The following is a 72089-nucleotide window of genomic DNA, read 5'->3' on the forward strand; positions in this document are numbered from 1 at the left end:
GTTGCTTGAAGTCCAGTGTAAAGTTTCCACAGTCAGTGATGGTTTGGGGTGCCATGTCATCTGCTGCTGTTGGTCCACTGTGTTTTCTGAGGTCCAAGGTCAACTCAGCAGTCTACCAGGAAGTTTTAGAGCACTTCATGCTTCCTGCTGCTGACCAACTTTATGGAGATGCAGATTTCATTTTCCAACAGGACTTGGCACCTGCACACAGTGCCAAAGCTACCAGGACCTGGTTTAAGGACCATGGTATCCCTGTTCTTAATTGGCCAGCACACTGGCCTGACCTTAACCCTATAGAAAATCTATGGGGTATTGTGAAGAGGAAGATGCGATACGCCAGACGCAACAATGCAGAAGAGCTGAAGGCCACTATCAGAGCAACCTGGGCTCTCATAACACCTGAGCAGTGCCACAGACTGATGGACTCCATGCCACGCCGCATTGCTGCAGTAATTCAGGCAAAAGGAGCCCCGACTAAGTATTGAGTGCTGTACATGCTCATACTTTTCATGCTCATACTTTTCAGTTGGCCAACATTTCTAAAAATCCTCTTTTTGTATTGGTCTTAAGTAATATTCTAATGTCAGTTTTAATCATCACAATTAAATGAAATAAACATTTGAAATCTATCAGTCTGTGTGTAATGAATGAAGATAATATCCAAGTTTCAGTTTTTGAATGGAATTACTGAAATAAATCAACTTTTTGATGATATTCTAATTATATGACCAGCACCTGTAGATTAAGTGTACTTCTCTGTTTATTCTCTTTTCTAAATAATTTTAACTCAATTATTTGCTCAACCCCTCAGCCTGTTTTTATTTTCCATTTAACTCTTTTAACCCTGATTGTACACTGCACTGTAACTTTTATTATTTTTTAATGTGTATTATTTCAATTTCCCTGTTGCTTTTATGTTTTATGTAAAGCACTTTGAATGACCTTGTTGTTGAAATGTGCTATACAAATAAACCTGCCTTGCCTTCTACATTTTCCTTTGCAAGTGTTTTTGATGCTGTATTGCTATCCCACTATGCTTGCTCACTCATACACACGTGCAACTGTTGAGCCTGGGCAGTTAGATACAGAAAGGAGCACACACAACCATGCTTATTAGTTAGGAGTTGGCGCTGTGTGATAGCTGGATAACAAGATTTTTGTGATTGCTCTGGAGTTGACAAATTCCCTTGATTTTCCATTAGCGGATGTGGTAAGATTGCCACCTATCAACAATTAAGTAGAATTAAAAGAAAAATAAACAAATAAGTAATAAGAAAAATAATTTTACAATAAAGAAATATAAAAGAGTTGTCACTATGCGGAAAAAGGACATTAAAACGTTGAAAGTAACTACTCCGGTTGATGTAGTGCAAAAAAATAATCCTCTAGTTGATGGTATTGTAAAGTTATCTGAAAAATGGCATAAACGTTGGCCTAATATTGAACAACCATGGCCTGTGGAAGGGACTCTTAACCCAGGTGTACTTAAAATAATGCAAGTACTTGTGTCCACATATAAGTCGGATCAAAATAAGGGGAAAAAAGGGGAACGACGTAAAGAAAAGAGACGAAGAGAGCTGGGTGTTCTTAAGTTGTTCGAAAATGAAGGTCAAAAACTGATGAAAGATACGCAAGAGATAAGGGACAGAGGTGTGGAGAAAATGGCAAAAGAGGCAAAGATAACAGAAAACTAATGGCAGAAGTCAACACACCCTTCTCACATACGGATTCAGCAAAAAGACCTCCACCATACGAGGAGGAAGCGGAGTTTAAGGATGTCTATCCTCAGCTTCCAGTGATCATTCAGGAGGGTGATTATTGCATCAGAGATGAAGAGGAACGAGTCATAGAGAGAGGACAAGGAGAAACAACTATAAAGATGACTCGAAGCTCCAAAAGTAAGAAGAAAATGACACGTTTGGGAAACTAAGGGTAGAGCGAGGCTTAGGAGAATGGAAGATGATGATGAACGGAGTGATGTAGAAGAGATCATGGGTGGATATGATCCTGTGATCAGATGGAGGCTGGCCAGAGCGGAAAGAAGGGGTGATGAAAGTTGGAAGAAGAAGGATACAGGAGATCAGATCTCCGATGAAAGTTTAGATGGAGACAGTGATGAAGAGTGGGAGATTGTTGTTGTTGATGTTGAAGAGGATTTTATCCTCCAATGACTACTGAAGAAATAGAAAAAGACATGGATCGATGCATATCATGCTTGGAGAAGTCGACTTATCCAGAAGAAATAAGAGAATTGGAAGAACATCTCGAGAAGCTGACAATACAGAGGGAGAAACTGAGGAAAAAAGGGTCCCAGAAATTGGAGAAGAAGTATGCATTACGCCCAAGGAAAGGGAGCACAAGTAAGAAGATGCTGCCAGTGATAATCCGAGGACAGAATCTGGAGTATAAGCCTTTGCAGAATACTGATATGTCAGATATACTTGAGAAGTTGCCTATTCTTCAAGATGGAGCACATCCTTGGATCTCGAAGTTGGAAGAAATTACGGTAGGAACACAAACTGCCATAGGAGATATTAAGAGACTTTTTGCTAATCTCCTGGGGATTCCAGGTATGGAAGAAATTTTTCAGAGAGCTGGACTTAATCGATATGTGGGGACTGCTGTAAATGATCCTGAGTTGTTCGCTGCAAGTAGGAATCGACTGTGGAGAGCACTGAAAGACACGTTTCCAACAAATGTGCATCCTGACAATATCTTGATTGATTCATTGGGAAAAGAAGAGAATCCGAGAGCCTATGTGTCGAGAGCTCATCAGGTGTGGAGAAATATCACAGGAAATGATCCAGAGGCGAGTCAAATGGAGCGGTCAATTTGGCGAGCTAAACTACAGATGGGGTTGCCCCCACCAGTAAGGAGCAAACTGGCAGAGGTGGTTGGACTTGGAAGCATGGCAATAGGAGTCTATACAGATCATATAGCCCATCAAGTGGATCTATATAGGAAAAAGGAACATGATCAGAAAGAACAGGACCAAGTGACTCTCAGGAAACTCAATCAAATACAACTGGTGGAAAATAAGAAGAAGGAGAAGAAACAGGCTTTGGTTATGCAGGATCAGTGTTTACCAAAGCAACAATCACCACCACAGCTTCAGTCAAGCCAGGAACAACCACAATTGCCCCAACCACCACTAGTGGTTCCAGTTGTTTCATATCCACAGCCAGTTTATGGACAGATGCAGAATTGGAGAGGAAGAGGACGAGGAAGCTCAAGAAGAGGAGGATTTAATCCATACTTTCAGCAATCTCCAGAAGTGTGTTACAATTGTGGACAAGTTGGTCACTTTGCCCGTGAGTGCAATAGCTCAGGAGGAAATTTCAGAGGAGGATATTTCAGAGGAGGAAATTTCAGAGGAGGATTCAGGGGCCAGTCAAGGTCGCTTGGAGGACTGGTGAACCCTCACAGGGGCCCAGAGCCAGGATTCTAGAGGTGCCCAGAAAATCCGAAAGGGGGGTGTCAGCTGGTAGCATCAGGGCCGGAAAGAGATCCAACAATTGAGGTGAAAGTAAATAACCGACCATTGGAAGTGATGGCGGATAGCGGAGCGGCTTTCACCTGTGTTCGACCTGAAGATACTACACATCTTCCTATGTACAATCAACTGATTCGGACAAGGGGGTTTGAGGGAGTGAAGCAGCTGATTCCTCTCACGGAACCAATTGAGCTCTGCTATAAAAATCAGAAAACTACAATACCCATATTGGTATCAGAACATACACCTATTGCTCTATTGGGAAGAGATGCTTTGTGTAGATTGAACTGCACAATAAAATGTACACCAGATGGCTGTCTGATAGAAGTGCCAAGAGAAATGGTCCGCCAACTATTGATGACAACAGAGATGGAGTCCTCTGCAGTATTTTGGATTGGAAATCTCAGTGCAGATTTCTTGGAGCCGGCTAAGATATGGGAGAAATTCATTGTGGCAAACATGCCAGATGCGAAACTTCCAGAATATCCATTCCATTGTACGCTCAAGTATTTCAAGAATGCTGCCCAAGCAAACCCAGAGGAATGGTTGGCTCATCAACCAAAGGGAATTCAACTAAGCTCATGTTGCATAATTTTGGGACCACAAGGAGCAGCTATGAAGGTAAACACTGATGAGTATCTGGAGAAAGAATTCAAAATTGAGACACATGTGACTTTGTTGGTTTCTGAAGACTATGAGCAGAAACACATAGGGGAAATGATGACAGAAGCAGAGGAAGCTGTTTTTGTACAGATGAAAGAGAATTTGGCAATTTGGAGGAGTACAGATCAGCGATTCGTCAAAATCATGATTTCAGCTAAAGGACAGGGACAGCCACAAGCTGTACGGATGACACATGAATCTATTTGTAGTGCCAAGATGGACTCAGATTCTATGAAAGAGGAGATGTTGCGACAAGTTCCAGAATGTTTGTGGTCTCAACACAGTACCGATATTGGACTTGTGAAGTCAGCCCAACCAGTGAAAGTAGATCTTAGACCAGGAGCTAGACCTCCTTGGAAGTATCAGTATCCATTGAAGGATGAAGCAATTCAAGGAATCAAACCACAAATTGAAAGACTTTTGAAAGCAGGTGTTTTGAAGATGACAACAAATCCTCAGAGTAACACGCCTTTGTTGCCTGTGAAGAAAGCTGATCCGACTTATCGTATGGTTCATGATTTGAGAGCAGTAAATTAAGTGGTAACTGATTTTCCAGCAGAAGTTCCGGATCCACATACTTTGTTAGCCCAAATTCCTCCTGATGCAACACATTTCACGGTGTTAGATTTGTGTGGTGCATTTTTTAGTGTTCCTCTTAGTGTAGAGAGTCAGGGTTTATTTGGATTGACATATAAAGGACAGTTCTATGAGTATGAGAGATTGAAGGATTTAAACACAGTCCTCATATTGAGTATTGAAAGATGATTTGGTAGGGATAGATCAGATATTGCAGAGTACTGTGATTCAATATGTCGATGATATTATGATCTGTTCACAAGATGAAGAAACATGTCACAAAGACTCAATTAAATTGCTACAAATATTGGCAGAAAAGGGGCATACGGCCTCACAAAAGAAGTTGCAATATTGCCAGGAGAAGGTTGTATATTTGGGTCAGACAATAACGCATGGACACAGAAGCATTTCTGATTGTCAATTGGAGGCTATTCGTAAGGCTCCAAAGCCCAGAACTGTCAGAGAGATGTTGACGTTTCTTGGTATTGCTGGTTATTCTTCAGCATGGGTTGAGGATTATTCTAGTTTGATGGGACCTTTGAGAGCTATGGTTAAGGATACTGGGAACGCTCAACTTCACAGAAATCTGACCTGGACACAGGAAGGCCTTGTGGCATTTGAAACAATCAAACAGAGGTTACAGGAGGCGCCAGCGCTCACACTACCAGATTACTCTAAGAATTTCTTGTTGTATGTGTCTAATTCCACTGGAGGTAAATAAGCATGTGCAGTCCTTTGTCAGCCGACGGGTACAGGGTCGAATCCTCAACCTATTTCCTATTATTCGACTGCATATTCAGAAGTGGAATTAGGGCTACCACTGTGCTACAGAGCAATGGTGGGAGTTTATTTAATGTATGACAAAGCATCATCTGTTACGAGGGGTTACCCAGTGACAATTCTTACCCATCATAGTCTCAGGAATCTCCTGAACTATGGAAAGTACACATTGACTATGCCAAGGCTTAGAGACTATCATAGGCTCTTAGAGCAGGAGGATGTCACCCTGGTAAGGTGTGATACGGTAAATCCAGCCGAGAATTTGCCAACGTCGGAGGATGGTGAGCCACATGATTGTGTTCAAGAGGCAGAGAAATACTCAAGGCTTAGATCAGACTTGCGTATTGGACTGATGGGTCTTGTTATCGTGTGGGAGATAAATTGTGTGCTGGCTATGCAGTAGTAAAAGCTCAAGGAACGGGATTTGTTGTTGAAAAAGCTGAAGTAATACCACAGCCTGCGTCTGCACAGCTTGCAGAACTTGTGGGGCTAACAGAAGAGTGTTTGTTAGCAGACGGGCAGCGAGTGACAATATATACTGATTCGGCATATGCACATAATGTATGTCATTTGTTTGGAGCAGTGTGGAAAGGTCGGGGGTTTAAGAAAACGGATGGTTCTCCGATACAACATCACGCACAAATAATAAAACTGTTGCATGCTATGATGAGGCCTAAAGAGATAGCGATAGCTAAGTGTGCAGCTCATAAAACAGATGCGTCAAGAGTGACACAAGGGAACAAAGCTGCTGATGAAGCTGCAAAAGCTGTCACAGGAGCTGACAAATTGGGCAAGGTTTTCTGGTCACTCATGGGGTGGACTTGGAAGACAAAATTACGCTTAAGGAAGTGATTCTGATGCAGGAAGCTGCTTCTATGATTGATAAACGGTTATGGCTAGATCGAGGTGCTGTTAAGGATTCTACGGGTCTTTGGAGAAATCACGAGGGACTGATAGTAGCACCTCTGGACCTGTTAGGTTTGATGATTCAGGAAGCACATGGGTTAGCTCATGTTGCCAGGGGGAGGTTAGGAGAAAAATCACAAAGGAGTATGGTTTTTGGGCACCATATTTGCTTGAACAGATTGACTATGTCATAGGCAGGTGTACAATCTGTCTGAAAAATAATGTCCGCAGGGGTATGACTGTTCCTCCTGGTTACATTCCCACCCCAAGGGGTCCTATGCGTGAGTTAGTTGTTGACTTTGTCAATATGATAAAACCAGTTGAAGGGAAAAGATACATGCTAGTGGCTGTGGATAGATTTTCACGATGGCCGGAGGCCTGTCCAACCAAGTGGAAAGACGCTCAATCGGTTGCCAAGTTTTTGTATAGAGAAGTCATAAGCAGGTGGGGACTTCCAGATCAAATATCATCAGATAATGGGAAAGAGTTTGTGGATAAAACAGTGAAATTGATTTTGCAAAAATTGGGAATTAAACAACATCTTGGAGCAGTTTGACTATACCGGTGCTATGGCATCATTTTACTTCTGCCAAGATATGGGTCACAACTAAAAACAGGTGAATCATGCATCACAAAATCCCTGAGTCTGGAATAAAGAAACATCTGAAACATTAAGGGGTGTTTTGAACTGACAGACTGGGACCTGTTTTTTAATGACTGTGGTGAGGACTCACATGCACTTACAGATGTACTTACATCTTACATTTTATTCTGTGTCACTCCCACCAAGCAAATAACTATACACCCAAACAATAAAAAATGGATCACAAAGGAAGTGAAAATTTGCCTGGTCCAGAAGAAATTTTCTGAAAGGAGACAAGCTCAGGAGAAGGAGTTCAGGAGGAGGGCCAAGATAGCTAAGATACACTACAAGAACAATGGGGAACAGAAACTAACCTCTGGTAATGCGAGGGAGGCGTGGCAGGGCTTAAACATCATGGTGGGCAGAGCCCCCAAACCGCCAGTGGTTGGCTGCTCAGATCCCACCTCCTTTGCAGAGCAGTTAAACAGTTTCTTCCCCAAGTTCAACAGTGGCAGCACTCCAATCACCTGGACCTCGCCAACCCCCAGCTCCTTCCTCCAAGCCATCACTATTGGGGAACACCTGGTGATTGTGACATGAGACGTCCTTCCTCCAAAGCGTCACATGAAGCAACGTCTGTTTCTGATGACGGCGGCAGCTGATCACAGCTGGGTCAGCTATCAGTCGGCTCTAACTCTTTCATTTATACTTTCATCAGCTGAGCCGCACGCTGCTTTCATCAGATGCTTTGCTCGCTTCATTAGATACTTTGGTGCAGTTTAGTGATTTGTCCCACTCCTTACAAGTAGTTTTATCATTGTCTATTTGGACTAAACACAGGAATGTGCAGCCTCACATGTGACTGAATAGGAATGACGATAAATTATGTAAAACATGTTTCTTGCAGACAGACTCTCCGACTCTCTCTGACTTTAATTGTCTCCATAATAAAAGTTGATGGGAGAAATAAAAAAAAAGAAAACTCTTTCTAATAAATAAATAAAGTTAAAGTGTGTGGGGCTTTTGTTGTTCAGACCTACAATAAACACAGATTTTAACAAGACAGTGAATCATAAAACAACTCAAACACAAGACTTTGCACTTGACTTTAATGTTATCTGTCCTGATGTATGAGATCAGTCCAATCAATATATCAGCTACCCAATAAGGGGGCGTGTCGGTCAGTAAAATACTTCTGCCAAGGATGCATTGGTGTATCCTCGCTCATAGCTCCTCAGAGATCGCTTCTCGATCCCCCTCATCGCTCCTCGGAGCGCAAATAAGAGCTTTGGGACGGCTTGCAAGATGGCAGAGCGGAGCAGAACAACTTCCGAATCAAGCGAGGATTGAGGAGCAAGGAAACGACAAATAAGAGACTTGAGAAGCACCCACAGTCAACCCACACAAGGCTGCTGGCCCTTACAGGCTCAGAGGCAGGGTGTTCAAAGAATGCTCCAATCAGCTAGGTGGAGTTCTCACAAGGCTGTTCCAGCACCTCCTGGACTCTGCCTGTGTTCCCAACCAGTGGAAGGAATCCACCATAATTCAACTTCCCAAAAAGACACCTGCTAAAGACCTGGGCCCGTATTTATCAAGCTTCTCAGAATTACTCAGAAGAACACTGCTAAGAACTGACTTAAGAGTAAAAAAAATCTTAGCTTGAAGCTGTGATTAAAAGTTAGTTATCAAGCATCAACGTCCTAATTTGAGTGAAGTGCAGGACTAAATCTTAAGTGTCAGTCTGAGTGCTGATTTACGACACTTTGCTGTGCCGCAAACAGGATTTTGGATGACGATGTAGCCAAGGACCAATCACTGAATAGATTTCCTTATTTAAGAATCTTCTCAGATAAATTCACATTGAATGGTGAAATTCCTGAGAGGAGTTTATATTCAACACACATTCAACATAAAGAATTTTCAAGAGAATACATTATGATATAGGCCCACACATTAATAAATGAAAGACAAAAAAGTTTATCTTTATATGAGCGCTATCACTGCGCCTACTGCTTCTGTTAAGCTGGCTGTTTGCATGAACTGTGTTTGCTTCTTTTGGATTACTGGGGGTGTTATTGGGAAGTCAATGAAATGTGTGACAATGTGTGGAGCTGTAGCCTAAGTGCTATAATTGTTTCCACGACTATTCGGCTTATTGATGGTTGTTTCTTAACCACAGGACAAATGCAGCAATGTTGATGATTTTGGCTCGTTACGAAGTGCCAGCACAACCTTCAGTTTAGTTGAAAACGCATTATTGCATAAAGTCATTGATGAGATGTCGTCCCTCACCAACTCACTGACAAAGATTATGCCTGCACTGTCCGATCCCGTCTTATTAACTGCGAGTCGTCAGAATTCTTCCTCTCCTCTCCGCATGTCTCTGTCTCCACAGCGCCGTCACAAACCCTACTGGCAACTCCTAACCACTTGAGAGACATCTCAAGCTGTCTTAAATAACTGGGAGAGTAAGGGTGATTCTTAGCTTTAAGAAATTTGATAACTTGCTTGTATACTTAAGTTTAAAATTAGGAGGAAATTTCATGAATTCTCAGCACTTAGGACTAAAATGACACTTTGAGAAGCTTGATAAACACTGGCCCAGAAAGACTACCGACCAGTAGCCTTGACATCAGTTCTGTGTAAATGTATGGAGAGGGTTGTTTGTGTAACGGAGTTAAAAATGCACTTTAATAATTCATTAATAATGTGGATTTTATTTATCATTTAATGATTTTATTGAATATTTGTGAATTTTATCTCATTGAGTTATTTTTATTTATATTTATTTTTGCTATTTTTTCCCGTGGAAATGTCCTTAGCTGCACACTACCCCTTTTGTACCTCCTAAGCTTCCGTAGTGCTCGTCTCCCACAGTTGCGTCTTGCACCACTGAGGGAAGCAGAGGTAATGTAAGAGGAGGCCAGGGGGCAATTGATGTGTGCATTGTGTTCTGCAGATGTGCGAGCCAATAAATTGTGGAAAAGAAGTGATCTCAAGAGTCATCCTTCACACACCCGACCAAACCCGGTACATATGCAACCATCTGTCGAACACGCTGTGAGAAAAACTAGATCTGCTTCAGTTTGCCTATAAGGTAAAACATGGTGTAGAGGATGTATGTCTCACACTTTTAGACACTGTCACTAAACAACACACCAGAATTTTATTCATGGACTTTTCTTATGCTTTTAATACTGTAAACACAAACAACCTACTGCACTGCCTCTTTGACCTCCAGGTCCACCCAACACTGATTTTATGGATAAAGAGTTTTTTACAAGGAATGAAGGAATAACTGTTTTTAAGTACGCAGATAACACGGCCCTGGTGGATCACCTGACTGGCACTGATGCCCTATCCCAATAGTCAACAACCTGGTCCAAACATTTACTGATCATTCCCTGGAGCTCAATATAACAAAAACTGTGGGAGCAGAGTGAAGACCTCTTCCCATCTCTTTCAACCTCTCAGTATCCAGGGTCAGCTGCTGGAGCAGGTTGTATCCTTCAAGTACCTGAGAACAGAGATCAACACCTGCCTGTCCTTCACACAACACGCTGACTCTGTGTTAAAAAAAGCACAACAGCGCCTCCACCTGCTGAGGAAACTAAGGACTTGTTAGCAAGGAGATTTTCACTCTGGTTTACTTGTTACTCATTGAATCCATTCTCACCTTCAACATCTCATCCTGGTACAACCTCCTCGCTGCCAAACATAAAACCAAACTGTCTCGCGTAATAAACCACTGCAGCGAGATAATCGGCTCACCACGAACCCCCTTATCTGAACTGTACAACCACTCTGTGATCAGGAAGGCTACCCTGATCACAGGGGATCCCTCTCACCCTCTCCATCACTCCATAACTCTTTCCAGTTACTGTCATTAGACAGGCAATATAAAGTTCCACTGGCCAGGAAAAACATTTACAAGAAATCTTTCATACCGTCTGCAATAACCACTCTGAACAACAAATAATAGACATGGTACAGCTGCTGTTTTTAAATGTGCTTTAATGTATGTTTTAAATGAGCCTTGTTGACATTTAGCTGACGCTTTTATCCAAAGCGACTTACAATTGCTATACATGTCAGAGGTCACACGCCTCTGGAGCAACTAGGAGTTAAGTGTCTTGCTCAGGGACACAATGGTGGATGTTTCGCAGTGGGAATCGAACCAAGGTCTCTCACACCAACGGTAAGCATCTTATCCATGCGCCATCACCACCCCCCAAATTTGAAGGAAAATTTCTGTCTGTTCTATCTATCTTCATGTATTTACAGGAATGATTGTTGTTCTTTAGCTCTGTTGTCTCTTATCAGCTTCCTGTCTGCAGAACAGCTTCACTTATTAGCGTCGGTATGTCTGATTCTGTTCGTGCTCTCATTATTGTTCGTTATTGGTGTGTTGGTTGCTCTGTCATCTCAGCTCCTGTATCTGAACCAGACTCTCTGGCCTTGCCCCCGTCAATATGCCTTTTGTTCGCTTCCTGGACAGTCTCTGGCCCAGTGTCCCAGTCTGCCACACCAAAAAAAGCTGTCATTTCCGCCTCGTCCTCGTCCTGGTTCTCGTTCAGTTCTTCCTTCAGCTGAGCCGCCATCAGCGGTCTGCCAGCTGTTCCCTTTGTCAGTTCTTCTTTTCTGTTTTGTCGTTGAAGAACTCCTCAGCATGAACGGCGTGCCTCTTAACAATCGCCCATGTCACACAGTATCTCTCCACCATTACGCTGATCTCTGGGTTGAGGCTGTTGAGGATGTTGTTGCTGTTCTTGTTCTCTCGGCTGTCCCGCCGGCGGTGGTTGTGAGGCTGGTGGAGTCCAGGTCTGGTTTGACATGCTGAGATGCAGATTTGTTAAGCGGAGCTGTCCCTGCCTTTATCTTAACCAATCAGTATCCGCTGCCCAGTCGGCTCTAAAGGGTTTCCCTTTTCTCTTTTTCTTTTCTTCTTCTGTTAACTTCCTCTCTAAAGTTTCTAACTGTCTGAGACTGAAGCTGCAACTTCCTGGAAAGCCACATTCCTTCACCCACATGTCCAGTTGCTCAGTGCTCTGTTTGCCGTACTTGGTAATCATATAAGTGATATTAGGAGACGTCATTAGAGGTAATATCAAAGGAGTTTGTTGTTTCTTTGTTAGCTTTTGACCCAAATTCCTCAAATGTGATAATATCTTTCTGTTCTCTTCAGGTATTTAAAATTAGAACTGGTTTGCTGGATGAAAACCACATTGTTCCTCTTCGATCTAAGGTTCGACTATCGGCCGAACCCTCCATTCCAGCACCTTGGAGTAGACTTTACCGGGGAGGCTGAGAAGTGTGATACCCCTGTAATTGGCACACACTCTCTGGTCCCCCGTTTTGAATAGAGGAACTACCACCCCAGTCTGCCACTCCTTGGGCACTGTACCCGACTTCCACGCAATGTTAAAGAGACGTGTCATCCAAGACAGCCCCTCCACACCCAAAGCTTTTAGCATTTCTGGGTGGATCTCATCAATCCCTGGGGCTTTGCCACTGTGGAGTTGTTTGACTACCTCAGTGACTTCCTCCAGGGAAATTGACGAGAAACCCCCATCAGGATTTAGGAGTTCCTCAAAGTGTTCCTTCCACCGCCCAACTACCTCCCCAGTTGAGGTCAACAGGGTCCCATCCTTACTGTACACAGCTTGGACGGTTCCCCGCTTCCCCCTCCTGGGATGGCGGACAGTTCTCCAGAAGCACCTTGGTGCCGACCGAAAGTCCTTCTCCATGTCTTCTCCGAACTTCTCCCACACCCGCTGCTTAGCGTCTGCCACAGCAGAGGCTGCAGTCCTTCGGGTGCCTTGCAACCGCCTCCAGAGTCCCCCGAGACAACAAATCCCGGAAGGCCTCCTTCTTCAGTCGGAAAGCTTCCCTGACCACCGGTGTCCATCACGGTGTTCGAGGCACCTAAGACCTTGAGACCACAGCTTCCCACTGTGGCTTCAGCAATAGAGGCTTTGAACATTGCCCACTCATGTTCAATGTCCCCAACCTCCACAGGGGTGCCAGAAAAGCTCCGCCAGAGGTTTAAGTTGAAGATCTCATGGACAGGGGCCTCCTCCAGACATTCCCAGTTCATCCACACTACCCCATTGGGCTTACCGCGTCTGTCCAGAATCTTGCCCTACCCCCTGACCCAACTCACCACCAGATGGTGATCAGTTGACAGCTCCGGTCTCACCACTGGAACAAGGACGGGCTCGTCTGGAGGACACTCAGATGAAAATCCATTTCCACTCCAAAGCATGGTTTACCTCTCACTGAGCTCCTCCCCCACCACAGAGGGGTTTTAAGAGCCTGTCCAACTTTAAAATGAGCAGCAACATGAAGATCTGTGTCTCTGTTCAGGACCCTAAAGATCCTGATGTCACGAGGAATCTCACTGCCTCACCTCTGACCTTTACAAACTCTCACTGTTTTATCTCTCTGTTCCTCATGAACATTAGCTCTTTAGCTAACTCCGCCACAGCCGGGTTCTGGTTCTAGAAAGTAAACAATAGGAGAAAAATAAATGTAAGAAGCACTTAAAAGGGGGAAAATGCCAAAAAGCTTAATATGACCTCTTTGTTTGTTTTAAAGGGACAGTGCACATTGATGAACATAAGGACTAAGTCCCAAATGTAAGTGAGCCAGATTTAGCTGTACAGATTCATTTAATCTGGAGTCCCTGGCAGGTTGATGGCAGAACAAAAAACATCAAACATGTCATCCAGAAAACATTCAAACAAATTTAAGCACATAATCCCAAGCAGAGAACCAGGAACATGGATAAAACATAAAAACCGGAGTCACATAAACACAGACAAAAGCAGACGAGCACAAATAAGATGCCACATAGAAGACATCAGCATGTGAGCACAGACATTTGTAAAAACAATGACAGAAGCACTAATGCACATTCTGACTACATATTTGTATTTGTTGTTGGTAGTAGTACAGATGCAGCTCACTACGTTACCTTTGTTGCAGATTGTTTTACACAAGATTCAATTAGAAGAAAATGTTTATATTTATTTTCCTTCTGTTGTATTTTTCTTCTTTCCAACACCGGGAACCGGCTACTGCAAAATAAATCTGTTAACAGCTTCATACTGCGTACTACTATGAAACGCAGTATGCTATATGTAGTACATACTGCGCTCGCAGGTAGTATGTAGTAGGGCTGGGTTATAAAACAATAATGAGAATTATATAATTTTAGTGATATAGTCTACAGAGCTCCTATTTATTCACTTTACTGAGATCCAAAACAGAAAAGCAGCAACTCGTCACACTGGAGAAGCTGGAATTATTACAGACTTTTTCTTCAGCGCTCTAAACTGAAGCCACTTTTCCAAAGCTCTTCCTACAGTCTGCATCACCAACATGCATCTGGGCCAAACAGTTCATCTCAGTATCCCAATCAGGTTTATTGCCAGTTACATTTTCACATACGAGCAATTTGCCTCGGTGTGTTGGTGCTTAACAGGACACATAAACATAAGTATAGAAATATAAAGAAAGAGAAAGTCAAGAGATCCAAAATGTACAAGTACACAAAATAATCCAACAAATAAACAGGATATTTGACAGGAATGTACAAAAATTCACCTCCAAAACTGACTCATGTTACGTCCCGAGGTGTCTAGGGATATAGGGACATAAACATAAACCAGATGTTGTTGGTTTGAAAGGGTATTTATTTGAAATAATGCAAGTGGAGCACAAACAGAGGATGGGCCAATGGGTGCTGTGGAAATCAACAAACAATTATAACAAAAGGAGATCCTCAAAAGGAGGATTACTCCTTACAGAGATACTAACAAAACAAGAATAAACCAAAAGCTCACTAACCTACGGCATTTGAAAAACACAACACAAAACGCACAGCACCCCTGAGACTGATGAAAACAAACATAAAACAACAAGAACTTGGTGAGGGACTTAACTACAGCTTTGGCTGTAATATTACGAAGGGGAATTGCTTCGGGAAAACGAGTTGCCGCGCACATAATGGTGAGTATATATTGGTTTCCGCTCTTGGTGCGGGGTAACGGACCCACACAGTCTATTATCACTCGGTCGAATGGCTCTTCCATTACAGGAATAGGATGTAGTGGGGCAGGAGGGACTGTTTGGTTTGGCTTTCCTGCTATCTGGCACACATGGCAACTACGGCAAAACTTTGCTACATCTGACTTTAACCCTGGCCAAAAGAAGTGCTTAAGAATGAGCTGATAAGTTTTCGTTACCCCCAAGTGTCCTGACCATTTGCTTTCGTGCGCAACTGATAACACATGCTGTCTATACAGAGAAGGCACGACTATCTGGTAAACAACATTCCAATCAGCATCAGTCTCTGGGAGAGGGGACCATCTGCGAACTAAGACGTCCTGGTCTAGCAGGAAAACCAGTTTACTGACAGCCAGACAAAAGTTTGTGGAGGAACTTCACATTCTCACATCACGTTCATTTTTATACATCCACGTGTGCGTGAAAACCAGCGTACGTAACCTTTTTATACGTAGGCAGCGTTTATACATGAGGCCCCAGGTCTCAGCTGTACCAGAGGCTCCAGGATCCTTTCTAGATGGACCAGAGCCAGCCCAGGGTGGAGGGGAACTTAGAGGTTGATTAGGGCCCCTCAGCCATCAGGGGCCCTCACAGGAATAGAGAAGGACCAAAGTAAAATCAGCCATCCTGTGTCTCTCTGGTCATGATTTAAACATTTAAAGACAGAAATAAAGATTTAAAGACACAGACCTTGAGGAGAACTAAAGTGTCCTGAGATGTAAAGCTTGTTGTAATGAATGAGTGCAGCTCTCTCAGCATGTTGTTGTGTTTGTGTGAAGGTGTGGGCTCTGCTATGAATCAGTGTGAGGACAGAGAGGAGGGAGTCCCTCCCTCTAAAAGCACTCTGTGTGGGGAACATGACAGCCAGACCAAAGCTCAGAGGTGAGATGAGGATCTCTAACTGTCCAGGACTCAAATCACTCCACCATCATTATTCACTCTCAAAGCTCTGTGTGTGTTGTGTTGAAGCCCAGAGCAGCAGCAGGGACCAGACTCTGCTGGACCTGGACCTGGACCTGGACCTGGACATGGACATGGACATGGACCTGGACCTGGACCCAGCTGTGTGTCCATCAAGAGTGACCGGTCTATGGAAAATCCTCTTGACTTCAAAGGTGGACACCACTCTGCTGATCAAAGGTCAGCATGTTAAATGTTTGTGTCTCTCCTGAGATGAGGTTTGGTGTCTTTGTTTTGATCACTTCATGTTCTTAACTCTTCACTTTTTTCAAACTGGTCTCACATTTTGCAGATCTTAGTCCAAATATCAAAACCACGGTTAAAATCTACAAACAGCTGGATGCAGGTTTGAGAATGTGTAAGAACATTGAAAGTGGATGATAAATTAGCTCCTTCATGCAGTTTTTCAAATCAGGATCCACATTCACAAATCTCAGATCACAAAATAAAATCTTGGAACATTTAAACACGAGTTTCCTCATTTCATTAGAACACACAGGAAGGGTTAACAGCCCAACCTGCATCTTTTATGAGGGCTGTGATTAAGTTTCTTACTACAGGATTATGTAAATACACTCAGTGTGATCACGTCGTCAAACAGAAACACACTGTTCAGGATTCAAATTAAAGTATGCTAGTTTGTTCTGTTTACTTGTTGACTGAAGAAGGTAAATCATATTCTTTAAATAGCTGCTTTGGATTCTCTGCAGTCAGGTAATTTATTCAGCATAAAGTGCAGATGATAAGAAATAGTTTGAGTTCTACCCTTCAAAGTTGTTAATAGGAAAAATGAAGTTGGTAAAGTAGAACCACCAGAGCTTTATGATCTTGAGATAAGCATTTATACTGTTAATGTTTGACTCCAGTTTCTCAGTCCAAAGTTCAGAGCTGCTCTGTGTTCACATTAAAAAACACTTCCGTTTGAAGATGAATCCAGAGAGACTGCATGTGAATTTACAGACCTTTGAAAACCTGCTGGAGTCACATTTGTTCTTTCTCTGGTTGGTTTCCTGGTTGAAGCTGCTGATTAATTTCACCTTCGGTCGACGACTTCATGCAGATTATTTTTTATCATCAAAAGGTAACTTAATCATTTTCTGCCATTTTGTTGTTGTAGTATCAGTTTTACACTCTTCTGAACAGTAGAGGTGGCAGTGAGGAGTTCATCTGGTTTTTTTTCTGGCCACTCAGTATATTCTGTCAGTCCCAATTTAAGAGGCAATAATGTGAAATGTAAAAGTGACCTCTTTACCTCCCACTGTCTCCTCCAATGGAGGCTAGCTTTACATAGGACATTACGGACTGCTACTGCCATGAAAGGTTCAACGCTGTCTCCATTTATATTTACTCAAATTGCTTTCTCAATTACTTTCTCCTGAAAAATGATGTATGTATATTCGCTCGTATGTTATGTACATACTAATTTGAAACTTAGCAGTTATATTATTTAGTTATAGACTTTTATCATTATTATATTATTTCATGTTGCACAAGTAGCTGTTGAAGAAAAATGAATACAAAATAATAATTATTACAGAGAGGTTGCGATGGTGCAGTGGATTAGACCCTTGTCTTTGATTCCCACTGGAACACATCCACCAAATAAGTTATTGTCATGGGTCCTGCTTCACCATCCATGTTATAATAGAGCCGCCACCTGACCTGATAGCCTATTTAGATTTTTTTCCTAGTAAATATATTTGTTTGATAGCGAATTTGTTGCAAACGGGAATAAATATACTGTGTATTATTTTATTAAAAAAAACAATCATCCCAAGAAAAAGCCCCTTTTGATGTCTATGTGCACGTGCCTGATGCCATGTCACTATATTTCATGTATTTGCTAATTCTATGCTAAAAACTCAGTCCTGTTTCTTTCAGTCCTGTTACTCAAATACACTCTCTTCACCTCCTTGGGACAGTGTCCAGAGGGGATCTTTCAGATTTTTCCTGGGGTCTATTCTAAATCCAGAGTGAAGATACTAATATCATATGAAACTAGATGACCTAATGCATCCATTGGTACCGTGCTTTTCTTTGCATTTGGTATAAAAGTGTATTTGAATATTTCTGCATACTGTTAGCCAGGGCTCATTCCTGTTACTAAATTGTTTAGTTTTTTAAAATAAGATACACCACAATTTTTCTATTATGTTTAGGCCAGTCATTTATCCAATTGTTTAGTAAATTACATGATTTCGGTCTCCTTTAAAACAAAAAAAGGTGTTGCATTCTTTAGAAAAATACAACTTTCTAGCATATAAAGTACAGTTTTTGTCGCAAATATTCATTTTTTGATCATGTAACCAACAATTTATTTAAAATAAACACTTTCTTTAGGGAAAAACAAAGGAATTATTTGACCTGCTTTTAAACATAGTTTCAAAATGACATATAACACACCACAAACCAGCAGAAACCAGACCCGGTTGAGGTGCTCCACGCCGGCCCGTCTGACCCACCTGCTCGATCTCTGCGGCGTTCCTGATGATGCTGCTGATGGTCTCTGACGACAGTTTGTTCACCAGGTGTTTGAACATCAGACAGGCAAAGTCACAGTGCAGACACTGAACACACCACACAAAGCGTTACTACACAAAGAGCAGCCCCTGAACTCTTACACTTAACACTTAAAGACCATTTCAGTATATTTTAATAATGCTACACATCTTTGAGCTGAAACCAGTTAATTCACTCACACACCTTTTAAAGGGGCGCTGTGGAAAAGGAATTTGAATGTATTCAGCACAGTTTTATTACCTATATGTGAATAGGTTGTTACATCATCATAAACATCTAAACCACCTGCTGCTCTTAACCAATAGCATCTATATGACGCTGACGTACTGCGGTAAGCGTGTCGACTCATTTCCGTTTCCGGTGCTTGTGTGTTGGTACCGTGATGTGCTGCTCTCGCTAAACAGTTAAATTTGTTAGATTACAGCGGCCAACTGTCCGCTAAACACTTATTCTTACAGTAATTTTGCCTAAGCACTCACAGTTCTTTCCATCTTTTAGTGACTGCTGTTCAGTCTCATAGTTGTTCTAAAGTTTTGGTAGCTGACGCTACAGTACTTTAGCTTAGCCGTTAGTGACTTTAGCTTAGCAGCTAGCGATGGCTTCTCCTTCTCCCTCTCTCTCTCCTACTTTCTCCTGCTCGGTGTGTCAGATGTTCAGTTACTCCTCTGCCTCCTTTAGCGGTAATGGTACGTGTAATAAGTGTAGTTTATTTTTAGACATGGAGGCGAGGCTCAGTGATTTAGAAGTCCGGCTCCGCACCTTGGTAGATCAGTCTTTAGCTACCGTACTGTACGGTCTGAGTTAGCCTGTGGTAGCCGTCCCCCAGCATCTCCTGAGCAGCCAGGAAGGGGTGGCTGGGTGACTGTCTGAAGGAGGAATAGTCGTAAGCATTCAAAGTCCACGGGGCATCATCAACCTGTTCACGTCTCTAACAGATTTTCCCCACTCAGCGACACACCCGCTGAGAAACCAACTCTGATCATTGGCAGCTCCATTTTGAGAAACGTGAAGTTAGCGAAGCCAGCGGCCATAGTTAAATGCATCCCTGGGGCCAGAGCGGGCGACATTGAGTCTTATTTGAAACTGCTGGCTAAGGATAAACGTAAATACAGTAAGATTGTTATTCACGTCGGCGGTAATGACTCCCGGTTACGCCAATCGGAGGTCACTAAGATTAATGTTGAGTCGGTGTGTACATATGCAAAAACAATGTCGGACACCGTAGTTTTCTCTGGACCCCTGCCAAATCTGACCAGTGATGACATGTATAGCCGCATGTCGTCATTCCGCCGCTGGTTGTCGAGGTGGTGTCCAGCAAACGATGTGGGCTTTGTTGATCATTGGCAGACTTTCTGGGGAAGACCTGGTCTGATCCGGAGAGACGGCATCCATCCCACTTTGGAAGGAGCAGCTCTCATTTCTAGAAATCTGGCCAAGTTTATTAGTGGACCAAATCCATGACAACCCAGAGTTGAGACCAGGAGGCAGAGTCGCAATCTAACACACTTCTCTGCCCTTCTTTTTCAGCAGTTACCCACCCAAAACCCTACGCAGAGTCGCAGTCTAACACACTTCTCTGCTCCTCCATTTCAGGAGTTACTTAGTGAAAATCCTATAGTGACGGTGTCTGCCCCCCCGACCATCGAAATTATTTAAAAAGGTAAACAGAAGAGGAGCTGTGCATAAAAACCTCATAAAAATTAAAACCACAAGAGCAATAGTGCAAACGAATAGGAGAGTTAACTGTGGACTCTTAAACATCAGATCTCTCTCTTCTAAAGGTGTACTAGTAAATGAACTAATATCAGATTATGATATTGATTTATTTTGTCTTACTGAAACCTGGCTGGGTGATGGAGAATATGTTAGCCTAAATGAATCCACCCCTCCCAGTCATATTAATACTCACATTCCTCGAGGCACAGGCCGAGGAGGTGGAGTTGCAGCTATCTTCCACTCTAGCCTACTAATCAGCTCTAAACCTAAACCAAACTATAACTCATTTGAAAACCTTGTTCTTAGTCTTTCGCACCCAAGTTGGAAATCACTGCAACCAATTCTCTTCGTTATAGTGTACCGAGCAGGTACTCAGGAAACTTTGAAACCCTCTGCTGCAACGACTATTGTTACTAGTCCTATTATTATTATTGTTATTATAATCATTAACATTACGATTGTTACCATTAACACTACTATAAATATCTGTACCATTTTTCATTTAGTCTATAGCAACATCACCTTTACTGTCTGTACCTCTGTGTGTATATTGTGTAGGCTGCTCTCTCTCTCTCTCTCTCTCTCTCTCTCTCTCTCTCTCTCTCTCTCTCTCTCTCTCTCTCTCTCCTTCACCCCAACCGGTCGAGGCAGATGGTCGCCCACCCTGAGTCATGGTTCTGCTCGAGGTTTCTGCCTCTTAAAGGAAGTTTTTCCTTGCCTCTGTCGTCTAGTGCTGCTCTTGGTGGGAACTGTTGGTCGGTCTAGACCTGCTCTTTTATGAAAAGCGCTGTGAGACAACTGTTGTTGTGATTTGGCGCTATATAAATAAAATTGAATTTAATATAATCTGTGTGGTCATCATCAACATGTAAACCACCTGCTGCTCTTAACGAGCAGTTTGAAGATTCAGCTCTTTCTTTGGGAGTCAGATCAGCAAAATCTCCTGAGTGTTTAAAGTCACAGCTGTCTTTTTAGTACGAGAGTTTTCATCTACACTTGATTTGTGATGCCTTGAACTGTTTTTGTTTTTATTGTGCTGTCTACTGTTGTAATGTTGCTTTAACTTGATATCCTCCTGTAAAGCATGTGGTAACCTAGGTTTTTAAAGGTGCTATATGAATGAAATGTTACTTATTGACTTACTCAGGAAATGTTATTTAATGTTTTACATCCAGCTGCAGAGGTTCCCCTCTGTTTCCCTACAGTTCTTATCTCCAGTCATCTTGAAATTTAGGTTGTAAATCACTGCAGCAGAATGAAATTAATCAATAACAGTTTTTCTAAAATAGTTCATTTATAAATCCCTATAAACCTCATGGTGGGTCTGATCACTGAGACTTGATCCTCCATCACAGATTTATTTCCTGAGCTAATCTTTAGCTCATCAGCTGGTTAGTTAGCAGAATCTAGTGGACAGAAAATTAAACTACACATCTGATCAGAGACGTTTCTGACACTGACTGGGTTTAGATGTTCTAAAGGAAAGGTGTGACACTATCTCACGACCAAATTTAAAACTTATTTAAGAAATAAAAGCTTTTGTTCTTGTAGCCTTCATCAAATAACAAAACAAAGGGATCACAAACCAGACCCGTTTTGACGTCCCTCTGATGTTTTTTAGACTCTGAAGTTGTGAGGATGTGACGGCGTCCTCAGATCAGATGCACACAGACACCAGGACTGACGAGGAAGAAATGAGCAGCTTCTTCTCTCCCAGTGTTTCCTCCACACATGAAGGTGCAAAGTGTCTGTAAGTCGACCTGAAGTGAGTTCAGCAGGTGAGAATCCGACCAGAGGAATCTGTAAATGTCTGATAATCAGGATCACTTTGATCACATTGTGCTGGATCACTGTTTAACTGGACAGTAGAAATGCTTCTTGATGCTGATTGGCTGTTTCTAAATATCTCTTTGAAATCTGCTGTAGAATTTCTCTCCGAGTTAAAGAACAATGATTTCAGAAAGATTTCCCTGTAATATTGTTCATGTTTCTCAAGTAGAATCAGCAGCAGTCTGATTGTAGTCTGAGCTCACATCATCAGTGAAACATGCAGGGTGTGTCTGAACTGGTCTGACAGCTTGGATCCACTTGGCTCAGGTTTCTGGTTTAACTGTTAATACTCTGAAGTTAAGTGCATGGATGAAGAGTTCAGGGCTCAAATACAGACATCTTCCAACACTGAGACGGACTTGGTTTCACTGAAGACCCTTTAGAACAGTCCAGGGGCCTCATGTATAAAAGCCATCTGTCAGCCATCGGCGATGGCATTGTGATTGTAAAACCCCGTCCCCCAGTCAAAAAAAAAATCTAAATTTTTCACATTATACCGCTATGTGAAAGCAGGTTTTAATCACAACGAACATTATTATTAAAGAGGCCTACACCTCAGGTAAACACACCGGCTAATACCGGGGAAAGGCAGCCTGCAGTTGGCACTTGGCTTATTTTATTTCTTTTCCAATTGAAAGGTGCAGTATGGAATAGTTATGGCTGACTAGTGCGAGCACAAATAACACTGCTGGTTTGAATGTTTACATGATAAAGTGGTAACATGTGAAATGAAGTGAAATTAAATATGTGAAAGTCATCATGATCTATTTTTCTCACATTCAATTTTATTTTGATATTAAACCACTACATACATGATCAAACCTTTGTCAAAAGACATAATTAGGATTTTGATAGACTACTCCATTGACATCTGCACAGTAATTGCAGTGGAAACACTATTTTGAAACATTTGGTGAGTTTTGGCACTTTAGCAGTTTACTGACAGCCAGACAAAAGTTTGTGGAGGGACTTCACATTCTCACATCACGTTCATTTTTATACATCCCACGTGTGCGTGAAAACCAGCGTACGTAACCTTTTTATACGTAGGCAGCGTTTATACATGAGGCCCCAGGTCTCAGCTGTACCAGAGGCTCCAGGATCCTTTCTAGATGGACCAGAGCCAGCCCAGGGTGGAGGGGAACTTAGAGGTTGATTAGGGCCCCTCAGCCATCAGGGGCCCTCACAGGAATAGAAAAGGACCAAAGTAAAATCAGCCATCCTGTGTCTCTCTGGTCATGATTTAAACATTTAAAGACAGAAATAAAGATTTAAAGACACAGACCTTGAGGAGAACTAAAGTGTCCTGAGATGTAAAGCTTGTTGTAATGAATGAGTGCAGCTCTCTCAGCATGTTGTTGTGTTTGTGTGAAGGTGTGGGCTCTGCTATGAATCAGTGTGAGGACAGAGAGGAGGGAGTCCCTCCCTCTAAAAGCACTCTGTGTGGGGAACATGACAGCCAGACCAAAGCTCAGAGGTGAGATGAGGATCTCTAACTGTCCAGGACTCAAATCACTCCACCATCATTATTCACTCTCAAAGCTCTGTGTGTGTTGTGTTGAAGCCCAGAGCAGCAGCAGGGACCAGACTCTGCTGGACCTGGACCTGGACCTGGACCTGGACCCAGCTGTGTGTCCATCAAGAGTGACTGGTCTATGGGCAAACCCATTGACTTCAAAGGTGGACACCACTCTGCTGATCAAAGGTCAGCATGTTAAATGTTTGTGTCTCTCCTGAGATGAGGTTTGGTGTCTTTGTTTTGATCACTTCATGTTCTTAACTCTTCACTTTTTTCAAACTGGTCTCACATTTTGCAGATCTTAGTCCAAATATCAAAACCACGGTTAAAATCCACAAACAGCTGGATGCAGGTTTGAGAATGTATAAGAACATTGTCTATGGAGCCTCCTCTTGCTCAATGGAGGTGAATGAAGTTTAGTTTTGAGCTACTAACAGTAAAGATGCAGCTGGACAGATAAACAACAACTGAAAGTCGCTTTAAAACTCTGTATCGCTGAGAAACGGCAGATTCAGCTGAAAACTCACTACCAGAGACACCAACACATAAATATATCTATTAAATCTGCTTTGAGGACACATCTGATTTGTTATTTCATTGTTCAGGATCCATCGGCAGAGACCAGATTCTCCTGGACCCAGCTGTGTGTCCGTGAACAGCGACCGTCATGTCCCTGTTCACTTCAAAGCTGGACATAATGATGCTGAACAAAAGTAAGAATCTTAAATGTTTGTGTTGTTTTGTTGACTCTCCTAAAAAGAGCTCTCAGGTAGGTCTTGGTTCAGCACTGTTTTTTGTTAATTAAAAATAATAATAGACTCTTTATTTATTCCCAGAGGGAAATTCTCATGTCACATCAGCAGCACAGAAATGAACCAGGTTCAAAGAACAGTGCAAAACAAATGTCAAACACATGAGAAAGTAAAAATATTAAAAGTATGAGCATGCCCTTTTGTCTGCTGCTTACTGTAACTGTAAGTCCAGTTAGAGTCCAGTAGGACCTCAGCAGCCTCCTCGTCCGCTGATGTCCACTGAGACACAGCTGGATGAGTAAAACAGCAGCATTTTCTCCTGTCCAGTCTACCCTGCACCCAGCGGTGTTTCCATGGAAAGTGACCAGATCATACATTTTTATACCAAGATCTGGTATAGGTGTATGAGGATCTGTTTCTACCAGATATAACACAGCACATGTAACACTGTTTGTCATTATATGTTCAAATCATCATATTTCTTCACAGAGTTGATCTGCAGAGCTCAGAGGTTCCCAGTGGTCAGTCTGCCCAGCAGCATCAAACAGACCTGGACTCCATATTTATGGTGTGTAAATGTACAAGCTCAGCTACTACTGCTAATTACAGGAGCCAGCACAAAAATGTCATTGAAATTATTTCTATAAATTATTTTATATTTAATTTCTGGATGATGTTCACAGGCAGCCATAATCCATAAAGCTGCAGTCAGTCCCAGCTGATAACCTATTGTGAGATCAGATATTTTAGAGGAAAACTAGAATATGTTGGAGCTAACAGGAATACGCTCAGTCTGGGTGCTAGTTCTGTTTGTCACAGCAGAACATCACTTAAGACCAAATATGAAATAAAGAGCTGAGAGAGGGTTGATATGCTGTTTATTTCTTCCCTCTGCAGTAACAACATAACAGAATGTATGTTTAGCTGCATCGACACAAAGATACAAAAATACTCTTTTTCATTCACGCACTTGTAATGAAAGTTATTGCACTGCACAACTGTAGTCCATCACTCCACCAGCCCACTGATACGCACCAATTTTAACTGTGTGACGTCAGTTAGGCTACACTACCACCGCAGGGCTCCCACTATAGAATAACCAGCACCATATGGAAACAGTCCTCAATAACACCAACTTGTTCTACAGAACATCTGACTGATACACTCAGTATCAACATTTCTGTGATTTGCTTACTTTGTTCTTTAACAGCATTTACTCATTAGGTAGAAATCTCAGCAAGCAATATGTTTCCTTTAAAAATATTATAGGAGACAGGGCAGTCCACAAAGTAAATAGTGAAGCAGCATTCTGATCCAGTCTCCATGCTGCACTCTGCAGACCAGCAGGCTTTCTGTCTGTCACAGATGATCTGATGTTGACTTCTACCAGTTCAACTTTACATTTTCTTCTGTTCCAGCTGCTCCAGGAAAACATTGGCAGGTTTGTGAAGAACGAGGTGAAGAAGTTCCAGAGAGTTCTGAGTCCAGATTACCCAGAATGCTTAGAGAGTCAGAGGGAGGATGAGGAGGTGTTGGACGGTGAGGAGGAGCAGAGGAGGAGCAGCAAAGAGGCATTTCTGAAGATCACACTGCACTTCCTGAGGAGAATGAAGCAGGAGGAGCTGGCTGAGCGTCTGCAGAGCAGTAAGAGGATTTGAACAGATTTAACATGATGGAAAGAGGAAATGGAGGCAACATGGGAGAAGTTTCCATTTCAAACTCTGCTGTTAATATGATGCACACATTTGGATCAGATCTATGAATTCTTCTGGGCTGAAACTCAGAAACTGTTCACAGCTGATGAGCTGAAGAGATTTCATGGAGGAGGAAAATAAATACCATCTTGATGTCTTAAAGTTTACATTTATCAGATTTACTGTAGCATCCACTTATTAATCACATTTCTTCTTTCTTCATTCAGGAACTGCTGCAGTGTGCCGACGTAAACTCAAGTCTAAACTGAAGAAGAAGTTCCAGTGTGTGTTTGAGGGGATTGCTAAAGCAGGAAACCCAACCCTTCTGAACCAGATCTACACAGAGCTCTACATCACAGAGGGAGGGACTGCAGAGGTCAATGATGAACATGAGGTCAGACAGATTGAAACAGCATCCAGGAAACCAGCCAGACCAGAAACAACCATCAGACAAGAAGACATCTTTAAAGCCTCACCTGGAAGAGACGAACCAATCAGAACAGTGATGACAAAGGGAGTGGCTGGCATTGGGAAAACAGTCTTAACACAGAAGTTCACTCTGGACTGGGCTGAAGACAAAGCCAACCAGGACATACAGTTCACATTTCCATTCACTTTCAGAGAGCTGAATGTGCTGAAAGAGAAAAAGTACAGCTTGGTGGAACTTGTTCATCACTTCTTTACTGAAACCAAAGAAGCAGGAATCTGCAGCTTTGAAGAGTTCCAGGTTGTGTTCATCTTTGACGGTCTGGATGAGTGTCGACTTCCTCTGGACTTCCACAACAATGAGGTCCTGACTGATGTTACAGAGTCCACCTCAGTGGATGTGCTGCTGACAAACCTCATCAGGGGGAACCTGCTTCCCTCTGCTCGCCTCTGGATAACCACACGACCTGCAGCAGCCAATCAGATCCCTCCTGAGTGTGTTGACATGGTGACAGAGGTCAGAGGGTTCACTGATCCACAGAAGGAGGAGTACTTCAGGAAGAGGTTCAGCGATGAGGAGCAGGCCAGCAGATCATCTCCCACATCAAGACATCACGAAGCCTCCACATCATGTGCCACATCCCAGTCTTCTGCTGGATCACTGCTACAGTTCTGGAGGAGGTGTTGAAGACCAGAGAGGGAGGAGAGCTGCCCAAGACCCAGACTGAGATGTACATCCACTTCCTGGTGGTTCAGTCCAAACTGAAGAACGTCAAGTATGATGGAGGAGCTGAGACAGATCCACACTGGAGTCCAGAGAGCAGGAAGATGATTGAGTCTCTGGGAAAACTGGCTTTTGAGCAGCTGCAGAAAGGAAACCTGATCTTCTATCAATCCGACCTGACAGAGTGTGGCATCGATATCAGAGCAGCCTCAGTGTACTCAGGAGTGTTCACACAGATCTTTAAAGAGGAGAGAGGGCTGTACCAGGACAAGGTGTTCTGCTTCGTCCATCTGAGCGTTCAGGAGTTTCTGGCTGCTCTTCATGTCCATCTGACCTTCATCAACTCTGGTGTCAATCTGCTGGCAGAAGAACAAACAACCTCCCGGCTGTCTAAAGTCTTCAGAGACAAACTTAAACTAACACATCTCTACCAGAGTGCTGTGGACAAGGCCTTACAGAGTCCAAATGGACACCTGGACTTGTTCCTCCGCTTCCTCCTGGGTCTCTCACTGCAGACCAATCAGACTGTCCTACGAGGTCTGCTGACACAGACAGGAAGTAGCTCACAGACCAATCAGGAAACAGTTGAGTACATCAAGAAGAAGATCAGTGAGAATCTGTCTCCAGAGAGAAGCATCAATCTGTTCCACTGTCTGAATGAACTGAATGATCGTTCTCTAGTGGAGGAGATCCAACAGTCCCTGAGTTCAGGAAGTCTCTCCACAGATAAACTCTCTCCTGCTCAGTGGTCAGCTCTGGTCTTCATCTTACTGTCATCAGAAAAAGATCTGGACGTGTTTGACCTGAAGAAATACTCTGCTTCAGAGGAGGCTCTTCTGAGGCTGCTGCCAGTGGTCAAAGCCTCCAACAAAGCTCTGTAGGTGGATAAATGGATGTGCAATTTCAAAAATGCTTAATTTTATATTTGACAAATAAATTATTTAGTTTGTGTTCATTGCTAATCCTTTTTCAGGTTGAGTGCTGTAACCTCTCAGAGAGAAGCTGTGAAGCTCTTTCCTCAGTTCTCAGCTCCCAGTCCTCTAGTCTGAGAGAGCTGGACCTGAGTAACAACAACCTGCAGGATTCAGGAGTGAAGCTGCTGTCTGCTGGACTCGAGAGTCCACACTGTACACTGGAAACTCTCAGGTCAGTAATAAGCTGTTTCGTTTAAATCCTCTTCATCTGGTTTTAGGTTCAGTTAGGAAATGGTCTGTAGGATTTTCCTGCAGACGTGATTTTCTAAAACACAGAGTTTATGATGTTTTCCTGATTCCAGGCTGTCAGGCTGTCTGATCACAGAGGAAGGCTGTGCTTCTCTGGCCTCAGCTCTGAGCTCCAACCCCTCCCATCTGAGAGAGCTGGACCTGAGCTACAATCATCCAGGAGAGTCAGGGGTGAAGCTGCTGTCTGCTGGACTGGAGGAGCCACACTGGAGACTGGACACTCTCAGGTTTGGACAGACAGCAAGAGCTCACACACTGCAGGTGTCTCTATTTTCTGTTATTTTCTGTCAGTCTACTGGAGTCCATCATCATGAAGGACTTCTTATTCTCCTATTCTGTTCAGAGCAGTGAGTAGGCCTGAGATAGGAAACACACGGCTCTCCAGAAGTCTTATCGATTGGAAACCATTAGAAACATCAGAAACTTGGATGTAAAATCATTCTAATGTGAGACCTGCTTGCAGCATTTCTCTATGGATAGAATCAGGGGTGGACTGGTAATCTGGCATACCAGGTAAATGCCTTGTGGGCCGACGAAACTTTGGGGCCAGTGTAACATAAATTACTTATTTATTCAACTGTTTTAAAAAATGGGCCAACGGTCGGCCCATAAAGCATGTACCGCAGCACATTGGGTAATTTTCTATACTGACACCCCCCCCCCCTCCTCTGCCTTCTGTTTCTTGAGTTGTGGGCCAAATAAAATTAAAATTCTGCAGATGGATGCCACCAAATGCGCAAAATAACCGATGTGTTAGCAGGAGGAGAGTGGAGGTGAAGCGTAAGCAGGGAGTGCTCAGCCTGTAGGGAGGAGCAGGGAGGGAGGGTCATAGTGTCATTTACACTGGGGACGCTGGGGACATGTCCCCACCACTTTTTGAAATGGTAGATATTGTCCACATCACTTTTTGAAAGCATTTGTTAAAAATGTTAATGTTAAGAAATGTTAATTAACAAATGAAAATGCTTTGAGAAAGGTTTATTTGCACTATTCTGAAAACCAGCAATGCAATAAAAACATAGAAAAAACTGAAAGTAACTTAAGCTAAAAAAAGAGCTACAGATTACTGCATTATTCTATTACATTTTTATATTCTGAATCATCACGCCAACTGAATTTGTGCTTCCCTTTACATAAATAAAGACATTCCACCATAAATTGGTGCAGAAAATATCCCCAGAATGCAGGAAATTAAGTGTTTAATGCTCAAAATAGTATTCAAATATATTCTTGTCTTGTTCTCGTGACCCCAATCTTGTGCAATGTCACATCTCATGGGCAAAGTGTGTCGTCACCCCCCTAATCTGAGCCCTTAAATGTCCCCACCACTGTTCAACACAAAGTGAAGCCCTTGGGTAGGATGTGTGCCATGCTGTAGTGACAATGATGATGATTACTTCAATTAAGGTTGATGATTATAACATATGAGTACACTGATTCACTTGCACTGGTGCACTTATCCGTGGCACATACCACTCGGCTTGTTTGTGTACAGTAGGTACACATGTTATATATGGAAGGATGGTGTATCGGTGAGAAGTGTCTCACCAATTTAGGTGAGCCGCCTGAGCCAACAATGCCAGGGCCAATTTTTTGGTCCCAGTCCAGCTCTCGATAGAAGTGTTTGATGGTTCATCTCAACAACTACTAAATTTGTTGAGATTAATGTAGCTGCAGTGTTACAAGTCTAACTACATTTCTCAGTAGTGTGGTGGTAGCTTCGCTTTTTTCTGATCAAATGGCTTTTCAACCTCGAAGCTCCTTTATTGATCAAGTACCGTGGTAGCATCCACACTGGGGTTGGGCCGATAGACGATGCCATCGGTGATGGCTGATGGCTGGTGAAAGCAGGATTTAATCCCCAAAACATTATCATTATCATTTTAAAAATACCTGGTTTGCACCTGTCTCTGAATTCTCTTCTCCCACACTCACACACACCTAACGTTACATCTCTGTCTCTCTCCGCCTGTCTGCTCCACTTTCTCCATCAGCAGTGTGTTTTATAAAGTCGCCTAAAACACACAGAACTGGTCTTTTTTCATATTGTTCCACCCGTGATCTGTTATCACGGCAGCAGGTGAGCCGCATGCCGGCTTGTTAATGACGTAGCCTATGAAACAACCGAAACCATCTGCACTCTAGTGCCTGCTGTTGCATTACCTGGTCCGTGACTTGTAACGTAATAATGGAGTGCCAAGATTTTTACTGAGTGAAGTCTGTGCGAGTCAAGAGATGCAATAAAATTACTGTTATTATTGTTAATAATAAAATGTACTTCAAAGAACGGAGCACTTCCTGAAGGCTACCATGCCGACCAATCACAGTTCTTGCTGTCTGTCTTCTTTTCTTCCTTTTTAATAATATCAAATAGCAACATATATCACCAATCTTAACATTGCAATGGATACTTCACATTAGGGATACCGATGTATTTATAGCTAGGGGGTACAATAACAGAACAATACAGCGAAAATAAATAAGGATATCACAGATATCTGTGAAGGTTCTCAGAAGGTTAAAGTCAAGGGCAACTGGACTTGGTTGAAGGATATCACAGACCTTTAAGCGAGTACAGACATTAAGGAGCCTATCTTCAAAGCCTTTCTGTTGGAGGAGAAACTAAACAAAAATAAAGTTTCTTTCTCAAAGACTATAAATGGGGTTTTTGTTTGTAAATTTGCATTTGTGTTTATGAAATTTAGCCAGAAACAACATAAATTGATTAAGAAATAATGGTCGCAGTGTTACACTAAAAAAGATATTCTGCCAGAACCAGCAGAAACCTGAATATATCTAATCATTAATAAATGTACATACTGTACATCCTGACAAAACATATGTAATGCCGTTTCTGTATGAGTCTCACAGAAGGTACAGTTCTGCATCGCCGCGACATGTTGTTGTATTTTTGGGGAGGTGCAGGTCAGGTTACAGCTTAGATTCGACGTGTAGACACCACAGTCCAAAATTATGATTTTGCTGCATTTAAAAAAGCGCTCTGCCGGAGAACTTTCATCAATGTATCAATCAATTGAGTTTATAGAGCACTTTAAACAGGGTTGGAGTTACGTGGGAGCTCAGCTCCCATAAGGAGGTCTGAGCTCCCATGGAAGCAGTAAAATCAGCATCTGTTGCGGTCACTAATTCATTCTTCAACAACCATTATTTTGAATCACACAATGTATATTTATTGTTATATTGTTATTATTCACATTAAAAAGATAAACAGACTTAAATGAACATACTTTCCTAATGAACTAATGTTACGCTGCGCACCGCATGACTGACAGGATGGTTCCACTTCTCCACCATCAACCACTATGGTGCGCAGTATAGATTTGACTGAACAGGTCTGAGACGCGACCCGCAAACATTTGGTGTACTGGGACTTTTTCAAGTTGCCGGTCCTCTCCTCTGCCCTCTCCACATCAGGTTCTCTGGGCGCTATGCATGGGCGTAAGTTTCATCTCACAGTAGGGGGGGAAGTAAACATAAAATTTCACGAGAGCAATTTTTGAGGGGGACACAAAAATACAAAATTGTACTTGTAGGCCTATAGGATGCGTGTACACAGAGAGAAGTCTTACTACTATTTTATATATAACACAAAGCAATAGTTGTTTAAATATGACTTAAGTTCATAGGTTCACCACACAGCCGTATTATCATAAATAACTTGAGTCATCTAGGCTACATAGTAATTTAGGTTTCTTCTGGGATAGAGGATGTTTCTTACACACACATATCTATCTATCTAATACACTGCTCAAAAAATACTAGAAACTAAAATAACACATCCTAGATCTGAATGAAATAATCTCATTAAATACTCCTTTCTTTACATAGTAGAATGTGCTGACAACAAAATCACACAAAAATTATCAATGGAAATCAAATTATCAACCCATGGAGGTCTGGATTTGGAGTCCCACTCAAAATCAAAGTGGAAAACCAAACTACAGGCCGATCCAACTTTGATGTAATGTCCTCAAAACAAGTCAAAATGAGGCTCAGTAGTGTGTGTGGCCTCCACGTGCCTGTATGACCTCCCTACAACGCCTGGGCTCCTGATGAGGTGGCGGATGGTCTCCTGAGGGATCTCCTCCCAGACCTGGACTAAAGCATCCGCCAACTCCTGGACAGTCTGTGGTGCAACGTGGCGTTGGTGGATGGAGCGAGACATGATGTCCCAGATGTGCTCAGTTGGATTCAGGTCTGGGGAACGGGCGGGCCGGTCCATAGCATCAATGCCTTCCTCTTGCAGGAACTGCTGACACACTCCAGCCACATGAGGTCTAGCATTGTGTTGCATTAGGAGGAACCCAGGGCCAACCGCACCAGCATATGGTCTCACAAGGGGTCTGAGGATCTCATCTCGGTACCTAATGGCAGTCAGGCTACCTCTGGCGAGCACATGGAGGTCTGTGCGGCCCCCCAAAGAAATGCCACCCCACACCATTACTGACCCACCGCCAAAGCGGTCATGCTGGAGGATGTTGCAGGCAGCAGAACGTTCTCCACGGCGTCTCCAGACTCTGTCACGTCTGTCACATGTGCTCAGTGTGAACCTGCTTTCATCTGTGAAGAGCACAGGGCGCCAGTGGCGAATTTGCCAATCTTGGTGTTCTCTGGCAAATGCCAAACGTCCTGCACGGTGTTGGGCTGTAAGCACAACCCCCACCTGTGGACGTCGGGCCCTCGTACCACCCTCATGGAGTCTGTTTCTGACCGTTTGTTTCTGTAATCCATGAAAAACAATATCTTGATAAACTCTTCTGTAAATGTCTTGAGTCTTATCAATATGCTGGAAAATGGATTTGCCATACACAGACCTGTATGTGTAGCCAACAAAAGCACTTTCGTATGACGGTCACATCACGTACATCAAATCCTTGTGACTTTGCTGCAGGGGAATAAAGACACGAGAGACTGAGTTTACTTTCTATTGTGTCGCCTGAACAAAAAGCTCTTGTGAAAAGGATCAGGGTCCAGTCTGACCACCTCTTCCTCTAGTGAGGAGGAAACTTTGATATGTAGAGCAAGACACTTAACCCTTCGTTGCTACAGAGGCGTCAACCTCTGACATGTATAGCAATTGTAAGTCTCTTTGGATGAAAGCGTCAGCTAAATGAATAAATGAAAGCAGAAAGTCAAATGTTAACAATAATATATATACAGTGGGGCCAAAAAGTATTTAGTCAGCCACTGATTGTGCAAGTTCTCCTACTTAGAAAGATGAGAGAGGTCTGTAATTTTCATCATAGGTACACTTCAACTATGAGAGACAAAATGAGAAAGAAAAATCCAGGAAATCACACTGTAGATTTTTAATGAATTTATTAGTAAATTATGGTGGAAAATAAGTATTTGGTCACCACAAACAAGCAAGATTTCTGGCTCCCACAGACCTGTAACTTCTTCTTTAAGAAGCTCTTCTGTCCTCCACTCGTTACCTTTATTAATGGCACCTGTTTGAACTCGTTATCTGTATAAAAGACACGTGTCCACAGCCTCAAACAGTCAGACTCCAAACTCAACCATGGCCAGACCAAAGAGCTGTCGAAGGACACCAGGAAGAAAATTGTAGACCTGCACCAGGCTGGGAAGAGTGAATCTACAAGAGGCAAGCAGGTTGGTGTGAAGAAATCAACTGTGGGGCAATTGTAAGAAAATGGAAGACGTACAAGACCATTGATAATCTCCCTCGATCTGGGGCTCCACGCAAGATCTCATCCCGTGGGGTCAAAATGATCATGAGAACGGTGAGCAAAAATCCCAGAACTACACGGAGGGACCTGATGAATGACCTGCAGAGAGCTGGGACCAAAGTAACAAAGGCTACCATCAGTAACACACTACGCCGAGAGGGACGCCAGGCGTGTCCCCCCCTGTACATGTCCAGGCCCGTCTGAAGTTTGCCAGAGAGCATATGGATGATCCAGAAGAGGACTGGGAGAATATCATGTGGTCAGATGAAACCAAAATAGAACTTTTTGGTTAAAAACTCAACTTTGGAGGAAGAAGAATGCAGAGTTGCATCACCATACCTACTGTGAAGCATGGGGGAGGAAACCTCATGCTTTGGGGCTGTTTTTCTGCAAAGGGGACAGGAAAACTGATCCGTGTTAAGGGAAGAATGAACGGGGCCATGTATCGTGAGATTTTAAGCCAAATCCTCCTCCCATCAGTGAGAGCGTTGAAGATGGAACGTGGCTGGGTCTTCCAGCATGACAATGATCCCAAACACGCCGCTCGGGCTCCGTTAAAAAGCATTTCAAGGTCCTGGAGTGGCCTAGCCAGTCTCCAGACCTCAACCCCATAGAAAAGCTGTGGAGGGAGTTGAAAGTCCGTGTTGCCCAGCGACAGCCCCAAAACATCACTGCTCTAGAGGAGATCTGCAGGGAGGAATGGGCCAAAATACCAGCTACAGTGTGCAAACCTGCTGAAGACTTACAGGAAACGTTGACCTTGAGTACTGACCAAATACTTAGTTTCCACCATAATTTACAAATTCTTTAAAAATCCTACAATGTGATTTCCTCTTCTCATTTTGTGTCTCATAGTTGAAGTGTACCTATGACAAAACAGACCTCATCTTTCTAAATAGGAGAACTTGCACAATCAGTGGCTGACAATACTTTTTTGTGTATCTATCAAAATCATACATTGAAAATGTCATGCTTTTTGACAAGCAGCACATCTATTAAAGTAACAATGTTTTTCCACTGGTTCTCAGTTTGTGAGGAAATACATTTTGTTGTAATATTTGGGAGTTTCTGTCTGATTTAGATCTCTCACGTTGTTACTGTTTGGAGCAGGTCTTTATTCTTTTGCTACTCTGGAATGAAGTTGGTTCAATATAAATAAAAGTAGCTCAGATGTAGTAAAGGACTTTTGCCATGTTGCTGTAGCTGAGCTTGCTACGTTTCTCCTGGTTGTAGCTTCAGTGTAGTGAAGCTTCATTTAATGCAGAGTTAACTGGTAGCTTGGCTCACTACATTTTCCAAGTGGTTTGTCCAACACTGTAAACACTAGTGTTTTGTTAATTATAAATACAATTGTTAAATATTTAAAGCAGAGGTCACTAATAGGCGGACCGCCGACCTACAGCCCATTTATTATTGAGACTTACTACCTCGTGACGGAGCGTTTCTATTTTAACACGCGCAGCTTTTCTAGCATTTACTGTACTGGTTTAGAGGACCAGGAAACTCACAGACCAATCGCACGTGCTCCAATCGTCTCATGTGACGCTGCTCAGCCAATCAAATCTGTGCATACCGAGGCTTGCGAGTCGAGTCCGCGAGATTCACCAGAGACGTTTTGGAAACACACCCGAATTGAGGAGACGAAAGATAAAAGAGATTTCACATGACTTTTAATCAAGAATGTACAGATTTTTACATGTACATTCCTCCCACGGGCAGTTCAAAACCAGAATATCTCATAGATCTCCAATATGCTAGCTGGAGCTCACGTTTCTCACTGAACAACAGAAAGTAGGAAAGTGGTAGCTCTGTAAGAGGAAATGAAAGAGAAGAGGAGGCATTACAGCTGTTCATTTGTGTGTTTATTATAAACTGGTTAAGACTACACTTCATCACTTCAAGCTACACTTTTTATTACATTTTTTCTAAAAATTAGGCACTTTAGTTTACTTAAATTTAGAATTTATTATTTGAATAGTTATTATTTATTATCCCTCCAGTTTGATGTGAAAACTGACTGAAATATTATTTGATTTGACAGTCCGTTGTTGACTAAAAACATGTGTTGATACAACTATAGGTTATAGTACTGAATGATAACGCAAGTTCGTCGTTTTGATGTTCCGGACCTTTGCTTCAGGAAATTTTCTCTAACTAGACCTCTTTGAAATCTAATTGAATACCCCTGATCTAAAGCAAAACAAATGCGCATATTTAGATGCATATAATTATTTGCTGCTGAGAGAAACACCTTCTCGGTGCCTTTGTTCTCTGTTAACTTCATCATTTAGCCTCATCTGTCTCTGTGAAATACAGTCCTTTATTGATATGAAATTCCCAAGTCAGTTTTATTAAGTGCAAAATCACAAACTTGTCTCAAAGCTTTACAATCTGTACATCATGTGGCCTCTCTGTCCTCAGACCCTCTGTTTCTGACAGAAATTACTCAATACAAGTTGAATCTGATCTGAGAACAGTCTGGAAACAGTTTAGTTGTTCATGTGTGAATGCTGGTCAAACTGTTTATTTAGCGGGACAACATGCAGAGGACAATATTTGACATCCTGCTCTCATATTAGTTGTCTTCTTCTTCAGGTCCTTTTCTCAGACAGTGAAAGAATCCTGGAGACAGTTGACACAGATGAGTTTCAGCCTGTTTCTCTGTCACACTGACAAACTGAGGAACACTGCTTCATGTTGAACAGCAGTTAGGACTCATGTTGGATAGAAAATCACTCTGACTGTGTTTCTTCCTCCAGGGTGGACCATGGTGGAGAGCAGAGGTTAAAACCTGGTCTGAGGAAGTGTAAGTGTGGATTCAATCTGACTCATGATGACAAAACAGCACACAGTCAGTTTCTCTTAATACAAAGTTGTAGTTGTGATATTTATTCATTCAAACATTACTGACTAAATGCATCATTAAACTTTATAGAAATGAACAACATCAGCACACAAACAAAGAATAAACCTTCAGATGTGTCTGATGATAAACTGCTGCTGTGTTGTGTCTCGTTCTCTCCATCAGATCTCTGTGAACTCACACTGGACACAAACACAGTAAACAGAAACCTCAAACTGTCTGACAACAACAGGAAGGTGACACATGTGGAGAGAAGCAGCCATATCCTGATCATCCAGAGAGATTTGACTACTGGGAACAGCTGCTGTGTAGAAATGGTCTGACTGGTCGCTGTTACTGGGAGGTCGAGTGGAGAGAAGGAGTTTATATATCAGTGAGTTACAGAGGAATCAGAAGGAGAGGAAAGAGTAAAGACTGTGTGTTTGGATTGAATGATCAGTCCTGGAGTCTGATCTGCTCTGATGGTCGTTACTCTGTCTGGCACAATAACAGAAAAACGGTCCTCCTCTCTCTCCTCCTCCTCCTCCTCCTCCTCCTCTAACAGAGCAGCAGTGTATGTGGACTGTCCTGCTGGCTCTCTGTCCTTCTACAGAGTCTCCTCTGACACACTGATCCACCTCCACACCTTCAACACCACATTCACTGAACCTCTTTATCCTGGATTTAGGATCTGGTCCTCTGGTTCCTCAGTGTCTCTGTGTTCTGTGTAGGAGGGAGACAACTTCCAGTCCTGTGGTTTAAATGTTGGTGGTGGACGAGGCTTCACTTTGGTTAACATCTGGCTCACTGATTGTGCCTTTAATGTCAGAAATGTGTTTTCTTAGAAATGGTGAAATGATCTCAGGACTGAACTTGTTGTGTACAAACTGTGTTGACTTTGATTTTCACTTTAATAAAGTTTTCTTGGAGCAGCATCTAGTAGCTGCTGATGGCTGCAGAGCTTCTCATTCACTTCAATAAAGGTTTGAAGACAAAAACTCAACAAATAGTCTTGATTTTTTCTGTTGCTCAAGTACATTTCTTTTCCTTGTTTGATCCTCACAAAGGCTAAATCAAAAGATAAGTCAGGCAGGAAGGAAGTGAAGCCTTGAAGGTTTATTATTATTATCTGAAAAATATAGAGAATATATAATAGGATTTAGTTTTTTCTCTCAATATTATTTTAATTATTTTATGAAATGAAGTTGTGTCGACAAACATAGTTCATGCAACATACTCCGGTACAGTAGGTGGCGTATGCACCTTTAAAAGTCATGGTTGCAATCTGCCATAAAAGAAGAAGAAAAACACACTCCCAAAGGTGGAACCAAAGTTACCAGCAGTTGTACCACACGGAGGTATTTCAGCAGGAGCCGGAAGTGAGTTAAAGTTGTGGCAACGCGCGGAATAGCTGAAGTTCTGAGTTAATTTAGTATTTGTGGAAGATTTAGTTTATTCAGGTAAACATGGCGTCTAAACGTAAATGTGACGCCACGGTTCCTGCGGAGGAAAGTGACCAACTGCTCATCCGCCCGCTGTGAGTTCAAACACAACGTTTACCTGGTTTAGCCTCCGTGGCTGCTGCTCTCTCACCAAACTCCATTCAGAAAAACACCAATTTAGTAGATCTTCCTTTTATCAACAAAGGCCAAAGCTTTTTTAAACTTGCTATTTAAACTTAACTATTCATTAGAGGCAAGGCTTCATTTCGGCGCAGACCAAATGTACCAAACATTATTTATTTAAGAAGGTTTTCAACGTGGAAATCTAACCGCGAGACTTGACGTTAACTTCAACAACATTCATTAAAATCAGATGCTTATTGGTGGATTCTAGAAATTCTGAGTTAATAATTTAACTGATTAATTAAATTAAATAACTGGTATTTGGCTTGTTTTGGCCTTTGCTGACAAAGTGTTTTAAAAGTGCTTAATTTTTGAATGGAGTTCTGCTTGATGTTCCTCTGGGGGCAGATATGCATCAGCTGGTCCTTCTGTTATTATTGGTTCTGCTGGGTTTGATAGCTGAGTTTAGTTTGTTAACGGTTCTTGGGGGAAGAGTTTTGTCTTTAAGGCTGAAACCTGAAACATCTGGATGTCAGTTAGACATGAAAGTGATGCTGTCTCTGTGTGTTTGTGTCCAGAGGAGCAGGACAGGAGGTGGGACGGTCCTGCATCATCCTGGAGTTCAAGGGACCAAAGATTCTGGTCTGTTTTTAATCCCATCAGCTGCACGGTATTCAGCTTTCAGTCACCTCAGTGTGTAAAAACGTGTGTGTGTTGTGGTTCAGCTGGACTGCGGGATCCATCCTGGTCTGGACGGGACGGACGCTCTGCCGTACATCGACCTGATCGACCCGGCTGAAATTGACCTGCTGCTCATCAGCCAGTGAGTTCCCAACATTTATCAGCACAGCAACCAGAGAACACTTTAATATACACACACTCAGCTGTACTAGCAGGTGGACTTTAATGTCCAAGTGTGTTGTTTTCCCTTCTCTGTACAGACTCGACCTGTGTATGAAATGTGCTTTCTAATCAAACTGCTTTGCCTGACATGATGCTGAGAAATCAGACCAACATAAAGGTCAGGGCTGATGTGGACCTGGAAACTCCTCAGTAACTGTTGCCCTCCCTCTCAGCTTCCACCTGGATCACTGTGGAGCTCTGCCCTGGTTCCTGCAGAAGACCAGCTTTAAAGGACGCACCTTCATGACTCACGCCACCAAGGCCATCTACCGCTGGCTGCTGTCCGACTACGTCAAAGTCAGGTAAGACCAGGACCCAGAGTCACATCAGACTCCCATACTACAGGGACCTGGACTCACCAGGACAGGATATGATGTACTGTGTTTAATATTCTTCTGTGTATACCATGTGGAGTATAACCTGCAGTACTTCAGTGTGTATAACCTGCAGTACTTCAGCGTGTATAACCTGCAGTACTTCAGCGGGTATAACCTGCAGTACTTCAGCGGGTATAACCTGCAGTACTTCAGCGTGTGTAACCTGCAGTACTTCAGCGTGTGTAACCTGCAGTACTTCAGCGTGTGTAACCTGCAGTACTTCAGCGTGTATAACCTGCAGTACTTCAGCGTGTGTAACCTGCAGTACTTCAGCGTGTGTAACCTGCAGTACTTCAGCGTGTATAACCTGCAGTACTTCAGCGTGTGTAACCTGCAGTACTTCAGCGTGTGTAACCTGCAGTACTTCAGCGTGTATAACCTGCAGTACTTCAGCGTGTATAACCTGTAGTACTTCAGCGTGTATAACCTGCAGTACTTCAGCGTGTATAACCTGCAGTACTTCAGCGTGTATAACCTGCAGTACTTCAGCGTGTATAACCTGCAGTACTTCAGCGTGTGTAACCTGCAGTACTTCAGCGTGTGTAACCTGCAGTACTTCAGCGTGTATAACCTGCAGTACTTCAGCGTGTATAACCTGCAGTACTTCAGTGTGTTGTAGTAAAGCTGACCTGTTTTCTGCAGTAACATCTCTGCAGACGACATGTTGTCACGGAGACGGACCTGGAGGAGAGCATGGAGAAGATGGAGACCATCAACTTCCACAGTGCGGACGGTAACAAGTGGTGAACACAGCGGTGAGGTTCATTCAGATTTATTTAAATACGCTTTTTCCCACCACAATTTTGGCGTTGTCGGCTCGTCACACGCGCGAGAGGACTCGGACACTCGGAGCTGCAGGTGAAAAACCGTATGGCCAAAATACGGGTGAGACGTTGAGGGCCTGACGCCTGAGTGTCTGAGGCTCCCTCACCGCTGTGATCCACAAAGAACCTGGTGGCTGGCAACACTCTCTTTGTGGTGAGTAGACTGTTCAAGTGGAACGATTCTCGCTGCCTCTCAGGGTGAGCGTGACAGACGTGTCAGCAGGGCAGGCCTGGGGCCGCCGTGTGAATCGGCAAAGCTTTGTGTTAAAGGTACTATAGTCAAGAAATCACTGGGGGGCAGTGGATTTCTTATAGGTCTGGGACCTGCTGTTGCATCAGTTCTTTTGGGTCTGGGACCCACAGTAAAGTAGGGTGTGTGAGTCATAGGACTCGCAATAAAATTGAAGAAAAACAATTTTATTTAAAAGAAACTTTTTTTATTATTTTACTTGGGGTTGCTGCTCCAGGTGATTACCAAGTAATTAGACAGTATTGTTGAATGCTGAATGTGTTCACTACAGATGTGTGAATGAAGTGCGACTGGGGAAAAAAAAACACTAACAGACCGTGTGAATGTTGAACAAAGGCTTTTTGTAAACGGGATAGGATTTCCTCAGACTACTAGCTTTGTTAACATTTAATAGAAACACGTAACAATTTAGACATTATATAGATCTTGTGACAACCTAGAATTCACCAGGTTTCACCACCGTGGAAAACCCCGGAAACGCCCATTTTATAAATGAGCCACACTGATTCGTTGCCGGATGGCGCGACAATTAAACCTCCTCCTTTTTGTTTTGTTTGTGCCAGAAACTGAACCAGTTTTATTTATCTTTTTTTTTGCTTTGGCACTGGACTGAATTTATTTTTGTGATTTTGAAATGAACTGCAACTCATTTGTGTTTTTGAGATTGTTTGGTTTAAGTGTGCAGAAAACCCGAAATGGAATTTTCAGTTGGTTTGTGTTTTACTTTGTGATTGTATTTTTGTGTGAAATCTTGAAATGCACCAATATTTTGTTTTGTACTAAGCTTTTGAGTTTGTGGTGTTTCTTTCTTTTATGGTCATTCAGTGTTTTTTTGTTGATTTAAAGCGGGCTCTTCAGTCTCCACCGACCCTGGGTCTCCCCGACTGTAACACACATTTCACCCAGACTGTTGACGAAAAGGGGGGGTACATGACCTCAGTACCACTACAAGACCATGGGGGACGACTGAGACCTGTAGCTTATTTTTCATCCAAACTGGACTCTGTTGCAGCCAAACTGCCTGAGAGCTGTGGCGGCTGCTGAAAAAGCAGCCATGGCATCACGTGACATTGTGGGTTATTCAGACTTGACATTGTTGGTTCCACATGCTGTCGATGATTTTGCTTGAACAAAAAACATCTCATCTCTCCACATCCAGGTGGCTGAGATACAAGACCGTGTTGCTTGATATATCTAACATTACTGCACTGTACTGAATCCTGCTACTCTCCTCCCAACTCCAGGTGAAGGACAGCCGCATGATTGTGTTGCAGTCATAGCAGAAACCTGCTCTCTAAGGGCAGACTTGCAGGAGACTCCTCTAACAAACCCAGACATGGAGTTGTTTGTGGACGGCTCAGCATCACGTGATCCAGCTCCTGGTAAAAATCGTTTTTGCAGTAACAACTTTGCATGAGACTATTTTGCATCATTTGTGCAACTAACAATGTGGGGCGGCCGATTCAGATCCCACAGGTGGCACACCCCCCCCAGACAAACCATTTGAGCACCTGCAAATGGACTTCATTGAACTGACACTGTCACAGGGGAAGAAATATTGTGTTGTCATGGTAGATATGTTCTCTAAAGGGGTAGAGGCATTTTCAACATCTAAACAGGATGCAGCAGCAGTTGCAAAAGCTTTGATAAGCCAGATCATCGCTGAGCGATCCCAGCTAAGATCTCCAGTGATAATGGCACACCTTTCATTAGCGCAGCACTGAAGAGTGTAGGGGAGGATATGGGGATTGATCTGAGGCAACATTGTGCTCATCATCCAGCTAGCGGAGGTGCAGTTGAATAAGAAAATGGCACATTGAAAAACAAGCTTGTTAAATGCTGTGAAGAAACAGGTTTAACATGGACAAAAGCTTTGCCAGTCGTTTTAATGCACATGAGAAGCCGGATGAGGGGCAGAGGGGGTCTCAGTCCTTTTGAAGTCCTATTTGGCAGACCATTGAACACGGGGATTGGGCCAGTAAAAAGACAACTCCCTGATACCAGCCAATGTGAGGATGAAATGTTGAGATATTGTGCTAATTTGTCCTCTGTGCTTTCTGAAATTCATATGCAGGTCAAAAACACCATCCCGAAGGCCGCAGAGAAGAAACTGCACGATCTGGAGCCAGGGGACTGGATTGTGGGAAAGGACTTCAGGAGAAAGGGCTCGCAGGTGGACCGGGCCATTTCAGATACTGCTAACAACAGAAACAGCAGTAAAAGTGGCTGAAAGAGCAACTTGGATTCACGCCACCCACTGCAAACGAGTGCCAAAGCAACCAAAAGGCCTCAAACCAGGCGAAGATGGAGATCAGTGATTGAGCTGAGCTTTCCCCTGCCTTGTGTTCCTAGGGAGGGAGGGGAGTGGAGGTCTCTGAGACCACCTAGAACCACTAATCTCCCAAACACTCACCGCGGGCACACTGAAACCAACAGATGGCTCTGGAGAGGTGACGGACCGAGACAAAACGGAGGCGTTGTTCTGCTCACTGTCATCATTTCCAAACATGAAAACAACAAACTTGGCCTGACTGAGGGAAAGTTCCAGGCCGAAGAGGAGGAGATGCACGTCCTCCCTGACAGCCCGGCTGGGCTGAAAGACAATGCATGGTATGCAACCACGATGACCACTTCAAGAAAAGTAACCAATCAGAGCTGTTATGCGTGTGCACAGCTCCCTCATGGAGTGGGGAACTCCATACCAGTGAAACCCAGACCAATAAATGTTTCAGAGACACTAGGAGCCCTGTTAACCTTCACTCAAGGGTTTCCCAGGGTGGGCCGAGAAGTTAAGGATATGACCAAGACACTTAACTGTGTAACATCAGCATGGTCAACTTTAGGGTTAGGTTCTGGAACACGTCTCAGATAACCACCAGATGTACCTTGGACATGGGTGTCTTTCTATAGGCCCTTTTTTAGCCGACGTCAGAGGTACGTCACAGCGTTAGCTGGAGGCAAAACAAACGGACAACCGGAGGCGGCCAATACAAACCAGCACAGGGTCGGCTACACAAGGAGCTTAAAATGTCATCTTGTTGTGTTGTCAGAATCGACGGAGTACAGGCAATTTGAAATTTTATCGCATACCTGCTGCCACTGCCATACAAAAACCCGAAGACAGCTGTGGTTAAACGCAATAAAACGAGCGGACTGGACAGAAACGATCATCAAAAATTCTCGCGTATGCAGCGCACACTTCATATCAGGTAAGTTAAGGTAAATAAACTAGTGTCTTTCGTTGATAAAGTAACGTTATCTACATATTTCTCATAATGCTAAATGCCCACTTAAATAGAAATTGTAACGTTAACAAGTATAGTTATTTCTGTCGTGATGCTGACTTTTTGAGGTCATAGTTAGCAAACTTTGTTCGAAGTACAACTAATTAGCAGTTAGCTAACTGTTAACGTTAGATAACGTTAACATAAACGTACACTGTTGGTGTCGTCTGCCTTTCAACCGTTGCAGGTTTGCAATTGTAGAAAGTACAGTGAGAAGGCCCGTGTCATGTACAGGTATTATGTTCAAGTAGTTGGATTTGCTAACTTTCACCACAGTTAGTAGCCAACGAAAAGGATAACCTTAGCTAGCTAACTACATAATAAGGTAGGCTGACACTAGCTTTAATTACTTCTTCTTATTTTGTAGGACAGGCTTCTATGGATGAAGACAGCCCTGACTTCGTCCCGTCTGTGTTTTCCTATAAATGGCAGAATGACAGGCCTGTGGAAAAGCTGGAGAGGTAGGTGAAATTGAGTTTTCTTAATGTGGCTAGGTGAGTGTTACCATAGGCTGTAACTCGTGTGTGCAGTCTTCCTCACTAAAATCTCTGTCTTCTCTGTTTTGTTCTGCTTTTCTAAGGCTGGAAAGAAAGAGGAAACGGGAATGTTCAACAGTGGAGCAACAGGCTTCTTGCCATGGTAAGAACATTCAAAATGTTTTATGCACAGTACAATGTTTTTGTCATACATACATTTATCAAACTGCTTTGTCATTTGTTTTTCACAAATGTCTTCCAGCTAATGATGATCCAGTGACACCAGAGGAAGCAGTGGAAGAAGCTGAGGCTATGGTCCCTGAAGCAGCATACAACAGTCTCAGTGAGAAGTATGATCAACTCAACACTGAATATGTCAACTTAAGAAAAGACTTTTACCAACTTAAAGAGGAGAATGAAAGACTGAAATAGGAGCTTCAGAAATCACGCTTCTCATTCTCCACGATCAAAAACAATGCTGCACACTTTGTTTCTCACTGGGTTAACTTCAGTCATCTTCAGTTGGTTAATGTCAAAAATTGAAGACAGTGTGCAGAAGCGAACTGAAAGTCTCATGCTAGAAGATCATTTATTAGTCGTTCTTATGAAACTGAGATTGGGGCTCAGTAACAGAGATATTGCATATAGGTTCAAAGTTTCTGAAAGCACAGTGTCAAACATTCTAAGGTCCTGGTTGCCTGTAATGGCAAACATCTTGAAATCCATTATTAAATGGCCAAGTAAAGGTGCTGTCCTTAAAAATATGCCCAAAAGTTTCAGGCGACATTTCAAGAGATGCAGGTGTATAATTGACTGTACAGAGATATTCATAGAAGACCTACTAACTTGACTGCCAGGGCTCAAACCTGGTCCAATTACAAGCATCACAACACTGTTAAGTACCTGGTGGGAATAACACCTGCTGGGGCAGTTTCATTTCTGTCCACGGGCTGGGGTGGGAGAGTGTCAGATAAACAGATAACACTTGAATCAGGATTTTTGCACTTGTTAGAGCCCAAAGATGAAATCTTAGCGGACAGGGGGTTTTGATCAGGGATCAACTTGCTGCTTATGGTGCCACTTTGCGTATACCAAATTTTACCAAAGGAAAGAGTCAGTTACCTGCTTGTGAAGTAGATTCATCCAGACAACTGTCACGTGTGAGAATACATGTATAGAGAGTTACAAGCAGATGGAAGAGTTTCAAAATTTTGCATTCTGTTATTCCTATTTCCCAAGTTAGCCTTTTGGATGACATGGTGATTGTGTGTGGTGCTCTTACCAATTTGTGTAAATCTGTGGTACCCAGAAAAGAGAGAGTATGTCGTGTATGAAATATCAGTGTTGTGTGTACAACAATGTACTGATGATTTATATGCTTTTCACTCTAATTCAATTGACAATTGTTTTAATTAATTGTGAATCATCTGTGATTGTATATACATTGTTGTTAATTGTGAGTGGAATTTTTAAGAACCTGGTAAGAAAGAATTAAATACAGAAGTTTTATAATTAATTTGCAGTGTTCAGAATTTATTTCTAAAAAATATTTACATCTTAATACTACATTGTACTGTTATCTCATTCTTAATTTACAGGAATCATACTTTAAAATATCTCTTATGCCATTACATACATACATTTCCATACCCAATACCTTATCCACCACATTGAAGGTTTAACTATTTTTGTATTGTAGCCCAGTTCACTAACATGTAGCTGTAAAATAGTACTTATTCCCTGCTGAAATAGAAGCATATATCTCTTCATGGCTAACCGTGAAGATAGACACAGGTGAGTCAGGTGTATTTCTCTGCAGCAACTGCAGTGCCAGTTCTGTAGCCTCCTCTTAACTTGTGCACAACTATAATGAAAGAAGTTTTTGCACATGCTACACTCAATCATTTTACCAAACTCTGGCTTTTCACAGGTGTTACAAAACACTGGTGGTTGAAGGGCAGGATCTTGGCTGCGGGTTAGAAGTTCTGGCAGAATGAAAGATACAAAACATTGCTTCGCTTTAGGTAAATCCTTCTGCAAGAGCTCTTCATCTCTTGAGATGCGATTTACAACCAGCTCCTGAGTTGTCCACACCACAAAATCACAGTACTGGACATTGCAGGCAAACATGTGCAGTTGAACCTGGTGGTAGTACTGGTGTGTCTTCTTTAGTTGGAATGTTTTGTCAAGGCAGAAATCCTTAGTGACTGTCACACCCTGTAGGCCTTCCCTGTATTTATATGGGCATTTGATTTCCAAGACCCCTTCCCCACAGCAGGAACACACAACTTTCCCATCTGGAGATGCGCCTAGGTGCGGTTCATCAGGTCGAATCACAAAACCACATGGACTAACCGTTACATTTTGATGGGTTTTGTTGAGCTCTTTGGTGTAACGCTCCCTAGCAATTTCCTCTTTGTCTCTTCCCCATACAGCTGCTGGAACCTGTATGTTGGTGTCATTGTAGCGCATGATTTTGTCCAGGGTGGTTTTGTGCAGATGGTCACCTTTACATACAGTATAAAATGTTGTGCTGGTAATCCTGCCTGCCCTATGAGTGAGCCAGTCTTGGGACTTTGCCTGCAGTTTTGTGATAGTCTCAAGTCTCACACTGATCTGGGTGGATGTTCCTTCTCATGTTGAGATAGGCTTCCTCACATTTCTCTCTGATGTCCCCATGTGTGTGCTGTCTGAGCGTAGGGTCGTACAAGGCTGTGAGCGGCTCTGGCAACTCTGGAGGATGCTCTAGCTCAGACTCAGACGCTGTGTCAGTGTCACTGTTTTCTATGCTGGTAAGAACAGCAGCGTCAGGGGCAATCGAATACAGTTCCTGGATGTCTTCATCTGTGAGTTCTAGAAGACGACATAGGACAACAATATTTAACGCACTTTAATGTGTGTATGTATGCATATTATATGATTGTGTTATAATATATTGTATTGCTTTCTTGGTTGTCTCATATCTGGTATGTAAAATGTGTTGAGATTCAACTAAGCACTTCAAAGTTTGACTGGACATTTGAGAATGAATCTTCACCTAGCAGAATAGCTCTGACCTGGTCAGGTAGTAATTGCAGCTTAATTCTTAACTCAACAAACCCTCATCTACTCTGGTACATGCCTCTAGCACTGCTATTGAACCTCCTGACTTTGGCTGGAACTGCTGCGGTCAACTGTCTTTTAGGCCTCTGGAAGTTGATCTCCCTAATTCTGGCTGGTTTGACCTCTCTCTTCGTCTGTTTCCAGAGACATTCTCCTGATGTGCCTGCTGGCTGCTCGGTCCTCCCCATCCTAACATACAGCTCCACCTTAAATAGCACTGCGGCTGCATGGCTGCAGCAAGACCCTAGACTGTTATGTCAGATGGAAAATTAAACTGAGTGATAACTTGTTGCTCATCTCATAGCATAGCTAACACACCAACATAGCTAAACACAACATAATGATGGAACATAACTATTAACAACAAACGTTTTTTTTCCATTTAAATTCAATATCAAATGTGATCTTTCTAATCTTATATTAGCTAAGTTACTCACCCAGCCATGCAAGTGCAGTTCGCGGTCAAGACGTAGTTGTTTCTTCTGTTTACAATGACCCAAGCCTGGTACATGGTCGTCTTCTGGCCTTGGCGCTGGCTAGGCAGAACTTCGGATCGTACGACACAAAACTCATCTGTTAAATCTTTGTATTTGAAGTCTTGTACGTGACCATTCAGTACGTAGTTATAGGCATCTAAGGATTTATACGCCCTCAGTTTGTCTTTACTATACACGCTCGGTTTCTCTATCAGGTAGGTGTAGATGTCAGGCCACTCTACCGGAGGTAATCCTGTCAGTTCGTCCATCCAGAGTGAGTGTGTAGGGGTCGACCAATCTGGTTCCGTCCGTTAAAGTTAACTTTTTAAAATAATTATCGCGGTCCCGGACAGTGAGTGACCTTACACATTCAGATAAAATCGGATTTTCTCCATCCATTGTTGAAAAAAAAAAAAAGCTAACAACATTTGCTAGCTACCGTTGTTGAAGTATTCAGGGGAATCTTTCTGCCTCCAGCTATGCCCCGCCCACACAAATACGTCACAATGTTTACCAACTGAAAAGGGGTCAATAGATCCAGATTGAGTGTCCCCTAGGGAACACTGAAAGACACCATGTTTCTTTGATGAGATAGGCCTCCGACCCTGAGACTAAGATAAAAGCTGCATGACCTGTTACGCTGCAGCTCACTCGGATGATACTCTCGGATGTGTATGTGTCCCCTTGAATTCCTTCTGCAGAAGACTTGAATAAAATTCACAGAAAGACAAGTGTTTGCTTTTTCCCACCACACCGTCTACATTAAATCGACTGAAAATGCACATCTAGTGGCCGTTCATGTACACTGGGCATGCACGTGCCAGTGTAAACTTGAAGCAGATGGCGATTTGGCGAAAGAATAAACTACTACAGACGAAGAACCGCAACAGGTTTTTATTTTGCATGGACTAATAACAAGCTGGGACTGTTACTGAATGCAACACGGGAGTTAAAAGCAGCGGTGGTCGTTTGTAAAGTCTTCCATTTTTTCCCGTCTTCACTAAAACGCTACCTGGAGTTTAGAAACGGAAACTGGGTCGGCAGCATTTCCAAACTTCTCCGTTTTAGTCTGGACGGGAGGTGCAAACGTAGCGAAAGGTCTCCGTTTTAAAACCAAAACACAGAAGTGTGGGCGTAATATCGTGTAAAAATTCAAGACTTGGGTCAGATAAGAAAGCTTGAACTTTTACCAACATTTTTATTAACGACAAAACAGACACCAATTACAATACAAAAGTTCCACCGGAGTGAGTCAGAGATCGGTGCAAAATAGAGCCCCATTCTGTTACCAGAACAGAGACCCGAGTCGACATGAAAACCATGAACGACTGACTTTCACCTCCTTTTATAGTTCTGTTTCTTGGAATCACATCATCTCTTGGCTCTCTTTCCTACTGCACCTGGATCTGGGAAAGTCCAAGATTTTCACGTGCATCAGCATTTGGTGAGAAAGTCTCTGACTGTGCTGCTCCTCCTCTCTGTGTCCTTTGCATGCCCTCCGCTTGATCATACTTTTTCATCCATAACCTGACTCTTGTGGAATAAACTGGTGTTGTTTGTGCTCTGTGCTAAAAAAGGACATTCTTACTGTGATGGACTATATTGATGTATGTTTTGTAATACAATTTCACAAAATCTGCTTCAGACTAGCTAGAGAGAGTACAGGTGCAGGTCATATAATTAGAATATCATCAAAAAGTTGATTTATTTTAGTAATTCCATTCAAAAGGTGAAACTTGTATAATGTATACATTCATTCCACACAGACTGATATATTTCAAGTGTTCATTCCTTTTAATTTTGATGATTATAACTGACAACTAATGAAAACCCCAAAATCAGTATCTCAGAAAATAGAATATTGTGAAAAGGTTCAATATTGAAGACACCTGGCGCCACACTCTAATCAGCTAATTAACTCAAAACACCTGCAAAGGCCTTTAAATGGTCTCTCAGTCTAGTTCTGTAGGCTACACAATCATGGGGAAGATGCTGACTTGACAGCTGTCCAAAAGACGACCATTGACACCTTGCACAAGGAGGGCAAGACACAAAAGGTCATTGCTAAAGAGGCTGGCTGTTCACAGAGCTCTGTGTCCAAGCACATTAATAGAGAGGCGAAGGGAAGGAAAAGATGTGGTAGAAAAAAGTGTACAAGCAATAGGGATAACCGCACCCTGGAGAGGATTGTGAAACAAAAGCCATTCAAAAATGTGGGGGAGATTCACAAAGAGTGGACTGCAGCTGGAGTCAGTGCTTCAAGAACCACCACGCACAGACGTATGCAAGACATGGGTTTCAGCTGTCGCATTCCTTGTGTCAAGCCACTCTTGAACAAGACACAGCGTCAGAAGCGTCTCGCCTGGGCTAAAGACAAAAAGGACTGGACTGCTGCTGAGTGGTCCAAAGTTATGTTCTCTGATGAAAGTAAATTTTGCATTTCCTTTGAAAATCAAGGTCCCAGAGTCTGGAGGAAGAGAGGAGAGGCACAGAATCCACGTTGCTTGAAGTCCAGTGTAAAGTTTCCACAGTCAGTGATGGTTTGGGGTGCCATGTCATCTGCTGGTGTTGGTCCACTGTGTTTTCTGAGGTCAAAGGTCAACGCAGCGTCTACCGGGAGGTTTTAGAGCACTTCATGCTTCCTGCTGCTGACCAACTTTATGTAGATGCAGATTTCATTTTCCAACAGGACTTGGCACCTGCACACAGTGCCAAAGCTACCAGGACCTGGTTTAAGGACCATGGTATCCCTGTTCTTAATTGGCCAGCAAACTGGCCTGACCTTAACCCTATAGAAAATCTATGGGGTATTGTGAAGAGGAAGATGCGATACGCCAGACCCAACAATGCAGAAGAGCTGAAGGCCACTATCAGAGCAACCTGGGCTCTCATAACACCTGAGCAGTGCCACAGACTGATGGACTCCATGCCACGCCGCATTGCTGCAGTAATTCAGGCAAAAGGAGCCCCAACTAAGTACTGAGTGCTGGACATGCTCATACTTTTCAGTTGGCCAACACTTCTAAAAATCCTCTTTTTGTATTGGTCTTAAGTAATATTCTAATGTCAGTTTTAATCATCACAATTAAATGAAATAAACATTTGAAATATATCAGTCTGTGTGTAATGAATGAAGATAATATCCAAGTTTCAGTTTTTGAATGGAATTACTGAAATAAATCAACTTTTTGATGATATTCTAATTATATGACCAGCACCTGTAGATTAAGTGTACTTCTCTGTTTATTCTCTTTTCTAAATAATTTTTACTCAATTATTTGCTCAACCCCTCAGCCTATTTTTGTTTCCCATTTAACTCTCTTAACCCTGATTGTACAATGCACTGTAACTTTTATTATTTTTTAATGTGTATTATTTCAATTTCCCTATGTTGCTTTTAAACTTTTTTTTTATATTTCCCTGTTGCTTTTATGTTTTATGTAAAGCACTTTGAATGACCTTGTTGAAATATGCTATACAAATAAACCTGCTTTGCCTTCTACATTTTCCTTTGCAAGTGTTTTTGATGCTGTATTGCTATCCCACTGTGCTTGCTCACTCATACACACGTGCAACTGTTGAGCCTGGGCAGTTAGATACAGAAAGGAGCACACACACCCAGAACTATAGAGTTTTAACACTGTGATCCTAACTTTACACTTTAAAATAACACTTTAAATGATGACAATGGAGACCACCATTGCTCTACTAATTAATGATAACAATTTAGGCTATAATGCTCTAAAATAATTCACAACACTCCCTCCTCTGAGGCTGTAAAGCCTCACACTTTATACACCAACACTGTGACCACTGAAAGTGGGCGACCTATTGTATTTGGCATCTGAAACCTATTTCTCAGACTTGCAGACCTTCAAGAAAATACCCAAATTATTGTTTACACGTTGTGAAATAATCAATAATCATGCGGTGGGCTGTTTCTGTTGCTAACACATTTGAGCAAGTTATAATGACAAGGATTTCCATTACTCCTCTCTCCTCCTCATTACCCTTTAAATGAGCTTATTAAACTATTAAACTACCTATACGTGCTATATTATAGTGAGATGTACCTTGTAAACGGTTTACACAATGGTTAGCTCTCGTCTCTTCCCTATCTAATATAGCCTTTCTTTTTCCATTTCTCCTTTTTTATCCCAACTTGAACCTTTAAAGACCCTAATTCTTTTTTTCTTCTTCTTCTGCCTGTACAGGCGCTTAAATGCACTTATATCTTTGTTCCACTTGCTGTGTACGTTTCTTCATCTGGGGGCATATCTATTTAGACCTTATCTAACAAGGTGGGGTCTTTCATTATTCCGTCTCTGTGACGACTATTCCCTCACTAAAGGCTATATTGAATGTCAGTACTATCTACCTGTTGGTCAAACAGTTTCTCCTTATTTTTCCTTTATTCCAAGCTTTCTCTATCTCTTATCTGATGTCTTTTCTTTTATCTTTAACTACTTAGTTGTGCTGTTACTACATATGTTGCTGCCACAGCTCCCTCCTTTGACCACCTTTGCGGTTAATCTCTCTTTTTTGTGATCTTTACCATTTAATTTCACCTGCTGTGTGCCTCCCAGGACAGCCATCGCACACTCACTGCGAGCAAACACTTACTCTCTGGAAACTTTAGAATTTGGACGGCCTTGACACCTCAAAAAAGAAGAAGACAGTTAATTGTCAAGCCACACAACCAAGAAACCAGAATGAAAGAATTCATTGAAAAAACTTTGTCTTTAATCTCAAGGAGCTATTCAAATGGCGGGGCCTCAGTGATTCTGTGGCCCCTGAGTCAACAGCAGATGTGAGATCTTTCCCTGCCACAGTGATTGTGTGTTAATCAAAGAAGTTTGGGGGCGCTACTCTGCCAGAGCGACTCCGGACACGGCTCTGTGTGCGCATGTGTTACGTAGTTTTTTATGGTTTTGTGGTGCATTTTTTTTTGTCTTGTTGTTTGGGAATGTTAACAGCAACAGTATTTTACAAACTTTTCAGTCAGAGAGACACAGAGCTGTAAGCATTATGAGCTGCTGAATGTGTCCTTCAGACCTCACTACCTACCCCGAGAGTTTTCACAGATCACCGTCATTTTAGTGTAAATACCAGGGTCTGATTTTAATCTAGCTGCAGAGCACATAGCTGACAGTTACAACAGAGCTGTCAGTCAGACAGCCAGTGTTTCCACTCATTTGCCCAACCTAGAGCAATGTGTCACAACTCCCACCAGACTTCAGACTATACCGGTGCTATGGCAACATCACAAATGCCTACATCTCTAAACCACGCCCACCTCTCAGTCGCTCAGATCACAATGTCATTTTACTTCTGCCAAGATATGGGTCACAACTAAAAACAGGTGAATCATGCATCACAAAATCCCTGAGTCTGGAATAAAGAAACATCTGAAACATTAAGGGGTGTTTTGAACTGACAGACTGGGACCTGTTTTTTAATGACTGTGGTGAGGACTCACATGCACTTACAGATGTACTTACATCTTACATTTTATTCTGTGTCACTCCCACCAAGCAAATAACTATACACCCAAACAATAAAAAATGGATCACAAAGGAAGTGAAAATTTGCCTGGTCCAGAAGAAATTTTCTGAAAGGAGACAAGCTCAGGAGAAGGAGTTCAGGAGGAGGGCCAAGATAGCTAAGATACACTACAAGAACAATGGGGAACAGAAACTAACCTCTGGTAATGCGAGGGAGGCGTGGCAGGGCTTAAACATCATGGTGGGCAGAGCCCCCAAACCGCCAGTGGTTGGCTGCTCAGATCCCACCTCCTTTGCAGAGCAGTTAAACAGTTTCTTCCCCAAGTTCAACAGTGGCAGCACTCCAATCACCTGGACCTCGCCAACCCCAGCTCCTTCCTCCAAGCCATCACTATTGGGGAACACCTGGTGATTGTGACATGAGACGTCCTTCCTCCAAAGCGTCACATGAAGCAACGTCTGTTTCTGATGACGGCGGCAGCTGATCACAGCTGGGTCAGCTATCAGTCAATCATAAAACAACTCAAATATAAGACTTTGCAACGATACACTTGACTTTAATGTTATCTGTCCTGATGTATGAGATCAGTCCAATCAATATATCAGCTACCCAATAAGGGGCCGTGTCGGTCAGTAAAATACTTCTGCCAAGGATGCATTGGTGTATCCTCGCTCATAGCTCCTCAGAGATCGCTTCTCGATCCCCCTCATCGCTCCTCGGAGCGCAAATAAGAGCTTTGGGACGGCTTGCAAGATGGCAGAGCAGAGCAGAACAACTTCCGGATCAAGCGAGGATTGAGGAGCAAGGAAACGACAAATAAGAGACTTGAGAAGCACCCACAGTCAACCCACACAAGGCTGCTGGCCCTTACAGGCTCAGAGGCAGGGTGTTCAAAGAATGCTCCAATCAGCTAGGTGGAGTTCTCACAAGGCTGTTCCAGCACCTCCTGGACTCTGCCTGTGTTCCCAACCAGTGGAAGGAATCCACCATAATTCAACTTCCCAAAAAGACACCTGCTAAAGACCTGGGCCCGTATTTATCAAGCTTCTCAGAATTACTCAGAAGAACACTGCTAAGAACTGACTTAAGAGTAAAAAAATCTTAGCTTGAAGCTGTGATTAAAAGTTAGTTATCAAGCATCATCGTCCTAATTTGAGTGAAGTGCAGGAGTAAATCTTAAGTGTCAGTCTGAGTGCTGATTTATGACACTTTGCTGTGCCGCAAACAGGATTTTGGATGACGATGTAGCCAAGGACCAATCACTGAATAGATTTCCTTATTTAAGAATCTTCTCAGATAAATTCACATTGAATGGTGAAATTCCTTTGAGGAGTTTATATTCAACACACATTCAACATAAAGAATTTTCAAGAGAATACATTATTATATAGGCCCACACATTAATAAATGAAAGACAAAAAAGTTGATCTTTATATGAGCGCTATCACTGCGCCTACTGCTTCTGTTAAGCTGGCTGTTTGCATGAACTGTGTTTGCTTCTTTTGGATTACTGGGGGTGTTATTGGGAAGTCAATGAAATGTGTGACAATGTGTGGAGCTGTAGCCTAAGTGCTATAATTGTTTCCACGACTATTCTAATATATTGTTTCTTAACCGCAGGACAAATGCAGCAATGTTGATGATTTTGGCTCGTTACGAAGTGCCAGCACAACCTTCAGTTTAGTTGTGTGGTGTATAACATATGCATTTGACCATTACAGTTTAACATAATACTCTGCAGCTGGTGAGAGGAACAGTGAACCCTTATGGGGAAGTAATGATTGATGGGTGTACCAAGAGTGAACCCTCCTATAGAATTTGACCCCTGACCCAGAGCTGGAGAGAGACACAGTGGACCCAGTGTTAGGGGAAGTGGTGTCTAACAGATGGTTACACTTAGTCTACAGCACTGTGCCCTTATATGGTATTTAGCAGAGACCTAAACATGTCCTATATAAGCTGTGTTCAATGTACAGAGAGACAGAGTGGCCATCAGGCTGGGTCACTCTCCAAGCTGCTGCAGAGCTTGTAATTGATGCTGAATTCCTTGATGTAATAAACTTTTATAACCAAGAACAGTGTCAAGCGGATTTCTTCTCAACACATCATCGCAGCATTATCGTTCGGACACCACAGTTGAAAACGCATTATTGCATAAAGTCATTGATGAGATGTCGTCCCTCACCAACTCACTGACAAAGATTATGCCTGCACTGTCCGATCCCGTCTTATTAACTGCGAGTCGTCAGAATTCTTCCTCTCCTCTCCGCATGTCTCTGTCTCCACAGCGCCGTCACAAACCCTACTGGCAACTCCTAACCACTTGAGAGACATCTCAAGCTGTCTTAAATAACTGGGAGAGTAAGGGTGATTCTTAGCTTTAAGAACTTTGATAACTTGCTTGTATACTTAAGTTTAAATTTCATGAATTCTCAGCACTTAGGACTAAAATGACACTTTGAGAAGCTTGATAAACACTGGCCCAGAAAGACTACCGACCAGTAGCCTTGACATCACCACCAGATGGTGATCAGTTGACAGCTCCGGTCTCACCACTGGAACGAGGACGGGCTCGTCTGGAGGACACACATGAAAAGCATTTCCATTCCAAAGCATGGTTTACCTCTCACTGAGCTCCTCCCCCACCACAGAGGGGTTTTAAGAGCCTGTCCAACTTTAAAATGAGCAGCAACATGAAGATCTGTGTCTCTGTTCAGGACCCTGTAGATCCTGATGTCATGAGGAATCTCACTGCCTCACCTCTGACCTTTACAAACTCTCACTGTTTTATCTCTCTGTTCCTCATGAACATTAGCTCTTTAACTAACTCCACCACAACTGAGATGTTGGTTAATGTCCCTGCCAAATAAAGAAAGAAAGAAAGAAAGTGTGTTGTTCTTCTTCTCTCTCTGTAGGGTCACAGTGCAAATCTCCCCAAAGTCCGGCTCCTCCAACACCCAAACCCAGAAGCACCTTCTCCGTAAGTCCTCAAACACATCAGCAGAGGTCAGAGGTCAACACTGAGGGGAAACACTGGCTGTAATCTTTAGCAGCGGGCGGCCAGTATTTAGTACATAACCTCATACTGCGTTTCATAGTCTGGAACGGGCTCAGCCGGGTTCTGGTTCTGGAAAGTAAACAATAGGAGGAAAATAAATGGAAGAAGCACTTAAAAGGGGGAAAATGCCAAAAAGCTTAATATGACCTCTTTAATTCTTTGTTTGTTTGTTTGTTTTAAAGGGACAGTGCACATTGATGAACAGAAGGACTAAGTCCAAAATGTAAGTGAGCCAGATTTAGCCGTACAGATTCATTTAATCTGGAGTCCCTGGCAGGTTGATGGCAGAACAAAAAACATCAAACATGTCATCCAGAAAACATTCAAACAAACTTAAGCACATAATCCCAAGCAGAGAACCAGGAACATGGATAAAACATAAAAACCGGAGTCACATAAACACAGACAAAAGCAGACGAGCACAAATAAGATGCCACATAGAAGACATCAGCATGTGAGCACAGACATTTGTAAAAACAATGACAGAAGCACTAATGCACATTCTGACTACATATTTGTATTTGTTGTTGGTAGTAGTACAGATGCAGCTCGCTACGTTACCTTTGTTACAGATTGTTTTACACAAGATTCAATTAGAAGAAAATGTTTATATTTATTTTCCTTCTGTTGTATTTTTCTTCTTTCCAACACCGGGAACCGGCTACTGCAAAATAAATCTGTTAACAGCTTCATACTGCGTACTACTATGAAACGCAGTATGCTATATGTAGTACATACTGCGCTCGCAGGTAGTATGTAGTAGGGCTGGGCTATAAAACAATAATGAGAATTATATAATTTTAGTGATATAGTCTACAGAGCTCCTATTTTTCACTTTACTGAGATCCAAAACAGAAAAGCAGCAACTCGTCACACTGGAGAAGCTGGAATTATTACAGACTTTTTCTTCAGCGCTCTAAACTGAAGCCACTTTTCCAAAGCTCTTCCTACAGTCTGCATCACCAACATGCATCTGGGCCAAACAGTTCATCTCAGTATCCCAATCAGGTTTATTGCCAGCTACATTTTCACATACGAGCACTTTGCCTCGGTGTGTTGGTGCTTAACAGGACACATAAACATAAGTATAGAAATATAAAGAAAGAGAACGTGAGAGATCCAAAATGTACAAGTACACAAAATAATCCAACAAATAAACAGGATATTTGACAGGAATGTACAAAAATTCACCTCCAAAACTGACTCAAAGCATCAAAACACAGATTTTGTCTGCGTCACTTTTTAAAAGCATAATTTATTAAAATGTTGTGAAAACTAGCTAAAGAAATGTTAACAACAAATGAAAATGCATTCAGAAAGGTTTGTTTGCACAATAAGAAAAGCTGCAGTGCAGTTTAAATCTAGAAGAAACAAAAAAGTAAGTGAAGCTAAAAGAAAAACAAGCTGCTGATTTCTGCATTATATTCTGTTCTAGTTTTAGATTTGAATCCTCACCTGCGACCTATATTTAGTTTCCCTTCATAGAAATAAAGACATTTCCAGCAGATGTTGGTGCAGAAAATGTTTCCAGACTGCAGGAAATGAAGTGTTTGATGCTCAAAAGGACCCCCATATATTTCATCATCACATCTGAGCCCTGATGTCCACTTTTCAACACAAAGTGACGCCCTTGGAACAACAGGAAGTGTTATATACAGAAACAAACTCCTGAAGTATTTTTCACAGTAATCAGTATTTCTTTCCATATTAATAAAAACAGATTTCACTTTATTGACTATTCGGCCAGACGCCACAGTCTAAAATGATGATTTAGCTTCAATCTGTCAGTTTTCAGATTTCAAGTTATTTTGCAGCTGTTATTTCCAGACTTTCATAAAATGTACAAAACAACCTTGAATGAGGTTTTTAAACATTATTATTTGTCCATTTTACACAAAGTCCGTCAGCTGCAGCACTTTCAAGTAAAAGTTCAAGCTGTCTTTTTAAAACTCTGCAAACTGAATCAGATATGGTTTGAAAGTTTGTTTTCTAGAGCACAATGTTGACTAGTTCATTTATCAGATATCTAGAAGAGATGTGTTTTTGTCTAATTTTTATTCGTTGACTAAAGTGTCAGTTATATTTCGTCACAGTCATCATATCTGACTTTTTATTTAGTTTTTATTTAGTTTTTATTTAGTTTTCGTCCATGAAAAAGGTTCGTTGACGAATATTTTTCGTCATAGTCTTCGTCAACGAAATTAACACTGGAAGATAACATAAACCAGATTGATTTGGTAAGGAAAAGTTATTTGTGGGGTAGAGGTGACACGCAGTGAACTGTAACAGAAAAAGAGCTGATTGGATGATGCTTAAACCAACGAAAACAATATAACCAAAAAGAAATCTCTACTGAGGGAGATAGCGAGCTTAACCTACGCAAGGTAGCAAAACAACAAACAAATTCAAAACCAAAACACAACAAGAGCAGCACCCTTAGACCTATAAACTAACAAAAACAACTACACAGATGTAGCGTAATCAGTTTGGAGCTAAACCTGGGCCCCATTTTCATATACAGGTTTACATCAATTATCTCAATAATATCACACTCGTGTTTCACAATATCTTCACACACTAAGACAGATGCTGGTCCACCCCAAAGACCGCACACCCAAACACAAGAAAAGCAATCTAGTGTATGCGGTCCAATGCAGAGGAATGCACAGACCTGTATATTGGGGAGACTAAACAACCACGACACAAACGCATGGCTCAACACAGAAGGGCCAACTCCTCAGGTCAAGACTCTGCAGTCTACTTACATCTGAAGGACAGAGGACACTCGTTTGAGGACCACCAGGTGCACATTTTAGACAGAGAAGATGGATGGTTTGAAAGAGGTGTCAAGGAAGCATCTACACCAGGGTGAGAAGCCGTCATTGAACAGGGGAGGGGGTCTACGCCACCACTTATCCCCACTTACAATGCTGTCCTTTCATCACTTCCCAGGAAACTCAACAAACGTAACCTATTGGCCTCAGGTGAAGATACCAACGATGGTCGTTCAGTCTCGGCCACAGGTAGTCTTAACGACTGTAACGACTGTCGTCACAGCAACAAGGAACACTAACGAACCAGCGGTCTGACCCTGCCAGTCAGTCAGAACTGAAGAAGTCCTTCGGATGAGGGACGAAACGTCTTCCAGTATCTTCAACTTAGTCCAGTTGCCCTTGACTTTAACCTTCGGTGGATAACTATGACCTGGATGACTGAGAATCTTCATAGACATCTTGCTAATCATTTTGGGATGAACACCCTCAGATTGGTACGGGAGTATGAAAGGACAGCCAGGAAAATTGCAGACTACAGGAACCATCTATGATTTAACCTGAGATGCCGACAACACAAACTTATTCCCAACAGCCTACACTTAGGCTCCACGGTAAAAGGACACAGAGCCGGAATAATCCTGGAGAAAGCGCAACACCCGCTACTGAATGAGAGAGTTAGCCCTGAACAAAGAAATGGACAACATACACCACAAACTAGAAACATATCTGCCCAGTACAGCACTGGGAAAGTCATGGACTTCATCAAGAAAGCACAGCTATCTCAGCACAACAAGAGCAAAGAAAGACAGACCCAGAAATTCCAAAACCTACAGTCCAGAGCGAGCTGCACCAACAGAACAGGAGAATTGTCTTGGAGGAGAAAGGACAACAACCCCACAACACTTGACAGACAACAGATGGGTGAAAAACTTGTCAGATAGGGAACTCACCCAACCAGAGAAAGACATTCTGGCCAAAGGATTAAACTTCGCCGTTACACCACAGCAACTACCTATAGTAGACCTCATCACAGCCACAGAAACAGAAAAAAAAGTTAGGAAAAACAAATTAACAGAAACACAAGCGGAACAGCTCAGACTAAAGGTATCTGCAGCCCTTTCTAATGTGAAGGCCCCCCCTTCCAACCTCACCATCCAAGAAAGGAAGGCTGCGACATCTCTGAGCAAGGATCAAAACATCACTATCCTACCTGCTGACAAAGGAAGATGCACCGTAGTCGTTAACACAGCGGACTACCAGAACAAAGTCAACACACTACTAAAGGACACAAACACATATGAGACACTGAGACGAGACCCAACCAGCGGATACAAGAAAAAGGCCATAGAATGTCACCATCACCCGATAATGTGTTCTTACTGGTATTGCGCAATACCCCCCGCACTGCCCGAACATATTAAGACTTTGACGATAACAGTGAGGCTTTATCGCCCAAGCCTACCCTCAGCTCAACGGATTACTCTACAACTGTATACTACAATGTAATGTATAATCATAACAATAAAGCAACGCCTGTCTCCTTTCATTCTGCTTCTGTTCTCAGGAAATAATCTCCGTGCCAGACTTGCTGCACAGGTGTCTGCCCCCGGAGAGCTGCCCGCATGTCTGAGGGAGCATGACTACGATTGAGGGGATAAACCTGAGTGAATGCCCAGGGACAACAGATGCAAACTCTGTTGCAATTATTTGAAGTGTGTACTGTCAAATAAATAGTGATTAAATGAAAATGAAATGTACATGAAAATGTTAGTTTTATAATATTAATATATTTGTATCATTACATAAGTTAAACTGCTACGTAAAATTGTTAGCAATATTGTTTGGTTGATGAATAATAAGACAATATTGGATATATACTTAGACTGTTTTTGTAAGCACCCCAAACAGAATGACAATGTCAACAGGAAAAAACACCTATTATTCACCAACTACTTTAGTTGAAAAGAAACATGCCAAATTTGATGGCTGTCTCCAAATAATGTCAAAAAGAAGGCAAAAAAGAATGTATAAATAAAAAAGGTGAAAACGATTATCGAATATATTTGTAGTCCTGAAACGTTTCTACAGTTTGAATGGCTTCATAAATGTTTGCTGCAACGCTATCCTGTGTAAATTCCCTTCATGTCAAGTTATACAACAGTTATTTTAAGATATCATGCAATAATGATGGAAGTTTAAATACTGATGCCAAACATAGAATATTAATTTCCACAGAAAAAAAATAAAGTTGGGATATGTTGTTTAGTTTACAATTTCCAAAAAGTGTTTGATAATGTATGTCCTTGCTCTTTGCATCTGTATAATACGTGTACGTGTCCACTAGTCAAAATAATTGCACATTTACTTGGTAAATCTTGCTTAAATTAGTCCCACTACATTACTGCAAGAGATATGTAGAGTTATAGCTTGTTTGGGTGTGATAGCCAGGTCAGACTTGTTCACACAGACTCTGAAAGAAAGCAAAAAGAAGAGAGGACAACTTAAACCATTACTAATATTACTACTAACAATATTTATCATATGTATTACTGTCACTCCTCTACTCCCTGCATGCATGTACTGTCATACACTTAAGTGCAATACTGCCTCCATATAACTTTCTGCATTCATATCATAACCAAATCATAAATGTCACCTGTAATATTTATTTTGTCTGTCACTAGTATTTTGCACTAAAAAGTAACTTACACAACTTTGATTTTTAGTTTTATATTTGCTTTCTTGGCTTCATAGTATTTATTTGTTTTCTTTCATTTTGGTGCATAAAACTCTTCTGAGAGGCTGGCAAATTTGACACAACCAAACACACCAATCGACCAATTACCCCCAGCGTTAAAACCTTTTTTATACAGCAGTCTATAGTACAAACACAGCAAAGCATAACATTACTCACTCCCATCCATGAAATGAATTCTGGGATATCTCTGCCGTCAAGTTCACAAAAGTTACCAACTGATGCATCCTCGGTAAAAAGAACACTTCCGGGTTTTTTAACCGTTCTTGCCAAAATGCAAAACTTATTGTTACTTGTATTGGGACAGTACTTTGGCCACAAAAGATGACGTTTCACAAGAACACAAGAACACAAGTACAGAGAAGAATCCATTCTGCAGGAGGTCGTCTGCCTCCTTTTTCATCATTTCACCCTTCGTCTGATTAATCAGCTTAATGGGCCGAGTCTCTTTCACCTCCATGTCATGCCGCAGAACATTTGTACAAGTCGGGACATCGCTAAAAAGACAGGTATACTGACTTACCAGACTCACCACATCCTGCTGCTGCTCAGCAGTCAGGTGTTGTAACTGAGATGGCAGACCTGCTAATGCCTCAGATTTGGGGAGCCAAGCACCCTGGTATGCGCGTCTTTAAATCATCAGATGTGTCCGCTGACTCTGACCTCTCATCCCACTGTTTTTCAGATTCTACACAGTATTTCCTGAGCATCGACTTTAAGGTCTGGTGCCAGCGTTACAATGCGCCCTGTGACTCTGGGTGATAGGTGGAAGAGATGGCATGGTGAAACTGGTTTCCACTTTTAGTGCGGGGTAAGGGACCAACACAATCAATGAGCACTCGCTCAAATGGCTCTCCTATCACAGGAATAGGGTGCAATAGTGCAGGAGGAACAGTTTGGTTAGGCTTCCCTACAACCTGGAAAACATGACAACACCTACAATGTTTAGCAACCTCCGATTTTAGCCCTGGCCAAAAGAAATGTCTGAGGATGGCCTGATATGTTTTTGTCACCCCTAAATGTCCCGCCCACCGTCTATCGTGGGCTACCGACAACACCTGCCGTCGGTAGCCAGAGGGTACCACTAACTAATAAACAGCATCACAATCCTCATCATCAGCTATTAATGACCATTTTCGCATTAAAATATCCCCTCTAAGGATGTATGCTACTTTTGTACCACTTGCTGAGTTGTCACTCACCACCAAGGAGAAGCACTTGTTCAATGTTGGGTCTGCTTTTTGCATCACGCTCAGACCATCTCGACTGACTAGAAGTGCCACCACACAGACTGTCGGTATATCCTGCTCAGCCAGGAGCGTTCCCTCTGCAGCCGCATCCTGAGCAGGAATAACTGTGCACTCCGCCTCAGTCTCCAACCCTGGTGAATCTGAAAAGGCTGACATAAGTAAGCTGTCAGATAACGAAAATTCATCGCCCTCTCTTCGGTTTTCACGTGCACCCGCACGAGTAAGGGCACAAGAGGGAAATATGTTCGAGGATGTGTGTTCTGTAGAGTGTGTCTCATCCCACTAGGGTTGATCTAACACCTCCAGGGCTGGAGTTACTTTACCTCCCGCTATATCATTCCCCATCAGGAGCACAATACCTGTAATCGGCAACTCTAAGCAAACTGCAACTGGGAAAAATCCAGTGACTAACTTAGATTGAATGTGAACTTGATGTACTGGCCGTGGAATGTAACCCATTTCAATACCTCGTAAAACAGAACAGTAGCCACGTGAGAACTGTTCAGAAAAGGGCAGTGCTGACCTGAGGATTACTGACTGTGAACATGCGGTGTCTCTCAGAACTCGTATGGCACATTTATCAGCTGATGCACCCGTCAAAGACACATGGGCATCAAAAACAAATGGCTTGAAACAAACGTCAACAACTTCCTGTTCAGGCTGCTCAGTGTCTAAACCTGACTCTGCTCTAATCAACCCCTTTAGGTTTAGAAGAGCGTGGAATTTGCTCTTTACGTTTAAGTACAAGACAATTAGCAATTACATGGCCGGTTTGGTGACAGTAGAAACACTCCCTGTCCTCTTTCCTTGTGCTACGCGCTTTGGGTGAACGAGGTGAAAAGGCTGGAGAATGTCGTGACTCTTCAGAAAAATCTGGACCGAAGGCAATCTTGTGTGTTAACACGTACTCATCTGCTAACAAAGCAGCAGCAGACAGTGTGTTCACCTTCTGTTCATTTAAATATACCACAATGCGATCGGGTAAACACTTTTTGAACACCATCAACTCCCTTAGAGAATTAAGGCGGCCACTGTAATGCAGCAGCAATACGTTCGAACACACTGAAATACGAATTAACTTCACTTTCACGGAACAACAGTACCAAGGACACATGCTTACTAATATCAAATGCTACTTTTACTGAACTGGTAGAAGTGGTGGAAGAGGAAGTCATACCTGAGTCATCGTGAGCGCTCCGCCCCCGTCCCATTTCGGGAACCTCGATTTCAAGTTTCCGCAGCCTCACTGCCTTGTCAGCCTCATTTTCCAGCTTCCTCCCCTCCAGCTGAAGCTGGAATTGAGATTGCCTCTCACGCTCTTTTTCCTGAGCATCCAGCTGAAGACAAGCGAGACGGACTTTTAGTAGTGCCTCCTCTCTGGAGCCAGTACTAATTGACGGGGATGGATCGTACCTGGGCAGAGTGAATGGCGTCTTTCCCTGTGCACCTGCCTTGCCATCCACCCCGGAGACCGTTGGCGTCTCAACCTGTACACCTTCACTCGGGACTAGACGACTACTGAAACACACGCAGTCCATAATGTGAAAATCTGTTCTTCTGTAATAAAATACTGATTGATAGCTCGGTGTGTTATCAGTGACAGTGTTTGCTTTCTGACTGAGAGTTGTTGTGTTTGGTCCAACAACTTTATTTTGAGACATGTATGAAGTGTGTTGGAGGTGAGATTAACTGTTTCAAGATCCATTTTCCTTTTACTGCTTCAGTTTATCAAACAAACAAAGAAACCTTTGTCATTTGTTTGTTATTATATGCAGTGGTGAACATTAAATAAGTACATTTGCCTAAGAACTGTCCTTAATACATATTTGTAGTTGTACAAATATGTTGAGTTGAGTTTTTCTCCTTCTCCTCCATCTCAGAGGGAGATATTTTTACTTCACTACATTTATCTGACAGCTTCAGTTACTTTACAAAGTCAGATTGTTACACATGAAGAGTTTATAAAATATGATGTTTAGTTATAAATTAAACTCCAGCAGTTTATACAAGTACATGTTATGAGTTGTAGTTTCTTCTGGTGAGGTTGAGTTTTTGCCATTTGTTTCGTCTATTTGCCTGTTTCTCTCGTTCCTTGTCCTTAGTTTATGTCTCTATCCTCGTTTTGGACTCTGTATCAGCCACTCAATCAGTAAGTGTGCTCGCCTTGTCTTTGTTCTAATAAATCACCTCGGTTCGCTGCATCTGGGTCCTCCAACCTGCTCCACTCAGCCACCCATCGTAACAGTACAGCTGAAATAATTTGTTGAATGACATTGAATAGAGGTGTTAAAGCAATGGATATCATGAGAAAAATGTGTTTTTGAACATTAAAGCATGTGTGGTGTCTGAACAATAATGCTGCGCTGATGTGTTGAGTCAAATGCACATATATTATACACCACACAAACTTTTTCTAGTAGAAACTCAAAATTAAAGTATGAACCTGAAAATGAGCTTAATATGGGACCTCTAAGTTTGACTACTTTCCCCTAGTGGCTGTGATGTGAATTACACATCACAAGAGCAAACTTTTGTTGCTCAGGTAGGCTGACACAAATGCTCTTAACAGTATCACAAATCCTGTCCTCACAGAAGCAAACACATCAGCTAAACTACAGCCGGACCCTGACCTCTGACCTCTCAGCAGTTTTCAGTCCCAGCAGTAGATATTGTACTTGTATCACAGAAGCAGTATTTCTAGTAGTAGCTCTATTAGAAGTGACAATAATTACAAACTTTGTGTTTAACAGCTTTTAAAACAAAGTTAAAAGTTGTTACAGGTGCAAACGAGTAAAAAGGCCTTTAAAGAAAAATGTTTGGAAGCCAAAGTCTGTTTGAAGAAGAGCTTTAATAGCAGACACCATCTGTGGCAGCCTGAGGTTCTGGAGCTTCTGGTCCCCCTTTGTTAGGAACCAGGACTGAGGAACAGAGTGAAGGGCCCCGCCCGGGGATCTCAGGCTGCATTCTGCCTCATTACAAACCAACATGTCCAAAATATGGCAGTGTACCAATGTGATCCACACTGTTGCTTCATGACGTCTTGTCACGCCCCCCCTGCTGCGACCTAACCCTGACTTGTAGAAGACTGCCTTGTGTTCGTTTTTGTTTTTCCCCTGGGTGTGGCTGCGGTTTTTGGTTTCTGGCCCTTTTCCCCTTTCTCTCTCACCTGCAGGTTGCCGGGAGGCGTCCCTCGGGTTCCTGCCCTACTTAAGCAGCGGCCTGACGTCCTGTCCTCGCCGGATTGTTAAGTCGTCTCTGTACGTCTTGGCTACCAGCTCGTTTGGTTAGGAACCATACCTGTACTCTGTTTGTTAAGCTGACAACTAACCTGTTTTTCCTGCACTCAGGATCTCTACCGGACTCGTCCGTGACCAACTCACCTTCCCCGCGTCCTGGTTCTCACTCTCCCGCCTGTTACCTGTTTGCCTCTCTGCCTGGACCCCATCAGCTTCCTTCGCCTGCCTGCTCTGCCTGCCCCGATCCCCGCAGCCACCGCCAGCTCCTTGACTCAATAAATCTCTGAGAACCAGCTCTTGTCTCCAGTCTATTCCTGGGTCTTATCTGAAGCGTGACACGTCTTTTAGTGCTGAGTTGGGCCCGTATCTGGACGTATTTATCAAGCTTCTCAGAATTACTCATAAGATCACTGCTAAGAACTGACTTAAGACTAAAAAAAATCTTAGCTTGAAGCTGAGCTTAAAAGTTAGTTATCAAGCATCATTGTCCTACTTTGAGTGAAGTGCAGGAGTAAATCTTAAGTGTCAGTCTGAGTGATTTACGACACTTTGCTGTGCTGCAAACAGGATTTTGGATGATGATGTAGCCAAGGACCAATCACTGAATAATTTCCTTATTTAAGAATCTTCTCAGATAAATTCACATTGAATGGTGAAATTCTAAAGGAGTTTATATTCAACACACTTAACAATAAAGAATTTTTAAGAGAATATTATGATATAGGCCCACACATTAATAAATGAAAGATAAAAAAGTTTATCTTTCTACTGCTCCTGTGAGGCTGGCTATTTGCATGAACTGTCTGCTTCTGTCGGATTACGGGGGGTGTTGGGAAGTCGATGAAACGCGTGACAATGATTGCCAGAATTGTTTCCCTGACTATTCGGCTTATTGATGGTTGTGACGGGCCAAAATCATCAGCATTGCTGCGCATGTCCTGTGGCAAAGAAACAAAGCGTCATCACCACCTTCAATTTAAGTGAAAATGCATTACTGCGTAAAGTCTGTGGTAAGGTGACGTCCCTCACCAACTCGCTGACAAAGTTTATGCCTGCGCTGTCCGACCGCATCTTATTAACTGCATGTCGTCAAATAATCCAGAAATTCTTTCTCTCCTGAAATATTCATGCATGTCTCTGTCTCCACAGCGCCATCTCAAGCCCTACTGGCAGCTCCTAACCACTTGAGAGACCTCTGGAGCTTCTTAAATAACTGGGAGAGTCAGTGATTCTTAGCTTGAAGAAATTTGATAACTGGCTTTTATTAAGTTTAAAAGTAGGAGTAAATTTCATGAATTCTCAGCATTTAAGACTAAAAAGAAGAAGAAGAAGAAGAGAAGCTTGATGAATATCGGCCCTGATCTGATTTAGTTCATCAGATGGTTAGTTAGCAGCATCTAGTGGACAGGTAGCAGAACTACATCATTAGATGTGTGATTCTTCTAACATTCACTGGGTTTCTGCCACAGGTTAGACCGGTTTTGACGTCCCTCTGATGTTTTTTAGACTCTGAAGTTATGAGGCTGTGACGGCGTCCTCAGATCAGATGCACACAGACACCAGGACTGACGAGGAAGAAATGAGCAGCTTCTTCTCTCCCAGTGTTTCCTCCACACATGAAGGTGCAAAGTGTCTGTAAGTCGACCTGAAGTGAGTTCAGCAGGTGAGAATCCGACCAGAGGAATCTGTAAATGTCTGATAATCAGGATCACTTTGATCACATTGTGCTGGATCACTGTTTAACTGGACAGTAGAAATGCTTCTTGATGCTGATTGGCTGTTTCTAAATATCTCTTTGAAATCTGCTGTAGAATTTCTCTCCGAGTTAAAGAACAATGATTTCAGAAAGATTTCCCTGTAATATTGTTCATGTTTCTCAAGTAGAATCAGCAGCAGTCTGATTGTAGTCTGAGCTCACATCATCAGTGAAACATGCAGGGTGTGTCTGAACTGGTCTGACAGCTTGGATCCACTTGGCTCAGGTTTCTGGTTTAACTGTTAATACTCTGAAGTTAAGTGCATGGATGAAGAGTTCAGGGCTCAAATACAGACATCTTCCAACACTGAGACGGACTTGGTTTCACTGAAGACCCTTTAGAACAGTCCAGGGGCCTCATGTATAAAAGCCATCTGTCAGCCATCGGCGATGGCATTGTGATTGTAAAACCCCGTCCCCCGTCAAAAAAAAATCTAAATTTTTCACATTATACCGCTATGTGAAAGCAGGTTTTAATCACAACGAACATTATTATTAAAGAGGCCTACACCTCAGGTAAACACACCGGCTAATACCGGGGAAAGGCAGCCTGCAGTTGGCACTTGGCTTATTTTATTTCTTTTCCAATTGAAAGGTGCAGTATGGAATAGTTATGGCTGACTAGTGCGAGCACAAATAACACTGCTGGTTTGAATGTTTACATGATAAAGTGGTAACATGTGAAATGAAGTGAAATTAAATATGTGAAAGTCATCATGATCTATTTTTCTCACATTCAATTTTATTTTGATATTAAACCACTACATACATGATCAAACCTTTGTCAAAAGACATAATTAGGATTTTGATAGACTACTCCATTGACATCTGCACAGTAATTGCAGTGGAAACACTATTTTGAAACATTTGGTGAGTTTTGGCACTTTAGCAGTTTACTGACAGCCAGACAAAAGTTTGTGGAGGGACTTCACATTCTCACATCACGTTCATTTTTATACATCCCACGTGTACGTGAAAACCAGCGTACGTAACCTTTTTATACGTAGGCAGCGTTTATACATGAGGCCCCAGGTCTCAGCTGTACCAGAGGCTCCAGGACCCTTTCTAGATGGACCAGAGGAGGAGGGGAACTTAGAGGTTGATTAGGGCCCCTCAGCCATCAGGGGCCCTCACAGGAATAGAGAAGGACCAAAGTAAAATCAGCCATCCTGTGTCTCTCTGGTCATGATTTAAACATTTAAAGACAGAAATAAAGATTTAAAGACACAGACCTTGAGGAGAACTAAAGTGTCCTGAGATGTAAAGCTTGTTGTAATGAATGAGTGCAGCTCTCTCAGCATGTTGTTGTGTTTGTGTGAAGGTGTGGGCTCTGCTATGAATCAGTGTGAGGACAGAGAGGAGGGAGTCCCTCCCTCTAAAAGCACTCTGTGTGGGGAACATGACAGCCAGACCAAAGCTCAGAGGTGAGATGAGGATCTCTAACTGTCCAGGACTCAAATCACTCCACCATCATTATTCACTCTCAAAGCTCTGTGTGTGTTGTGTTGAAGCCCAGAGCAGCAGCAGGGACCAGACTCTGCTGGACCTGGACCTGGACCTGGACCCAGCTGTGTGTCCATCAAGAGTGACTGGTCTATGGACAGATCTATTAACTTCAAAGGTGGACACCACTCTGCTGATCAAAGGTCAGCATGTTAAATGTTTGTGTCTCTCCTGAGATGAGGTTTGGTGTCTTTGTTTTGATCACTTCATGTTCTTAACTCTTCACCTTTTTTCAAACTGGTCTCACATTTTGCAGATCTTAGTCCAAATATCAAAACCACAGTTAAAATCACAAACAGCTGGATGCAGGTTTGAGAATGTATAAGAACATTGTCTATGGAGCCTCCTCTTGCTCAATGGAGGTGAATGAAGTTTAGTTTTGAGCTACTAACAGTAAAGATGCAGCTGGACAGATAAACAACAACTGAAAGTCGCTATAAAACTCTGTAACGCTGAGAAACTGCAGATTCAGCTGAAAACTCACTACCAGAGACACCAACACATAAATATATCTATTAAATCTGCTTTGAGGACACATCTGATTTGTTATTTCATTGTTCAGGATCCATCGGCAGAGACCAGATTCTCCTGGACCCAGCTGTGTGTCCATGAACAGCGACCGTCATGTCCCTGTTCACTTCAAAGCTGGACATAATGATGCTGAACAAAAGTAAGAATCTTAAATGTTTGTGTTGTTTTGTTGACTCTCCTAAAAAGAGCTCTCAGGTAGGTCTTGGTTCAGCACTGTTTTTTGTTAATTAAAAATAATAATAGACTCTTTATTTATTCCCAGAGGGAAATTCTCATGTCACATCAGCAGCACAGAAATGAACCAGGTTCAAAGAACAGTGCAAAACAAATGGCAAACACATGAGAAAGTAAAAATATTAAAAGTATGAGCATGCCCTTTTGTCTGCTGCTTACTGTAACTGTAAGTCCAGTTAGAGTCCAGTAGGACCTCAGCAGCCTCCTCGTCCGCTGATGTCCACTGAGACACAGCTGGATGAGTAAAACAGCAGCATTTTCTCCTGTCCAGTCTACCCTGCACCCAGCGGTGTTTCCATGGAAAGTGACCAGATCATACATTTTTATACCAAGATCTGGTATAGGTGTATGAGGATCTGTTTCTACCAGATATAACACAGCACATGTAACACTGTTTGTCATTATATGTTCAAATCATCATATTTCTTCACAGAGTTGATCAGCAGAGCTCAGAGGTTCCCAGTGGTCAGTCTGCCCAGCAGCATCAAACAGACCTGGACTCCATATTTATGGTGTGTAAATGTACAAGCTCAGCTACTACTGCTAATTACAGGAGCCACAAAGTAAATAGTGAAGCAGCATTCTGATCCAGTCTCCATGCTGCACTCTGCAGACCAGCAGGCTTTCTGTCTGTCACAGATGATCTGATGTTGACTTCTACCAGTTCAACTTTACATTTTCTTCTGTTCCAGCTGCTCCAGGAAAACATTGGCAGGTTTGTGAAGAACGAGGTGAAGAAGTTCCAGAGAGTTCTGAGTCCAGATTACCCAGAATGCTTAGAGAGTCAGAGGGAGATGAGGAGGTGTTGGACGGTGAGGAGGAGCAGCAGAGGAGGAGCAGCAGAGAGGCATTTCTGAAGATCACACTGCACTTCCTGAGGAGAATGAAGCAGGAGGAGCTGGCTGAGCGTCTGCAGAGCAGTAAGAGGATTTGAACAGATTTAACATGATGGAAAGAGGAAATGGAGGCAACATGGGAGAAGTTTCCATTTCAAACTCTGCTGTTAATATGATGCACACATTTGGATCAGATCTATGAATTCTTCTGGGCTGAAACTCAGAAACTGTTCACAGCTGATGAGCTGAAGAGATTTCATGGAGGAGGAAAATAAATACCATCTTGATGTCTTAAAGTTTACATTTATCAGATTTACTGTAGCATCCACTTATTAATCACATTTCTTCTTCATTCAGGAACTGCTGCTCCAATGTGCCGACGTAAACTCAAGTGTAACCTGAAGAA

The 72089-nt window shown here is 42.5% G+C and overlaps 1 protein-coding gene, 2 long non-coding RNA genes and 1 pseudogene across 10 annotated transcripts; 3 read left to right on the forward strand and 1 right to left on the reverse strand.

Annotated features, from left to right (window-relative positions):
• The first annotated feature begins 16099 nt into the window (after nucleotides 1–16099).
• LOC119909385 lies at nucleotides 16100–37991 on the forward strand (annotated as a pseudogene).
• A 444-nt stretch (nucleotides 37992–38435) lies between these two features.
• Nucleotides 38436–46020, forward strand: LOC119909425 (cleavage and polyadenylation specificity factor subunit 3-like). 8 transcript variants are annotated; one of them, XM_038727658.1, is made up of 11 exons: nucleotides 38436–38525; nucleotides 39132–39195; nucleotides 39279–39376; nucleotides 39630–39758; nucleotides 40476–40588; nucleotides 42152–42289; nucleotides 42982–43841; nucleotides 43958–44116; nucleotides 44559–44652; nucleotides 44772–44830; nucleotides 44930–46020. In XM_038727658.1, exons 1-7 carry the CDS (start codon nucleotides 38455–38457, stop codon nucleotides 43107–43109), a joined length of 741 nt encoding a protein of 246 aa, XP_038583586.1. In that variant the 5' UTR covers nucleotides 38436–38454; the 3' UTR covers nucleotides 43110–43841; nucleotides 43958–44116; nucleotides 44559–44652; nucleotides 44772–44830; nucleotides 44930–46020. The 8 variants fall into 8 exon arrangements, with proteins under 8 accessions (XP_038583586.1, XP_038583587.1, XP_038583585.1 ...); XM_038727659.1 differs by having other exon boundaries at nucleotides 42982–44126; XM_038727657.1 differs by having other exon boundaries at nucleotides 42982–44116.
• Nucleotides 46021–46179: 159 nt separating this feature from the next.
• Nucleotides 46180–48893, reverse strand: LOC119909465. The gene is made up of 2 exons (XR_005445452.1): nucleotides 48207–48893; nucleotides 46180–47520 (listed from the first exon to the last, which is right to left on the reverse strand). It is a non-coding gene; the product is annotated as an uncharacterized LOC119909465 (long non-coding RNA).
• A 16753-nt stretch (nucleotides 48894–65646) lies between these two features.
• Nucleotides 65647–67117, forward strand: LOC119909469. The gene is made up of 2 exons (XR_005445456.1): nucleotides 65647–65736; nucleotides 66760–67117. It is a non-coding gene; the product is annotated as an uncharacterized LOC119909469 (long non-coding RNA).
• The last annotated feature ends 4972 nt before the right edge of the window (nucleotides 67118–72089 follow it).

This window comes from Micropterus salmoides, unplaced genomic scaffold (assembly GCF_014851395.1).
Source record: "Micropterus salmoides isolate LMB-PRFRI ecotype aquatic unplaced genomic scaffold, ASM1485139v1 Ms_hic_scaffold_18, whole genome shotgun sequence".
Taxonomy (NCBI): Eukaryota; Metazoa; Chordata; class Actinopteri; order Centrarchiformes; family Centrarchidae; genus Micropterus; species Micropterus salmoides.

Coding starts and splice junctions, on each gene's coding strand:
- LOC119909425 (XM_038727659.1), top strand. CDS start 38,455: ATGGCGTCTAAACGTAAATGTGACGCCACGGTTCCTGCGGAGGAAAGT. Junction 39,196..39,278: donor TCAAGGGACCAAAGATTCTG/GTCTGTTTTTAA, acceptor GTTGTGGTTCAG/CTGGACTGCGGGATCCATCC. Junction 39,759..40,475: donor TCCGACTACGTCAAAGTCAG/GTAAGACCAGGA, acceptor TGTTTTCTGCAG/TAACATCTCTGCAGACGACA.